Source organism: Phyllobates terribilis, unplaced genomic scaffold (assembly GCF_046119375.1).
Source record: "Phyllobates terribilis strain yellow unplaced genomic scaffold, ASM4611937v1 Scaffold_140__1_contigs__length_4765195, whole genome shotgun sequence".
NCBI lineage: Eukaryota > Metazoa > Chordata > Amphibia > Anura > Dendrobatidae > Phyllobates > Phyllobates terribilis.
Genome location: NW_027362900.1, coordinates 675814 through 747902, shown reverse-complemented (window position 1 = coordinate 747902; position 72089 = coordinate 675814).

The window sequence follows — 72089 nt, the reverse complement described above, 5'->3', positions numbered from 1 at the left end:
CTCTTATGTACTATATACATAGCGTAACACTATACATATAGTATCATAAGGCTCTTATTGTCAGGGGCATGTAGTGTGCATGGTATTCCCAGGCACACCATAATGCCACACATAAAAGTCCCTACTGGGCACTTACCTCCCTTGCCTCATCCATCTTTATGGCCATCCTTTTGAACAGGAATATCTTCTGTGTTCTTCTGCGGTCCTGATCCTGGCTTGAGTCCTGACACGCTTATTTCTTGCTTGTCCAGGTCCTGCTTGCTCTTCCGGATCTTCTTATTTTGATGTTCTTCTTGGGGTTTAGGAAGACAGCTTGCTCTGATGATATTAAAGAGCCGGTGGATGGTTTGGGGTTTTCCAGCTGATGTTGGTAAATGAAAACCCCGTGAACAAGGCCTGGTGGTCTGCTGAGAGGGCTGAGTTGTTAGCCTCTGCTGCTTCCAGAATTTGAAGATTGAATGGTCTGGAGCCGCGCTGGATGTTACTTGGCTATAAGAGAAAAAGAAAACACAAGAAGGTGATTACATAAGAACAGTATATAGTAAAGTTCAGGAAAGCTAGAGGCTCTCTACATATGTCAACCAATGATCGGCAGATTTTGTCACTATCTGCTGATCATTTAACATGTATGGGGGCTTACAATCTCACCACTGACAAATCAGCGACCTTCACTGTTATTAGTAATCTGACGAATTTGGAAAAAGTGATTAAAGCTATGTGAAACTATTCATAAATGAGTCTGTATAAAACATCTCCTCTAATACTTACTGGCACAGGAACATGTGGGGGACACATTCTAAGGGCTTCCACCGAGCCCCAGTCAATACGCTGGAAAAACCTATGGGCTCTGATGTTACCATGGACTCCGAGGCGCCTGGCAGGATCTTCCCGGAGGAGCTGCAAAAGAAGAAAAAAAAATGTTTATATTTATATAACAGCTTCATAAATAAAATTTAACTAAAATAAATAAATATTATATATATTTATGAAAAAAAAAAGCCTAATATTAGTGTTTTTTTTCTGACATCTTCAATAATACATGACAGGTAATATATACCATCACGTCACCCCTACAAGTGTTTACGTGTTATATTGAACACGTAAACACTTGACCTAACATGAGATTCCACTCCCACCAATGGAGCTGAATATAATAGTAAATTACCGCTAACATCACAATAAATCACACAATAATATAAAAGTAATACAACTTATATCATGTACTGACCTTTTTAATGATGTTCTTCGCCTCCTTGCTGGAAGCGTTGAATAGTCCTCGATGGTATTTGGACCTGCTGGTAATCATGATGTTCAAAATGATGCCAAATGCATACCAGTCTACCCCAGCATTGTACTCCTCCGCAGCCAGCATCTCAGGAGCCATGAAGCCTGGTGTCCCAGCGTATTCGGTGGCTGTCCGGTCTCCATAGATGTTCTCAAGTGCCAGACCGAAGTCGGCAATCTTTATATGGCCCGTCGCAGCCACCAAGATGTTAGAAGGCTTGAGATCTCTGTGAAGAAGACAAATGGATTCTTATCAGTGTCCGCTGTATAATTCTCAGTATTGCTGTGTATAGTTATAGGCATCACTGGTGGTGGAGGATTAGATGTATTTCTAGTTACCGGTGGATGATGCCCTTAGAATGCAGGTGTTGAATTCCACACACAAGTTCTGCGGCGTAGAATCTGGCCGAAAGAAAAGAGGAGAAAATAGTTTTTAGTGAATCAGAAACTCAGAAATATATATTGCCCAAAAGACTAGACAGGCAGGACTTATCAGGATTTTATATTTCTGGTTATTATATACAAGTATTTATATTATTATAATGGTCTAGAAGGGCAGTCGCACATATCGTATTGATTATAAGGCACCTGGACCTGCTCATCCTAAGTATAGGACATCAATGTTAAAGTAGTGGATAACCTCTTTAAGTTCCTTCTTGCCTATAGGGATACACAATTGCTACTATTACAATGTATATTCATATGGTGTTAAAGGATTATCCAGGATCAGAAAAACATGGTGTCTTTCTTTAAAAAATAACGCCACATGACTAATGTGAATGAGGATGAACTGCGATGCCTCACACAACCTGTGGACAGGTGCGGTGCTATTTTTGGAAATAAAAATTAGAGCTGTATTTTTCTAAGTGTTTCCCTAATAACATCCCTGTGAATGGGAGATATGAATTTACGTGAACGTTAGGGCTAACAATCGAATCAATCTAGTCAGTCTCATTTAGAAAATACATAGCTGTATGGCTTAGACTGTGAATACTGTACCGTGCACTGGGGATGTCAAGACACCCCTTCCTCATCAGGAGATGGTGGAATTCGCCACAGGTGACATACTCCATCCCAAGAAGCACAAGCTCCTGTCAGACAAGACGTAGAAATCAGTCGTATGATAAAGTCATTGTAGCAGTCATACATTTACTAACACTCAATAATCAGTGATTTCTTCTGCGATTTCTTCTGTGATTAATCTCTGTTCCACTTACTCGTGGAGATATAGTTGCATAATAATAGCAGTAATGATACTTTCTTCTTTTACTATGTGTTTATTAGTTATTCTAAGTATATACATATAGAAGATATATCTACATATGTAGAATGTGATGTGCTAAATGTACAGCATTACTTTTCACTGTAATGTTGCCTTCTGCATTTCTCACCATTATGAAGTACTCATTAAGAATGACATCCATAGGGGTGGACAAATGACTTCAGATATTGGGAGCCAGTTGAACCACTCCAAGACTTTCCATAGACTTCAATAGAGAAACCCCAAAAGTTAACCGTCAGCATCATATTTCTAGGCACATTGCCTGGTTCCCAGGGTTTGTCCAGTGTTCCCACAGTAGGTGACAGCTACACATACAAGGAGCAGGACATGAAAATGTTTCCAATGCTGAAATGTTAACAAACACCAGATATAAACGTGGACATATCCTGTGCATATAGATGAGTGCACTTTATTCTTTATCCAATATTAATGAACAGGTCACAATTTTACCTTGGTCTGAAAGGCGAATGTGCCATGAAGAAGGAAGGGGCTGCCAGATGCAAGTTGTAACACACGCCGCTCCACCAACGCGCGCTCCTCTCCTTCAGCTAGCAGGTTCCTCTTTGTGATGACTTTTACAGCAAATTGCTGGCGGGTATATCTATCTTCCGCCAGCACCACCTAGAAAAAAATGGTCATTAGTTGATGATCTTCATTAAAGGTGTTGTCTGGCCTTGGGGTACAAGTCTGCAGACACTTTATGTGAGTGTAGACTCATGAGGATTCTCCAGTGATGGGAGCAGATGGTCATTTATCCGGCCTCACTCAATTCCCTTGTATTGAGCGAGCCTGTGTAAGGGGGTGTTGACTGGACCGTCGCATTCATACCCCTGAAGACACCAATCGTGTTGTATTGTAGTGTAAACGATGTCCTGCAGTTTTCAGTATATATGGTGTAATTACATAGTTACAGTATGTCATATTATGTGAATTGTAATATAGAGTGTGATATGGTCATATGTATAATGTATAGTGTACAGCATAGGATTGCGCAAGATAAGACATAGTTTAGGACTTAGGAGTTGACATAGGTAGGATGAGAATAGTGTAAGAAAGTGTTCATGTTTAGGACTAGCTCATAGTGGGAGGGAAAAGTGCCAGTTAAAGGAGACTGCTTCCTGTTTGTAGAGCGTTCGTGAGTGATATAAGATCAAATTCAAGGGCAGTTGGGGCTGATATCAAGAGTGAGTACATATTGTTCTGGGTGATATGAGGCCTTACAAAAATTCACTGCAGACATTCCTGCAATGTCCGGAGATCAGGGCTCGATTCAGGTGCTATGGCAAGCACCTCACCCCTTTACATACAGAGGAAGATGGACGTGCAATTGTGTATGGGAAATGTAACAGATCTCGGGTGTATTGTGGAACTCAACTGGGAAATCCTGGGGCTGACAGGATCAGTGAACGTAGGGATAGTCCAGTTAGAACGTAAATAAATGCTGAAAATGTTCTGTACTATGGAAATAAGAAATGGAGAATGTTGTGCCCGATACTGTGTATTACAATCTGATGCAATTGAACTGTCGAGTAAACTTCTGTGTGTTGAAACGAACTGAGTGTTCCCTAATCTATGTGCGGCAGCTCCTTAAGTTGAAGACCTGGAGACAGCTGGGGCCTGTGGCCTACAAGTGAGTGTAACGCACCCTACACGCAACAGCACATTTGAACTGGCACACAATTTTTCTGTAAAGTGCCAGGGCGACATGGACAGCTGCACATGTCTCGTCGGCACATGACCACATGTATGCAAATTGCATACCTGCAGTTATGCTCCTGCCCATTCCTGGCACCGACACTGGAGAACCTCAACAGCACACACACTGCACACTGTGAGGACTCACAAGTCTGTAGTCACATAGTTACTGCAGACTTGTACCCTAAGGCCGAACAACTCATTGAAATAAGTGTGGAGGGGAGCAGGAAAGTGACACCATTGCTATTTCTTTAATAATTATTTTATATTTCTACAGTTTCTTACTAGCTTACATACAGGAGATCTAATAGCTATAAACATGGGCACTAGGAAATAACCCCACTAGAATTACCCATTAAAGCTAGGAGGTTAAAGGATTACTTCAGTCTTAGCCATGCATGATTGAGACAGGAATAACTACAACTCCAGAGCTGGTCGGCATTATTCCTGTGTCAGCCATGAAAAGCTGAGATGAGAATCAATATAAACAGACTGTGTTGGGGTGCAGAGCTCAGCTGTACATAGATGCTGGCATCAAAGACCATGCTGCAAATGTATGCCTATCTATACTAGGGTTATTTTGTGCAGCATATATACTTTATCACATTTGGCGTCTATTACACTTTATATGTGTGTAGGAATTATTTCCACCCAACATACCTTTTTCTAATAGCCTATTATGTATACATTACTTAATATTGCTGCATATTCTTTTGTTATGCACCATGGGGTTTGCCTGTGTTTTTAGCCTTATCTGATTTTCTCTTTTTTCATCAGATTTTATCATGTGTCTAAATTGTACTAATAAAATATATACCTTTTATGCTACCTTGGCTATTGCTCATAGTTTTTTGTATAGGTTATTTCAAGATCGATAAAGATTTAAGCAAAACAAAAGATCATTTTACCCTATGAAAGACCACTTTGCTTGTTTGTCGGGCGAACGTCAGCCTGTTTCTACTGGTTTCCGATAACTGCGCAGTGTGAATGCACCTTAATCTGCAGCACAGACCTGAGACTACATTTGCAGACACTTTGTCCTGATCCTAAACTCCTTTTCACTCCACAGCACCTCTGGTGTCAGGTTTTATGTTGCAGTGATGCCAGGAGTTAGGCTATGTGCCCACGATGCAGAAATGAAGCAGAAAATTTCTGCAGCATTTCTGCATCTCCCTGGCAGAAAAAACGCATGCAGATTGTACATGCAGATTGTGCATGCTTTTTTCCTGCAGAATACATGCGGATCCACATGCGGATTCACATGCGTTTCCGCATGCAGATTGACAAGCGCTTTCCAGGCGATAGCATCACTTGGAAAGTGCTTGACAACTAGGTCACACTGTATAAATCCATGCAAACAGCATGGATTTATACAGTGTGAAACGTAAAAATAAAATAAAATAAAGCTATACTCACCCCCGATGCCCCGGCGTGGCTGCAGCGCTCCTTCCTGTCTAGTTCCCGGCTGCCGGCATATCGTGAGACAGAGCGGTGAAGGGCCTGCGGTCACATGACTGTGACGTCACCGCAGGTCCTTCAGCGATGCCGGCATGCAGAGAAGCCTTCGGAAAGGTGAGTATTAACTTTATTTATTATTTTATTCTTTTTTTTACAGGAAGAATGGTACCCAGGTCTGGATGAGAGTCTTCTCTCCTCCTGAACTGGGTACCATCCGTACATAGAGACGCATAGAATTCACTTGTAGAAATGTACAGACGCGCATTCTATGCGTCTCAATGCAAGTCAATAGCGGGGCTTCCGCTGCGCTTCCGCAAAATTAAATGACATGCTGCAGATTTTTGTACGCAGCATAAACGCTGCGGAAAAATCCGCAGCATGTGCATAGAACATGCGGAATCCCCTTGGGGACCATGGGGTGCGGATTACCTAGTGTTTCACAAGCGTTTCCGCTGCGGAAATTCCGCATCATAAACGCTTGAAAAACGCTACGTGGGCACCCAGCCTTATAAGAATTGCAGAAAACATGAGAGGTGAATATTTTGTGAAGAGTATGCTTTGGGATATTTGCTGGCTTCTCTGGTAATCAAGGAGCTCTCTCCTTTTCCCAGGAATGTCCTAAAAAATCAGAGAGTTGTCTGTAATAGTATTAGGAGGCTTGTCCTCAATTCGATTTTTGTCCTAACTTCAGGGAGTAGTATGATTAAAAAAATAAAACGATACTACCCTGATAAATCCTTTGCTATTCCAGAGCCTGGCACAGTAGTCCAAACCTGCACTTGTTTACCTTGCTGCAGACAATCACTGGTCTCATTGAGGATGTCTCTATTTATTGGACAAAACCATTGAGACGAGTCATTGGTTAGCAATCAGGAGAATGTATGAGACGTCACCACTGCTGACACGGAATTTTTTGAATTATTACTTTTTAACTGTGGACAATATCTTTAATAAATGTCATTCTCAGTACACACACATATATTTACTCATACTTATGTAGCTACGTACATGCAGATGTACAATGTAGTGCCTTGAAAAAGTATTCACATCCTGTGAACTTTTCCACATTTTTTCAAGTTACATGCAAAAACTTAAATGTATTTTATTGGAATTTTATGTGATATACCAACACAGAGTACAAGTATTTGTGAAGTGTAAAGGAAATGATACATGTTTTTCTGAATATTTTAAAAATGTAAATCTGAAAATTGTGACGTGCATTTGTATTCAGCCCCTCTGAGTCAACACTTTGTAGGACCACCTTTTGCTGCAATTACTGCTGCAAGGTATTTTTCTACCAGCTTTGCACTATAGGTTGAAATTTTTGCCCACTCTTCTTTGCAAACTAGCTGTGAGATTGGATAGAGAGCGTTTGTGAACAACAATTTTTAAGCCTTGCCACAAATTCTCAATGAGATTTATGTCTGGACTTTAACTGGGCTATATAAACACACGAGTATGTTTTTATTTAAACCATCTTATTGTAGCTCTGGAAGTATGTTTAGAGTCGTTGTCCTGCGGGAAGGTGAACCTTCATCTCTGTTTCAAGTTTTTCCAGCCTCTAACAGGTTTTTCCTACAAGATTGTCTTGTATTTAGCTCCATCCATCTTCTAATCAACTCTGACGAGCGTCCCTGTTAAAGAAAAGCATCCCCACAGCATGATGATTCCACCACCATGTTTGACGGTGGGGATGGTGTTTTCAGGGTGATCTGCAGTGTTAGTTTTCCTCCACACTTAGTGTTTTTCATTTAGCAAAAAATTTAAATTATTGGTCTCATCTGACCAGAGCACATTCTTCCACATTCTATGTGGGTGACACAGCTAACATGGATAAAGGTGGATGAAAGTGCTCTGGTCACATATTTGCATGTAGAGTTTCTACGGCAGCTGTCACTTCTGCATGATTTTGTCTATACAGGTGTCTGGCCCACACTTGCACAGCCAACAGGATCGTGCACCTGTATTGAAAAATAGATGTTGTTATCTGCTGGCCATCCAAGATTCCAAGGTGCAGGCATGTGGGGAAAACAGCAGCACCTGCAACTTCCTAGTGCAGAAGTTAGAGGCACCAGAAAAATACTTTAACCCACTGTAGACTATCAGAAAACACTATTACACATATATAGGTAGCAACACATTTGGAAACCGCCCTGCATCTGCCTTTGTCAGAAACACCTGAATTTGGGGATCTAAGATGGTTATTAACAGTGTTATTCTCTACTTCATTCATGATCTTATATTGTATAGCAAACAATATACAATCTGGGCTCGTAATGTTATAGGTTCTTACCTTTCCAAAACTCCCCCGGCCAAGCACTTGATGAAAATCTAGTCTCTTGATGTTGTCAGAGATTGTGCTGCCGGGGAGAGATGGCCGCACACCACTGTCTCCTAAAATGGCAAACAGAAATAAGACGAGAAATTAGAAAAAGAATTTACTGTCCATGTATAAAGTGTTGGTTATTTTGTAACCTTAGCAGAGAATTCAGTTTTGGTTAGCATTGGAGTATTCATCTTTGTAAACATATTGCTTTATGCTGTTAATTGAAAAACAGACTATAATTTACTATTCAGTTTAGCACAAAGGGTTAATTATGTTATTACAAAATGGAGAATCAGTATCATTTATGTGCGGAATAATACTGGTAGCACAGTGATTGTCCTATATTAAGTGTACTGCCTTAGAAAACAATTACAGCTCAACGCTAATATTGTCCTGCAACAGTGTTAAAGGGCCCCTTCCCCTGGGACTGAGAAGTGGGTATACGTTTCGCATGTATAGGCACTCTACCTGAAGCCCTCCATTAGCTCCCCGATGCCTCCTCTGCTGGGATAGGCGTTCCTTTCCTCCTGCTTCCAAGATGACGGTCATAGCAGCATGGAGTACACTGGTAAATCTAAACCTCACCTCTCCTGCCTTTCCTTTCCCATCCCACAGCACAGAAAAGACAGGGAAGATGTGGTTTAGACTTACCAAACTGGTGGCCATCTTGGAGGTAGTAGGAACAGAACACAGATCTAAGCAATGGAGGTAGCGGGAGGCAAAAGAAGGGCGTCAGGAAGGATGACTGTATATTTACAAAGTGTAGTAACTTTTCAGTCTCAGGGTATAAGGTTGCTTTAATATACATTTTTTCCTATACTCAGTCACTAAGTTGCAAAGAGGGGAATTTATTAAATATACATAAAAAAACAAATACATTTTAATCAGATTGATTCTTCCTTGTTCCTCCATATTTTTGCCATTCTGCTAAAACGACTCAACACCGGTATGACATTCACTTCTATATAGTCCACCATCTTATGTGATATATTTAATGCCAAATATTTCAAACTGTTGCCCTCTTGGATAATAAGTATATCACCATCTGTAATTTGGAAATTCTTGTCCAATAATGATATCTGACTTATTCCAATTAATCTTCAATCCAGAAAAAATACCAAATCCATTCACCAATGAAATATCTGTCCTTAGATCTTCCTTTACATTTATTAAAATAATAACAAATCACCTGTGTACATCGCTAATATTTCCTCCTGAGTCCAAAACTGAGAACCCCTTATTCCTTTACAACCTTAGGCTGTGTGCCCACAATGCGTTTTTAATGCGTTTCCGCAGCGTTTTTATAGCTGCTGAAACGCATTAAAAACGCATGGTAGAAGGGCAGCAATGTTCCCCAATGATAATCCGCATGTGCTGTGCACATGCTGCGAAAATTTCCACTGCGGAAAAAAACGCAGCGCTACCAATTATTTTGCAGAAGTGCTGCGTCTTCGCCGCCATTGACTTGCTTTAGATCACATGGATTACGCATCACTGTATATGTAGATGCGTAATCCACGCGTTCCAATGTGCAGATGGTACCCGGGTGTAGATGAGAGGAGAGTCTCCTCCACACCCAGGTACCATTAAAAAATCTGTAAAAAAAGAATAAAATAAAAAATAACTGTCTACTTACCTTCTGTCGGCCCGCGCTGCGCTCCTACTTGCTTCCCGGCACTTTGCAATGAATTGAAGGACCTGCGCTGACGTCAGAGTCATGTGACGGGTCACGCGATGCTGACGTCGGCAGGTCTTTCAATTCACTGTTGCCGGCAAGGGAGAACGGAGTGTAAAGCAGGACACCGGGGGCCATCGGAGGGTAAGTATACATTTATTTTTTTATTTTTACCACTCTCTCGGGTCACACTATATAAATCCATGCAATTTGCATGAATTTATATAGTGTGACCTAGTTGTCACAAGCACTTTCCAAGTGATGCTAATCGCTTGGAAAGCGCTTGTCAATCCGCATGCGGAAATGTCAGTGAATAAAGCTCCATTTCCGCATGTCCCTGGCAGGAAAACGCATGTACAATCCGCATGTACAATCCGCATGTACAATCCGCATGTACAATCCACATGTACAATCCGCATGCGTTTTTTTCTGCCAGGGAGATGCAGAAACGCTCAGGAAAAAATCCTGAGCATTTCTGCATCGTGGGCACATAGCCTTATATATGGTCAATAAGTAGGGCAAAGAGCAGCTTGGATTAGGAAATCCATGTCTTGTGCCCATAAAAAGGACAAAAAGCTGGGACATAACCCCATGCACCTACTACTTTAGGAGGGCACCATCTAATAACTGGGATCTACCTGCCACATGTCATACAACATCATACGAATTTCAAAAAGAAAAGAAGACATGCACCTAAGCGGTGATCACCTGAAGAAATAATCACGGAATATTTGAATATAAATTACATCAATTTATTACAGTATCTCCTGACACATATATAAGAATACGCACAAAAAAAATTATTTTAAAACACCATTAAAAATAGTGGAGGAATCCACTGCTTGAGGAACCCACTACTTTAGAGACCTTCCCATATTATAATGACAGAAAATACAATAAAGTGCAGTCAAATAGATGAACTCTAACAGGCTGTATAGAATATCTATAATGGTCAATATTGCACAAGCCCAAAGTATTCTATATGAATAGAGAATACACAAAAAACAATATGTATATAAAGTGCAACAACAGGTATCTGTGTGAAAATCAATATGGTGTCCCTGTATACAGGGTAATAGGTCTATAGAACAGTATAATTGTAAACTGGCGATTGCCAATAGACCCTTTCACCTCACACTGGAGATGACTACTCCATAACCACTCCATCACATACACTCAATTGTGGCCACCCGTGCTGCCCCAGCAAAAAATAATAGTAGAGCCAATTAAACAATATGATCATAGAAAGCAAATACTCAATCAAATCAGCCTGTAAATGGGAAGGTGCAAATGGGACCTCAGTGCCCAGTGCGTGTCGCCACACACGGTGGCTTCATCAGGGGCATTTAAAGTACATATCCTCGTGTCCCGGTATATATGTAGCCTAGAATCAAAATAATTACCGAGAAAATGTTTAATTTACCTGGAGAGTGCAGTTTATGAAGTCCGAATAAACCCACCTTGGACATTTTTAAAGAAACTGACTCCTGTGACTATCTTAAAAGTGGCTGAGTGAGTACCAACCCAGTTACAATTAGTGGAGAATGTGGGCAAGATTCCAGGAAAACGTGTACCTGCCACAGAGATCGATGGATGTCCTGGGTAAAGGCCGCCAGCCAGCCAGAGATGTCCAGCACCATGAAAGAGCCACTCAAACACCTGCTGCAAAGCCAACAACAGCAGCACCGGCAGCACTTGCAGAGCCAGCAGAGCCTGCAACAGCAGCACCGGGAGCAGCAACAGATGCAGCAAGAGACTAATAAACTTCTGATGCAGCAGATTCAGCAGCAACAACGGCAGATGGAACTTCTAGCGGGGAAAGTTCGGAGCAGAGAGGCCGTCCCTCCCTCAACTCCAGGTAATGATTCACACGTCAGGAAGACGGTAAGAAGAGCATTGCAAAAGATTACTCCGGGTGATGACGTCGAGGTCCTAACGTTCTTTGGGAGGGTGGCGGAGCGGGAGAGATTGCCTCCAGAGCAGTGGGCGGAGGTGCTGGTGCCATATTTAATGGGCCAGCCTCAGAAAGCCCATTATGACTTGTTTGGCCCTGCAGGACGCAAAGGAGTGCGCCAAATTAAAAACAGAAATTTTGGCGCGCTTGGGAGTGACTCTGACTGTTAGGGTGCAACGGGTGCACCACTGGGCCTATTGCAGTGACAAACCTCCCAGGTCCCAAATGTTCGACCTCCTACACTTGGTTCAAAGTGGTTGTAACCTCAATCTTCCTCCCCAGTACAGATGGTGGAAAAGGTCATCATGGACAGGTTCATCCACTCCCTTCCAAAGTCGGTGCAAGCCTGGGTTGCCCAGGGAGATCCCCGTAAAAGCTGCTGAGTGAGTATCAACCCCCTTAAAGGAGTTTATACAAAATTTCTCCATTGCCAAAAACCATATCAATAGGGAATCAGGATTGCTAAGTCTTAGAGTAACATGAATCCTGATAATCCTTGGGATTAATAAGCCTCTTCCCCAAAAAATTCTTCCAGAGGATTGGAAAAGATGTTGTATCACTAGACTTTGACGCACGTCTACATGATTTTCTATTACAGGTAAAGTCAATTACAGTATTAAAATCTCCTACAATCAAAATCAGATATTGCAAGTTTTCACTTTCTTCATAGTGAAGCTCAGATTTATATGGGAGAGGAATACAGGTGTTTGCAATTTCTAACCTTATGTTGTTAATTTTACATTTCAACAGTTTATATATATATATATATATATATATATATATATATATATATATATATATTTATATTTATATATATATATCTTACTTCTACCCTGTGTAATACATACTTATATTTACACCCCTTTGAACAAGGATAAAGACCCTCGTGAGTAGATATTATGTACAGCATGATATACATGTACTTGACAACCCACTTTTAGCTACTTTCTTGAATCACTATCTGAATGTGTCTTTTGAAGACATATCAGAGACATCAGATCTCTTCTCATCCAAGCAAAGAAATACCATTTCAACTTATCTTAAACCCTTCTAACATTAAATTAGATAACTTTCACCATATTAAAATAATAATTAAGTTAAAATATCCCTCCTCTTCTGATACCTCCCCCACTCCACCTTCCACTTCACCCCTTCAAACCATCTCCCACTCTTAGCTCCCCAACTACACGTTAGGCCGGGTCACACAAGTGTTGATTCTCTCATGTGAGAGAATTGGATCATTTATGCTAATGACACTAGGCTCAAGCTCTGACCAGAGTTTGAGCCGAGTGTCAGTTTACTGGGATCCGTTTCTCTTGTTTGAGACAATCATATTACAGGTGCGGAGAAGATGGAGAACTTCGTTTCTCCAACTTTTCCATCGTCTGTGTCTGCATAAATCAAACTGCACTGGGATGAAATCCAAGTCTGGGCCAAGGTTTTACACGCACCCATAGACTTGTATGGGTGCATGTGATCCGATTTGCTGAGCCACTCTCAGCGTGCTGCAATTGTTTTCCCATGCCGAATCGTCATGAGCAAAAACATTTCAGATCTGCACTGCCCCATAGTATAATATTGGGCTGAGTGCTGTCTGATAAAACATCAGAGAGCACTCTACTATGTCATACAGCAGTGTGAACGAGTTCTTAGAGAACTCCTCAACCAGACATCCACCCACCCTCCAACTAACCTGCCTTAAATAAATGAATCTTCCATAATCAATTGTAAGGGAGAATATCTCTCTATTTACATCTCAAAAACCCTTAGATTAGCCACTGACACAGAATTTAAGAAAACAAATAGTAAGATATTGTATGGTAATTCAATAGTGTATTAAATAATGTTTAAGTGCATTTATAAAATGACCCTAAAAATTCTTTATTAGATGTAGATATTTGAGTCTTAAAAGAAGTAGTAATAAGATCTTATTAATACGTATTTTGTCTCAAACTCTGTTTGCAGTTATGAGGAAATGGAAGGTAAAAGAACAACCTGAATTAAATTAATTGATAAGCGAAAAAAGAGAAAGTGGTCTACGATAATAAAAATCAGACAACTGTTTATGAGCATATCTGGGAAGAATGGACAGGTGTAGAGCAATGCTAGTTATGGGGTGAAGGGTTTTCCTTGTATCCTCCCCTTCAGTTTGGGGGTGCAGGTGGGGTTTGTTTTGATTCAAGGGAGGAGGGATGATGGAATAATATGGAAGGGTTAATATTTGTTCCATTTTGTTTTTCTTAAACAGATGATTGAAGCGTATGGATATTTATTGTATATGAGAGAATATAAATAAATGTTATATGTGAAGTACTATAACTGCATTAAAATAAATGAGATTATTGCAACATATTACTATTTAATAAACTATTTGTAATCTTTAAGAAAAAAAAATAGCAAGGAGGGGAATTTTATATGCATTTGTTGGAAATGTGTTTTTTGAGTATAAATGGTGCAAGATAAAAGATCTTCACCCTGAGGTTTCTGCCCCCATAATCAGTGCAGGAGAGCAAATGCTATGCAAAACCATGAATCTGCAACAACAGTAGTGGATTTTCTGTTTCCCATTTTGCTACAATGAATAATAATGGTACATACCCTCAAAATGGTACTTACCACACTAAAGAAATAGAGGCTACATACACATGCATCTCACTAAATTAGAATATTATCAAAAAGTTTATTTATTTCAGTTATTCAATACAAAAAGTGAAACTCACATATTATATAGAGTCATTACAAGCAGAGTGATCTATTTCAAGTGTTTATTTCTGTTAATGTAGATGATTATGGCTAACAGCCAATGAAAACACAAGCGTCATTATCTCAGTAAATTAGAATACTTTATAACAACAGCTTGAAAATTGTTTTTAAAATCTGAAATGTTGGCCTACTGAAATGTATGTTCAGTAAATGCATTCAATACTTGGTCGGGCTCCTCGTGCATCAATTACTGCATCAATGCGGCAATGTGGCATGGAGGCGATCAGCCTGTGGCACTGCTGAGGTGTTATGAAAGCCCAGGTGGCTTTGATAGCAGCCTTCAGCTCGTCTGCATTGTTGGGTCTGGTGTCTCTCATCTTCCTCTTGACAATACCCCATAGATTCTCTATGGGGTTAAGGTCAGGCGAGTTTACTGGCCAATCAAGCACAGTGATACTGTTGGTTTTAAACCAGGTATTGGTACTTTTGGCAGTGTGGACAGGTGCCAAGTCCTGCTGGAGAATGAAATTTCCATCTCCAAAAAGCTTGTTAGCAGAGGGAAGCATGAAGTGCTCTAAAATTTCCTGGTAGACGGCTGCGCTGACTTTGGCCTGGAAAAAACACAATGGACCTACACCAGCAGATGACATGACTCCCCAAACCATCACTGATTGTGGAAACTTCACACTAGACCTCAAGCAGCTTGGATTGTGGCCTCTCCACTCTTCCTCCAGACTCTGGGACCTTGATTTCCAAATGAAAATTGGAACTCTGGGACCTTGTGGGGTGTGTCAATGACTGCCTTCTGGACATCTGTCAAGTCAGAAGTCTTCCCCATGATTGTGGAGCCTACTGAAACAGACTAAGGGACTTTTTAAATGCTTAGGAAGCCTTTGGAGGTGTTTTTTGTTAATTATTCTAATTTACTGAGACAATGACTTTTGTGTTTTCATTGGCTGTAAGCCATAGTCATCAACATTAACAGAAATAAACACTTGAAATAGAAAGGGTGCTTCTACTCAATACTGAGCCAAGGGTCTGAATTCTTATGACCATGTGATATTTCAGGGTTTTTTTTTAATAAATTTGCAAAAATTTCTACATTTCTGTTTTTTTCAGTCAAGATGGGATGCAGAGTGTACGTTAATGAGAAAAAAAATGAAATTTTTAGAATTTACCAAATGGCTGCAATGAAACAAAGAGTGAAAAATTTAAAGGGGTCTGAATACTTTCTGTACCCACTGTATGCCCACATACTGTCCCTCTCCAAAATATTCCCCTGTACATTGCCCGATTGAATGAAGGAACCCCCACCACAATTGTGCCCCCTTTGACAATTGTCAACCTCATTATGTGCCCTCACTGTAACATTAGCCCCTTCCTTCCTCATCCACAATGATATAATTAATTTAATCTTTGGCTCCTTGACTTACTATTGGCTGTGCCATCTCTTCTCCTCTGAGGTGTTTGGGTGCCGACAATAGTGTGATGACGTCAGCAGCGTGCCGAGCAGCAGCATGTCGAGGCTGGGACTGACGAGCGCTGTTTTACCCTAGTCCCGATGACAGTGTTCAAATATGTTTGCGTCTGAAACATTTGAATATAAGAAGATGGGAGCTCCATATCCTGGACGGCTCCATGGGCTGCAGCAAAACTTTGGTGGGCTGCATGCGGTACATGAGCTGTTTGTTGTGCAGCTCTGTTCTAAAACAACACTACATTGTATAACACCTGCACCAGATTGTGCAGTTACCTCAGCCCCGAGCCTACCGGCAGTCACAGTCGGACTCCCTATAGAGAAGGTAGAGAGGATTTATTACCATCTCTGGCTTTTCAATTACTGTGATAGATGTTAGAAATGCATTGGGGAAATATTGGCTCATTTTGAAGCAAGACCTAGTCCTTTCCAAATGTACTACACCAGTCCCTTCCACCACCTATAGAAGGGCGATGAACCTGAGGGACTTGCTGGTACATAGTTACCATAAAGATCCGGGACCAGAGAAAGCCTTCAGCTCAAAAGGCCCCAGATGGGGCTTCTATCCATGCAAGAACTGTGCGGCCTGTGTAAATCTGGTGCGGTGTACATCCTTCCCATCAAGTGATGGTCATAAGGAGTTTCAAATCACACAGCATACATCTTGCAATACAGAAGGCGTAATCAACCACGCCTTGTGTCCATGTGACCTCATCTATGTGGGTCTTACTTTTCGCCAACTGAGAGTGCGTGTGAGGGAGCACGTGCAAGATATTAAGAATGCATCAGAATCTCTTGCCGATACTGTATTGAAGCCTATCCCAAGGCATTTCAAGTTAAAACATGGGTGTGATGCTAGCCTCCTCCAAATTCGGGGTATTGACCGGATATTAATTGACTGGGGGGGGGGATTGGAGAAAGACCGTTGTTGGATTATGAAAATTGATTGCATATGCCCCAAAGGCCTCAACGAGGTCCTCAGTTTTGTCCCTTTCTTGTAATGTGCTATTGTGTTTAGGTTTTACTTATGTTTTATGCTGTTTATAACTTCTCACTTTTTTATTTACATGCAGGGTATCCAGTATTTTTGTACACTCTACTGTGAGACAGATGCTGGACCACCACTCACTTGGAGGATCTTCTTCTCCCTTCCCTCCCTCCCTTTTTCTGCCCCCCTCGGGGACCGGGTGCCTGATCGTCCTTGCGGGCCAGCGCTCCACGCGTCTCCCTTTTTATGGATATGTACTCACCTTTCAGCAGCATCCCGCCCTGCTGCTCTCTCTTTTTCGGACCTGTCTATTTCCTGTGCGGTGTGCCACTAATTGATTCCATCCGCTATAAGCATTTTTTATAAAACATTTTACTCACTATTGTTATTCATCGGCTTTTACTCTTTGTTTATTGTTGCTTTAAATCTGTGATTTTGGATGCACAAAAAAGGGCACTTTAAGATGCACTTCCTGTGTCACACTGACACGTCAGTATTCCTATCACTTGTATATTTTTTATTTTATTTTTTCGATTCCTCTTGCCCATTGTGGCTTATAATTTTCTGATTTTTTTATTGTACATTTTCCATTATACTGATGTCAGTAGCTATGTTACTATATAACACATGTCTATGCTCACTCGTATGTGAAGGGCACACATACATTTGTATTGTGACATTAACTATCTCTTCATACTATTGTTATTTATTATATTTATTTTACCTGTGATTGGTCTCACTTGTAGTGATGGGCGAGCGTGGTTTGTTAACCCTTTCGGCGAGCATGCTCGGGTGCTCGCCCAGTATCTTCAGCGTGCTGAGGTGTTATGTTTGAGTTATTGTGTGTGCATGATTTGCGACTGACAGCTTTAATACATGTGAGGAAAGCCTAACAAACAGGCATTCCTCACATGTGTTAAAGCTGTCAAACAGTCGCAAATCATGCACACACAGTGACTCAAACATGATATTCAAGTACACTGAAGATGCTCGGAAAACACCCGAGCATGCTCATAAATCTCGAGTAACGAACGTGCTCGCTCATCACTACTCACTAGTGTAACACTTTCACGTAACATATGTGGTTTTTCACGTTGCTGTGATTCTGGTTGCCATTGGATGCATCCGACATCTGCACCACATGGGCTTGGTCACGAAATAATAATAAAAAATATTCACACAATTCGTGCACTCTCTGTTTATTATTGTTTCCATGTTTTCATTCACTTGTCACATCTTCATTTTTTCTTCCTTTTCCCTTTCCCTTCCCTCCCCTCTTTTTTACCACCATTAGTTTTGCACATTTATGCACAATTTATAACTTTGTTCTGTTGATACTCATGGTATTCCCATATTCTCTGTACCATATTGAGTACATATTATATTATATTGTCTCATGACTCTCTCTATATATACTCCTTTATATTTAATAATGATACTTTGGGTATTACTTGGTGGACATTATACTTTATACACATATGTTGTACATAATTCTCACAATATGATGTCTATTCCTGATTGTGTGTTTTCATATATTATTTTCCCTCTTTTATCTACATCTTTGTATCTTTGTGTATTTATATATATATATATATATATATATATATATATATATATATATATATATATATATATATAGTGGTCCAAAAGTAGGTGGACAGAAAATAATAACATTTATTTTGATTTATATATAAAATTATATTTACTAACACAAGCATAACATTGACAATTACATTTTATTCTGAACAATAACACAAAAGCCCTTAAATGTTATCAACGCAGGGGCTCAAACTGTTTTCCATTACAATTTGCACAGCTTTGAAGTCGCCTCTTGCGCTTCAACAAACTTTTTTGCACAAGTCTCTTTGGGTATTAATTTCTTGAAGTGCATCTCTTATGTCATTTTTCAAGTCACTGACACTTTTTGGTTTTCGACTATAAACTTTGTCCTTGAGTACTCCCCAAAAGAAAAAATCCATTGGGGTCAAGTCTGGTGAACGTACCGGCCAATCAAGTGGGCCTCTTCGGCCAATCCATTTATTAGGAAATGTTTCATCAGGATACTCACGGATTACTCTTGAATAATGTGGAGGGGCCCCAACTTGTTGGAAATAGACTTTTTTTTTCAAAGAGTCTGTGAGGAATGAAAAGTGGAATCTGATAGGTTGCTAAGGGCAACTGAGCCAGTTTTACTTTACACCATGTTTGATAAATCTCCCCCTTCATAACCTTATTACACTTTCTGTCCACCTACTTTCGGACCACCCTGTATATATATATATATATATATATATATATATATATATATATATAATATAACCGGGGATGCATCCCTCTGTCTGAAGCCTCGATAGACTGCGCATGCGCGACGCACAGTCTGGCTTCAGACAGAATCATGCATCCAGGCGTTACAGGTAAGAGGAGGTGTATGGCGCCGGAGATCGCGGTATGCGTAGACACTGAACACATACCGCGTTCTCCGGCGCCATACTTGCATACTTACCTGACCGGGAGGAGCATTGCCACGGCACCTCTCTTCTGGCCGGAGACCGGGGGCAGGAGTGAGGCGTCGGATCGGCGCGTGCACATAGCGCTATCCTTCGCCATTTTACTGAAGACACATTTACAGTGTGTCTTCAGCAAAATGGCGCCGGACAGCGCGGTGCTCCGGCGCCGGTCTCCGCCCCCGGCCTCCGGCAGAAGAGGACGCAGCAGCGCTGGAGCACAGAGAACAAAGGTGAGTATAACTGTTAATTTTTTTTTTGTATATGTGTACAGTGTGAAAGGGATGAGGGGGCCACACATATCAGGATTGTGGGGTGAGGGGACCATGCATATACCAGGATTGTGGGGTGAGGGGACCATGCATATACTAGGATTGTGGGGTGAGGGGTACCACGCATACTAGGATTGAGGATGAGGGGAGCCACGCATACCGGGATTGGGGATGAGGGGTGCCACGCCTATCGGGATTGGGAATGAGGGGTGCCACGCATACCGGGATTGGGGATGAGGGGTGCCACGCATACCGAGATTGGGGATGAGGGGTGCCATGCATACCGGGATTGGGGATGAGGGTTGCCACGCATACCGGGATTGGGAATGAGGGGTGCCACGCATGCCGGGATTGTGGATGAGGGGTGCCACGCATACCGGGATTCGGATGAGGGGCCATGCATACCAGGATAGGGATGAGGAGTGCAATGCATGCCAGGATAGGATGGTGTGGACAGGATGGGGGCAGCACAAATACCAGGAGGGGGGCAGCACATACCACACATACCAGCATGGGAGACCATATACCAATAAAAATGCTCGCCACCCGGGCATAGAACGGCTTCAATAGCTAGTATATATATATACATAGAAAGTCATGATTAACTTACACCAGGTATGGGCCGGTAATGTTGTCCGCAATTTCTTTCTCTCCCTCTAAGTATGTCTGCATCTCTTGGCATCCTGATGATTGTGCACATTCTGCCAGCCGGCAAGAAGCACCTGGTTGCCATGGATACGTGTCCCTATGACGCGGCACTTCGGGGACTCCTTACTGATGTGTCAGCGGGAGGCGGGCACCTGCTGCGTTGGACACTGACTCCCTTGCTTCCGGCGCTGGCTTCCGCCACTGGAAGCGCCGCTGTACCCCCGCTACACGTGCCAAAATACTTTGGATATATATACCCCCCTGCCTGTCACCCATACACAATCGCCCCCTGGAGAAGCAGGACTTGAAATGCGCGTCAGGGCCGCTTTCATGCCATCCACAGGTTGTAACTAGGCTGTACTCTCATTTTATGTGGGACCATAACTTTCTATATGTGTCACTGTGTATTACTCTCACTAGAAGATATACTTATGTTGTGACATCTGTGTCATAGGCATGATTCTTCTCCTTATTTGGATATTAGCAACTTGTACTGTATAATTAGTTCCTGCTGTGCACTCGTACTTTATATGCTTTACTTGTGATCTGGACTCTGATACATTCTTTTCCAGTTGCTCTATGTCTTATCCCTAATTTAGTGTATCATTAACCTTTGTGCATGGGATGCAGTAAGTATGTTAATGAATCAATTGAACGTATTTATTGATTTTTCTCTGCCTCCCTTGGGACGAATCATGCTTTAATAACACTTGTTGATTATTCCTTCTTTATAGACACTTAACTGTATGTATATATATATATATATATATATATATATATATATATAAGTTATAAATATATATTTTTACATAATGAAATGGTATTCCTACTTATGGAGGGAATTGGATTGTAATGTATTCCCAATTAAACACCTGAGATTGGGAAGGAGGTGGAGACCTGTTGAAGGTTCCTCCTCTGGCCTATTAATCTCACTCCATGGATGAACCTAGGAATAGGGAATTCCATGGAAGGGTGTTTGGGTTATGTAATAAATATTATCCCTCAGTTCATTTATGGACACAGGAATCACTATTTGAATACTGTCATTGCAATGCAAATATATTGGGAAACTGCTAACAGAATGTTGTCCCTAATAATGAGAAATAGTGCGCTTTTATTATAAATAGGGGATAAGAGAAATCATTAAAGCACATACGTTGTTTACATTTGAAGAAAAGCTTTTGGTGGGGCTTGCCAATTTAAAAGATGGCGATTGTAGCATTAGAAGTGTAATGCGCATGCCCGGTGACGTCACGAAGCGGGCGGACCAGGTTTGCCCCGATCATGTGACGAGATAATGGGGATTTCCTGGGAGACATGCGCAGATGGGATTTTGAGACGCCGAGGACAGCGTGGAGGAAGTAAGAAACGTGGTCATGCATGATTGCTGCAGTGTGAGTCGCAACCTCAAATATATTATGATTTATAATGTACACCTGGCACTGATAAATACTAATCAAAGCACTTATCACTTTATGAGAGTTATGGATACTGTAATTGATGATAATAATATATCTGTCTAAAATTTTATCACTATGTATGTAACTGAATAATATTTTGTGATATGCACTACTGCACTTTTCTTATGTAATCATGGTTTTGTATAAATTAATTATAATTATGGAATCACTGTTTGTAACTATATAAATTGCACTATATGCACTTGAACTCTGCTTGAGAAAGATTCTGTGAACCGAAACGTTGCCTTTGGGCTCATTAAAGTCCATTTTTCTATAATATTTTTGGAGTGCTGCCTCTTGATATTCTTTCTTTCTATATATATATATATATGTATATATATATATATATATATATATAAAAATAAATATACTGTATATATATATATATATATATATATATATATATATATATATATATATACATATATGTATACACAGGGTGGGCCATTTATATGGATTCACCTAAATTAAATGGGAATGGTTGGTGATATCAACTTCCTGTTTGTGGCACATTAGTATATGGGAGGGGGAAAACGTTTCCAGATGGATGGTGACCATGGTGGCCATTTTGAAGTCGGCCATTTTGGATCTAACTTTATTTTTTTCAATGGGAAGAGGGTCATGTGACACATCAAACTTATTGACAATTTCATAAGAAAAACAATGGTGTGCTTGGTTTTAACGTAACTTTATTCTTTCATGAGTTTTTTACAAGTTTATGACCACTTATAAAATGTGTTCAAAGTGCTGCCCATTGTGTTGGATTGTCAATGCAACCCTCTTCTCCCACTCTTGACACACTGATAGCAACAACGCAGAAGAAATGCTAGCACAGGCTTCCAGTATCCGTTGTTTCAGATGTTGCACATCTCATATCTTCACAGCATAGACAATTGCCTTCAGATGACCCCAAAGATAAAAGTCTAAGGGAGTCAGATCGGGAGACCTTGGTGGCCATTCAACTAGCCCACGACGACCAATCCACTTTCCAGGAAACAGTTCATGTAGGAATGCTCTGATCTGACACCCATAATGTGATCGTGCACCATCTTGTTGGAAAAACTCAGGGAACGTGCCATCTTCAGTGCATAAAGAGGGCAACACATCAACATGTAGCAGTTTCAGATATCCAGTGGCATTGAGGTTTCCATTGATGAAGAATGGCCCCACTATCTTTGTACTCCATATACCACACCATACCATAAAGATACGAGATGTGCAGCAACTGAAACAATGGATACTGGAAGCCTGTGCTAGCATTTCTTCTGCGGCATTGCTGTCAGTGTGTCAAGAGTGGGAGAAAAGGGTTGCATTGACAATCCAACACAATGGGCAGCACTTTGAACACATTTTATAAGTGATCATAAACTTGTAAAAAACTCATGAAAGAATAAAGTTATGTTAAAACCAAGCAAACTATTGTTTTTCTTATGAAGTTCTCAATAAGTTTGATGTTTCACATTACCCTCTTCCCATTGAAAAAAATAAAGTTGGACCCAAAATGGCCGACTTCAAAATGGCCGCTATGGTCACCACCCATCTGGAAAAGTTTTCCCCCTCCCATATACTAATGGGCCACAAACAGGAAGTTGATATCACTTAGGTGTATCCATATAAATGGCCCACCCAGTATATATATATATATATATATATATACATATATATACAGTAGATATATTGTCTCTTGCCTTACATTGGTTTATTCCTGTGGTTCCGTGGCACTTTGTTGTCACCTCTTTCCCTTGGATTTTTTATCTCTTTTGATTATGTCTGATTTTACTTACATTTTTGCAATAAAAATGTAACTTTTATTGGATTTGCTCCTGTTTCCATTTTTCTCTTTTTGGGTTATATAGTTATGGAAGAGCATTTATAGGGGCCGACTCTTTTCTTTTTGGATACTCCCTATAGAGAAGGTAGAGAGGATTTATTACCGTCTCTGCCTTTTCAATTACTGTGTACACAGCTCTGAACAAGTGCTGTGTATTCAGTATGGTAAGCGCAGATAGCGCTTCCTGCTCCAGACCCAGAGATCATGTGATGGCCGGGTGTAGAGAAAGAGCAAGAGCTTCTGGGTCCTAGGAGACCCAGTCAACCCTGCTATATAGGCAGTAGGTTGAATGTCCCCTGTAACTAGGATCAATATACCAGCAGATGTGTTTGGGACACAGGTTTATTAACAATTACTATTATATAAGTATGGCAGGTTCTCCTCCTGCACTTGTTAGTTCAGCTTTCCTCACATACTGCACAGCTCTCCAGTCCATACAATGGTCACTGATGGAGGAGCATGTAACCAGACCACTCCATCAGCCTTGTCCTATTGAGAACCTCCCATGAGAAAGATGCTTTTATAGTGAAGTAGACTGACGGACAGGTCTGGTCACTGCTCCTCCACCAGCAGCCATATTATAGACTAGAGAGCTGGGCAGTCTGTAAGGAAAGCTGCAGTAACAAGAGCAGGAGGAGAATCTGACATACCTACAGTATATCATAGTAAATGCCACAAAATCATGTCCCCAACACATCTGTTAAAGTAAAGATAAAATGGTCAACCTCATTAACTAATTCTGCAGCCAGCAATAGACAGCGCAACACAAAGACTATAGGAGGCAAACGACTCAATTTTATTTTAATGAAACCATATTGCAATTTTTTTTATCCATTCAAGCAAGAAAAAAATCAAATGTTTCAAAAGTTAAGACAACACCTGTGTAAAATCATTGAAATAAAGAGCAAAAAAACCAGGAAAAAATAAATAAAAAAACAATGACTATCCAAATTGCATTTACAAGCCCCATCCCTAACAAAAAACCATGTAACTAATATATAAAAATAACACAAGCACAGAAATCCTTTATTTACTACAGATATTACCAGAAAAAAACTAAAATAATATTAAAATATTGTAAAATTTAGACTCGATGTTTCACAAAAAAATATTTAAATATCCAAACATTACAATTTTTTACAGTTTTTTAAACCATATGTATGAAAATAAGAAAAAAATGTGCCTTGGCAAGAATGGGGAAAAATGGCCTGATCATGTAGGGGTTTAACAAAGTACTGAATATATACATATATATAAATGGACTGGGGAACAGTTCTACAACCCTCCAGCTTCAGATCTTGCTCATGTATCACATCCTCCACCTGTCAGATTTAAAAGATGTGTAACTTGTGTAAAGTGACAACATTGCCCTGATCTGTAAGTGTGGGCATGAGAAGCTACATGTCATGGTGCTCCCTGTGGTAAGCTGATGTATAGTATTACCTGTGCCCTTGGTGGTCTTCTGCCCTTCTTCTTCTTTCTTGATTGAAGAGCTTTCATGTGATGAGCCAAAGATTTGTCTTCTCCTCTTGGCTCCACTTCTTCTAGCTAGGACCTCCTGATGACATTCCAGTTCTTCTTTCTGGCCTTGGTGATCAATCTTCTGAGAGACGATCTCCAACTCTGAGCCATTTCTCTTCTCTCCTCTCCTATGGCTCTTCTTGATGGACGGCTTCTCATCATCCGATGAGTCCAAAACATTTCTTCTCCTTTTCTTCCCTCTCATCCTAAAGTCCTCCTCTTTAATCTCCATAATGTCGCTTTGCTGAAGGCAGCTCCTCCTCATCCGCATGCAAGCCAACCGCAACTCTCCAACTGCCAACCGGCAACATTCCAATGTGCTCACTGGTCATGTGATAGGAATTGACCATAAGCAGTCATATATATGAGTTATCAGATATTGGTGTTTTTCTATTTTATTCTCATCATATCACATAGTATTAGGCCAAGCTCACAGATAGAGGTTTATTTTAGCTTTTCTGCTGCCTTTTTTCCTATAGAAAGACTCAAATATCCAGATCTTTTTCACATTTTCAGGTTAAGACTTGAATATACTTTGCAGCAATCTCGATAGTAATATTTACACGTAATGACAACTATAGGTTTCTAAAGAATAATTTCTAGTTACTATAATGGCTTCTTAGAAAACCCACATGTGTGAGTTTGCTGTTTTGCAGAACGCTCTTTGCCACCATTTTCCTTCTGACGCTGTTTTGCAGCATTTAGGGGATGTGCACACGGTTATTATTTGTAGAGGAAAAGAAATACTAGAGTGTTGGCGGGTAAAATGCTGCCTAAAATATGTGCGAAAACGCTTAAAGAATTGACATGCAGAAGATATGAAACTTCTTCAAATCTGCAAGGAAAAAATAAGCAGAATGTACATGAGATTCCATAAATCTTATTGACTTTGCTAGTACATTAAAACACTGCGTTTTTTCATGCAAAGAACGTGCGGAAATAACTTTTGAAAATACGGCAAAAATGCAACATGTGAACATGCCCTTGGCTTCTAGTCCATCAAAAATAGTGTAAGTCTGAACTTGAGATGCCGCTGTGGATACTCATTCTGGTGTTAATACTATAGGAAATGACAAGGCAATGATCGCGCTTTTTATTAGTGTAAATAGGGAAATACAGCCCTCCTAGACCGGACACAAGGATTTTATTTGCCAATAGTAATAATATTGGTGGGTTATATTTTTTACACTATACTACATACTTTTTTCACATATAACTATTTTCCTGTGATAAATTGTATTATCAATATATGGACTGGAGTTATTTGTAATTTAATTCCACATTTGTTGCACACAGATTGTTCTTTCTGCTGAATTCTAGATTAGTCATTGCTAGTGTCTCGGCATATTAGCATGTTTTTGTAATTTTTTGCTAAACCCTAATGAGGATTATTTGCTTATACTTGATATTCGCTTCTCAATAGTATTCGCTTATTCACTATATTCTAGATTATACATTTTGTCTTAGATGTATATTGGAAGTTCTTCATATTTTTTTCTTATGTCACATTATTATTTTTCACAGTGAATGTTTGATAAAGATCATGTTGACGCTTTTGTATTATACATTTTACTTTGACTTAAAAATAATACTTAGTACAATTTTAATGGAAACAATTTGCTTCAATAACACAGACCCTTATTAAATGACCCAGCATGCCACTTCTGGCCTGAGCTTTCAATGTAGAATTACATATTTGCTGTGTAACTAAATAGCTGTAATGCATAGAATAATTGGGCTTACTACAGAAGGGATAGATGCTCTTCTAGTGAAGCTTCATGATGTCCATTGCTCCAGAGTAGACGACCTTCTCTATGAACACTAAATGCCTGTAAGGCACAGTGTGATTATGGGGTGGGAATGCTTTAGGACATTTCTTTAGGATACAATGACATTGGTGGCAGACTGGTATCTGGTGTCACCACTAAAGGACGGCAGAAGTAATTCAGGCACATACTGGTGACAGTTTAGGATAATGTTACTGAAAAGAGGCAACAAGCTTACTGGTCACAGAGTCTCCGAGACGCCAACATGCTTCATAACTACAAATACTCTTAAATAGGGGAACAGCTTCACCACAGATAGATGACTGGCAAAAACATTTACGCTGGGCTTCCACTTTCCAAACTTTACACCACCTGCTGGAAGGCTCCTCCGCAGTATCTCAAGCTGTCTCGGTGTCCGTCCTCTTACAGAACAGCACTCACACGTTCAAGCAGTTATATGACCAGGTTTCACAAAGCAAACTGTAAAAATACTATTAATCAGATCTCGGACCAGATGGGGCTGATGTACGTACTCTGAAAATTCACATCAGGATGGCTGTGCAATCCTGATGTTAAGAGGAGCGTTTTATCCTTATTTTAATGTGATAAAGGAAAAGTTTCACAAAGGATTATACAGCCATCCTTATGCATATGCTGACAAGTACACCAGCCTCATCTGGGCTAACAGATTTGCATAATAATATATAATACTATAAGCAGTATGTATTGTAAAATCAGTGCTTGGATGTGGCATGAGGCATCGGAGGAGCTCAAGGACCCTGAAGGTGGCTGAATCCAGGTATCTAGACAGCTTCTCAGCAGCACTCACAAGCTCCATGGGAAACAAGTTGTAAGCGCTGTCCTCCTTGTTTGGGAGAACAGTCAACTCTGACAGACAGAATGGTGGCTGACCTAGGCAACAAGCAAATTCTAGAATTCAAAATACCTCCTCTCATGAGAAATGAAGAGAATTTTTAAAAAGGGGTTATTTGCAAAGTTCCCTATTTTTACAAGCACTTTGCAATTTTACCCAATTAAGAAATTGCGTATAGCCTTTTAATAATGTAATTAATCTGACTGATGTAAAAAACTATCCTTTTATAGACAGCACATTAAATATAAAATACAGGTGGATACAATTCTGTTACCATATACTGTGAATATAACTAGTGCCATGAACTGCCCATATGGGTAATGCCATTCAACTGTGCCATATAGTTGCCATTTGTACAATATAGGAGCTATAAGAAATGTGCACTTTGAACTTCTGAATTCCAGCACCATGCGGAGCCTACACATGTATCGGTATAATGTGCCATAATGACTATTGTCATACCTGGGTTTATAATATTGGTGGTGAATATATTCTTATGGGCTCTGTATGACATTACTGACATGGGCAGCATTTGCCACTAATGATGGAGCACTGCATGACACTTTATGTTGGCGTTTTGTCCTATTATCTTGGGATAATCTTATTTTTCTGATCACTGTATATTACTAATATTCTGGATACTATACTTTTGGAATCATCTTCTAGTTGTAGCTCTGAAACTTGGGATAAAAGTGACTCTGTAAATGTCAGATTGACATTTTCTAGAATTGAAGAGCATTGTGGTAAGTATGAGAATGTACCAGGCAATAGATGTGTGTAATGCAATGCACATACCGCAGCCTCATGCTGAACCCCTCACCGCAGATTCATGAGTGTGAATGGCCCAAAGGCCAGACCGAAATCCCATTGAGGATCTGTGGCAAGACTTGAAATTGCTGTTCACAGACGTCTCCATCCAATCTCACTGAGATAGAGCATTTACAAAGAAGAATGGGAGAAAATGTCACTTCTAGATGCAAAGCTGGTAGAGACATACCTGAAAAGACTTGCAGCAGTAATTGCAGCGAAAGGTGGTCCTACAGACTATTTACTCCGGAGGGATAAATACAAATGCAAGTCACAGTTATCAGATTTATATTTTCTCAATATATAGAAAACCTTGTAGAATTTACTTTACACTTCACACATACAGTGGTGTGAAAAAGTGTTTGCCCCCTTCCTGATTTCTTATTCTTTTGCATCTTTGTCACACTTAAATGTTTCAGGTTAGTAATGGGGGTGTCTTATAGACGCCCATCATTACTAACCTGGGCTTCATGGCAGCTGGCGCTGACATGAAAACCAACCCTATTACCCCCTGCCACCGCACCAGGGCAACGTGGAAGAGCGAGGCTAAGTGCCAGAATTGGCGCATCCTATGGATGCGCCATTTCTGGGGTGGCTGACGGCTGGTGTTTCTAGCCTGGGAGGGGGCCAATATTCATGGCACCCTTCCTGGGCTATTAGTATCAGCCCCCAGCTGTCTGTCCAGCCTTTGCTAGCTATTAAAATAGGGGGGACCCCACGTCATTTTTTTGGGTGGGTCTCCCATTTTAATAGTTAGTAAAGGCTAGGAGGGGGCCAATATTCATGGCACCCTTCCTGGGCTATTAGTATCAGCCCCCAGCTGTCTGTCCAGCCTTTGCTAGCTATTAAAATAGGGGGGACCCCACGTCATTTTTTTGGGTGGGTCTCCCATTTTAATAGTTAGTAAAGGCTAGGTATTCAGCTGGGGGCTGATATTAGTAGCCGGGGAAGCTCCGTGGGTATTACCCCCTTCCCAGGCTTCAAACATCTGCCCCAGCTGTCTGCTTAACCTCCGATAGAGACTAAAATTATGGGGGATCCCACGTCAATTTTTTTTTAATAAATCCTTTATTTTAACACTAAATGACACTTGAGGGGTTAATAAAGATGCAGTCCCTAAATTAATATTTATTTTTTAATTAATTTTTCCCAAAAATTTTGACGTGGGCTTTGCCATATTTTTGTATGCGAGCCAGGTACAGAATCCAGGAACGGGCTGCCCCCAACTCCCAGCTGCCTATTTGTACCTGGCCGGACACAATATAGGGAAGCCCTTTTTTTTTTATTATTTCATGAATTTCATGAAATAAGTTTAAAAAAGAAAAATACGTGGGGCTTCACCCTATTTTTGTGTCCAGCCAGGTACAACTAGGCAGCTGGGGACTGGAATCTGCAGCGCAGGGAGACCCAAGCTTTCTGGGCCCCACCCGCTGCAAATTGCAGTCCACAGCCACCCCGGAAAATGGCGCGTTCATAGAAGCACCATCTTCTGGCGCTGTACTCAACTCATCCAGGGCCCTGGTGCGGTGGCTCACTGGGTAATAAAGGGGTTAGGGCCAGCTTGGCATTATCAGCTGCCCCTAAGCCCGAAATTCATGGGGTCACGCCAATATTAGACATGACCGCCATGAATTTCTAGTAAAGTATTTAAAAAAAAACACAAACACCCAGAATAAAGTCCTTTAATTGAAATAAAGACACAATTCTTTATTGTTCTAAATTAAATCATACTTACCATCACGCCCATTCCAGCTGAAGCCAACGATCTCCTGCAATAAAAGAAAAATAATAAAGCAACATCATTCTTACCTTTCGATGGTTCCCAGGACAGCTCCAGCTCTGCTACATCGAGATGACAGGCTGGACCGCAGGAGAAAGCTGCCATCCAGCCTGTCATCCCGCAGACACTGAGAAGCGCAGGCATGCTTGCGCTCCTCAGTATCAGGCTGTGACGGCATCCCGATGAGCCGAGTCTCTCACGCTCACCGCATGCGCAGGAGAATTCTCCCACGCTATCAGTGACGTGCATGAGGTGAGCTGAGTTCATTGTTGGCTCATCGGGATGCCGTCACAGTCAGACACTGAGGAGCGCAAGCATGCCTGTGCTTCTCAGTGTCTGCGGGATGACATGCTGGATGGCAGCTTTCTGCTGCGATCCAGCCTGTCATCTCCATGTAGCAGAGCTGGAGCTGTCCTGGGAGCCATCGAAAGGTAAGGATGATGTTGCTTTATTATTTTTCTTTTATTGCAGGAGATCGTTGGCTTCAGCTGGAATGGGCGTGATGGTAAGTAAGGTTTAATTTAGAACAATAAAGAATTGTGTCTTTATTTCAATTAAAGGACTTTATTCTGGGTGTTTGTGTATTTTTTTTAACTTTGACTATGGGGTTAGTAATGGGGGTGTCTTATAGACGCCTCTCCATTACTAACCTGGGCTTGATGTCAGCTGGCATTATAAGCTGACATCAACTCCAACCCTATTACCCCACTGCCACCGCTACAGGGCAGTGGGAAGAGCGAGGCTAAGTGCCAGAATTGGCGCATCCTATGGATGCGCCATTTCTGGGGTGGCTGACGGCTGGTGTTTCTAGCCTGGGAGGGGGCCAATATTCATGGCACCCTTCCTGGGCTATTAATATCAGCCCCCAGCTGTCTGCCTAGCCTTTGCTAGCTATTAAAATAGGGGGGACCCCACGTCATTTTTTGGGGGGGGTCCCCCATCTTAATAGCTAGTAAAGGCTAGGTATTCAGCTGGGGGCTGATATTAGTAGCCTGGGAAGCTCCGTGGGTATTACCCTCTTCCCAGGCTTCAAACATCTGCCCTAGCTGTCTGCTTAACCTCCGCTAGAGACTAAAATTACGGGGAGCCCCACGCCAATTTTTTTTTTAATAAATCCTTTATTTTAACACTAAATGACAAGTACAGTAACCAACACTATCACTGTACTTATTATATATGTGACTGACATGTTTCTATCTATCTAATCTATGTGTGATGCTCTATTATTTCTGTTGTAAATTGTCGGGTACCGCTGCTGAATTGCCGGCCGGCTTTTTTAAAGAGACGGTGCATGAAAACACTAAGATTTTTTTAAATAAATCCTTTACACTAAATGACAAGTACAGTAAGCAACACTGTCACTGCACTTCTTATATATGTGACTGACATGTTTCTATGTATCAAATCTATGTGTGATGCTCTTTCTTTCTGTTATAAATTGTCGGGTACCGCTGCTGAATTGCCGGCCGGCTTTTTTAAAGAGACGGTGCATTAAAACACTAATATTTTTTTAAATAAATCCTTTACACTAAATGACAAGTACAGTAAGCAACACTGTCACTGTACTTCATATATATGTGACTGACATGTTTCTATCTAATCTATGTGTGAAGCTCTATTCTTTCTGTTCTAAATTGTCGGGTACCGGTGTATGCCACTGATGAATTGCCGGCTTTTCATGTTTCACTGTGAGCACTGTTCCCATCGATTTGGGCAACCACCTCCACCAATACATTCTACATTATTGTTAGTTGTTTTCCTTCATGTAGAATTAACCTACAAGGAAAGAAAGGGTTTATTTTCATTCCGATATTTGTGTCCCATTGATTTGCATTGGTTTCCGGTATCGGAATCGGCGATATCCGATACTTTTTGGGTATCGGCCCGATCCAATCCGATCCGATATTTCCTGATATCGGAAGGTATCCCTCAATACTAGTCCTGACCTCAATCCCATTGAAAATCTTAGGGGTGAGCTGAAATCTGCCATTGGGAAAAAGAACCCTGCAAACATTCAAGAGCTTGAACAAACTGCAAAGGAAGAGTGGGAGAAAATTCCAGCTGAGAAGTGCAAGAAGCTTACAGATGGCTACAAGAAATGTCTGGAGGCTGTCAGCAATGACAAAGGGTGTGCAACCAAGTATTAATTAGGGGTGCCATTATTGTGGCACATTCAGTTTTTTCTTTGATATTGCAACATTGAAGTTGAAAAACAATATTGTATTGTTGTATTACTTTGGACCACAAATCCTGAGGATATAACTTTGGTACATTTCCATTTATTTCTGAAGATATTGTACAGTCTACGAAAAAATGAAGGCGTGACAAGAATGGTGAGCAGCACTGTAGTACAATAAATCATTAAAAATTTAAATATATATAGAATATAAAAAATAAAAAAAGATTAAATTAAATTAATAATTAATTTTTTAAAACCTTTTTTTAAAAAGCATTTTCCCTTGCAATTATATACTGTATATATAAAGGATAGAGCTTATGTGTTCAGTAATAATGTTGTCGTGTCAATGGAAGGGTGAAAAAAAATGGTAAGAGGAGGATATATAGATGGAAAACGTCCAATCACTAGCTGCCTCTATCTGTACCAGAAGCTAGGTACCACCCGACCAATTATCCATAGATCATCGCAACCCAGGGAATCATCTATTAACTTTCATAGCTGCAAATCATTATCCGGTAATCTTAAGACAAATTTACATACCAAGAAAGGGGGACATTCAACTCATTTTGGTGAAACATTATTTCTATGTCTGTTATTCCTTTCATTCATCCTGCTCTGTTCAGCCGCTGTTTAGCGTGATAGTATCAATCCTTTATCTAGTAGCCATTCTTCCTTACGGGTTTTCACACAGGACCCGCTAATCTATCAGCAGCTTCCAGCAATACCCACTCCCCTTTTTTCGGCGCTAGTGTTTTAAAGCCTAATTTCTTTCTAGATTCAGCTCCGGACATTTGTGATAGATTATTTCCTCCTATACTCGTATATAGATATAGCCATTTGAATTGCTGTTATGAAATGTTTTGAAATGATTGAAAGTGCATGTTTAACAAAAAAAAATTTCTATTCTTATTAATCTGTTCTCCTCTCCTTTTTTAAGAGGTCTCAGAGTCCTGCCAATATATTGCTTTGAACATGGGCACTGAATTAAATCTATAACACCTTCACTTTCACACCTTAAAATGCACCCAACAAAAAAATGCAAGTGTATTTCTGCAATTGTCCCATCTTTAATGTAACGGCAGTTCACACATTCATTCCTAGTGCTGTATATGGGAATCACTGACATTTCTACAGTATGTTATATTTTATCTTGATTATCAATATTTCTTGCACGGGGCCCCATGGTATCATATTACTGATTGTAATTTTTTTATGTGTAATAAATGATTATTAATAGGGGGATTTATATGTGCCTGTAATTATTTTTCTTCAATAAACATAAAGCTAGAATCGCTACAGAATGTGCCTCTGCCATATACTAGTCTGTAGAGTTTGAATACTCGTGCAAGAAGCATTTATCAGGTTTGAATTTTATGAGAAAGTTTGCAGATATATAATGAATATGTGTAAATCAATCTGTACCACTAGGTAAAAATCCTTACATCAAGGAGACCAAGTAGACAAAAGTGAGCACTTCAAGTTAGTGTGTATAAAAAACAAATGATTTTACTGAACAATATCATAGACATTACCAAACACATACATAAAATAAAAACAGATGCCTCTTGTTTGAGGGATGGTAAGAAATGCCAACCCAGTATGCATGAATATTATCTCCTGGTGCACCCCACAAAATAGCATAGAACAACCTAGCAGAGATAGTCACTGCAGAGTAACCTATACCATTACATAATCCAACGATTCCAAGGATTGAAACTATCCAAAGTGCATGTGCATGTCAAAGAAGGAAATTGTTCATTAATTGGGGTGGTCCAGTGGTTAAACAAAAACAAAATAAACCCTGCTTCAAAGTCACCAATCAAGAGATAAATACATAATAAACCCTTAAAGTGCATGTGTATGGAGAATTATAATGCTCAGAATTATAATACACCAATGTCTGGAAATGACAGGGCTACTACAGAGCATGTATATAACTTAGTGTTCACAGAAGCGAAAGAGTCGAGGTGAAAAGCAGTTTATATGCTTGTTAGAAACTCACAACATGTATGGCTATACATGCAATACCGCACGCCTGGAAAACATGGACTGCCTCTGATGTACAAAAGCCCTGCTAGATGCAATCAAAAATAGGTAAAATGCAGTGGTGTACCACTAATGGAGGCAGACCACACGACTGCTATGGGGCCCGTGAGCTGGGGGGCCCCATAGCAGTCCAGGGGCGGACATATCGCTGCTGGTGCAGCTGTGCCGGGGGGCCCGCCGGTGCAGCGTCTCCCTGCTCGTGGCGGGCAGGGAGCGATCCCTGCATCCCCGCTGCTGACAGGACAGAATGGCAGCGGAGCTGCAGAGATCCATCCTCTGCTTCCTGCCCGCCGCTTCCTCCCTTACACAGGCACGCGCTCCTTGATGACATCATCATGCAGCGCGGGCCTGTGTGAGGGAGGAAATTGCAGCGGCCTGCGGGGGCAGAGAGGTAAGTGTTTTTTTTTTTGTTTTTTTTTACTGAAACGCTGGTGAGATCAATAATGGGGCTGATGGAGCTGGAGAGCGCAATAAGGGGGCTGATGGGGCTGGGTAGAGCAATGGTGGGGCTGGTGCGGCTGGGGATAACAATGGTGGGGCTGGGAAGAGCAGTGATGATGCAGCTTGCGGGGGAACGGGCAGAGGGGTAAGTGTTTTTTTTTTTATTTTTACTGAAACGCTGGGGAGAGCAATAATGGTTATGACTGGGCTGGAGAGAGCAAAAGTGGGGCTGATGGGGCTGGTGAGAGCAATGGTAGGGCTGATGGGGCTGGGGAGAGCAATGGTGGGGCTGATGGGGCTGGGGAGAGCGCTGATGGGTGTGGGGAGAGCAATGGTGGGGCTGGGAAGAGCAGTGATGGGACTGATGGGGCGAGGAGAGCAATGATGGGGATTAGTAGACCAATGACGGGGATGGGGAGAGCAATGATGGGTTGCTGGGAGAGAGCAATGATGGAGGTGCTGGGAGAGTAATGACGGGGGTTGCTGGGAGACAACAATGATAGGGGTGCTCGGAGAGAGCAATGACGGGGTGCAGGGAGAGAACAATGACGGGGGTGCTGGGAGAGAGCAATGACGGGGGTGCTGGGAGAGAGCAATGATGGGGGTGCTGGGAGAGAGCAATGATAGTGGTGCTGGGACAGAGCAATAATGGGGGTGCTCGGAGAGCGCAATGACGGGGATGCTGGGAGACAACAATGATGGGGTGCAGGGAGAGAGCAATGACGGGGGTGCAGGGAGAGAGCAATGACGGGGGTGCTGGGAGAGAGCAATTACAAGGGTGCTGGGAGAGCAATGACTGGGGTGCTGGGACAGAGCAATGTTGGGGGTGTTAGGAGAGAGCAATGATGGAGGTGCTGGGACAGAGCAATGATGGGGGCGCTTGTATATTTTCCGTGTGCACATAGCCTTACAGTTAATTGGGGAGAGTCACAGAGACTGAATAATTTATATTATTGGCAGGTGGAGATTATAGTTAATGGGGGGCACAGTGCTGCTTATCACTTTATATTTTGATTACTAAGTGGCTACCCCTAGTATATTAATGGGGGATAACAGACCTGTATTCAGGGGCGCAGTGCAGGAGAGACACATGTATATATACAATATATGTGACCTTGTTATTATCTAGGCTGGAGATCATCATGACAAGACGAATCGTGACTGGGAGATGTCGACATGAAGGTCTGACCAGATGGAGAAGAAGCAGCAGAAACCGACTCTGATCAGGCGAGACGTCAGCGGTAAGTGCCTGGATGTAAATATTATTCTGTATCTGCGCTGTATGACTTGGAGTGATAATGTTACATGTAAAATCCCTTAGGCTGCATTCTCGCATTTGTGTAAAATGTCAGATTTTTTTATCGGATGGTCCACGGACTTGTAGAGTTTTATAGATCACGGATCACGGATCTGAGAATGAGATCTGTGAGGATCAGAGAATGTCCTGTTCTGATCCGATTTTGAGGATTACAATAGGACATGCTCAATGCGTCTGTAAAACAGGGTAGCACACTGACACTGCACACAAATGCAGGAATATAGCCGTATTATGTATAGCACAGTCCCTTAGTACATAGTGTAATCACTTATTATGTATAGCATACGCCCTTAGTATATAGTGTACTCGCTTATTATGTATAGCGCCGTCCTTAGTTATATAGTTTCATCTTTTATTATATATAACACCCTCCCTTTTTACCTACCATCCTCTCTAGTTCTAGAGCTCACAATTGGGGGATCATACTGTGTTGGGGTCAGCAAACTTTGCCCTGGTAGTTGAGGTGAGGTACAGTAGGGTCATTATACTGCGCATGTGGAGGAATTCACCATGGGGGTATCATACTGTGTTTGGGGGACACTTTTGTTGGTATCACACTTCATGGGACAATGAAAGAGGGGTCTAGGACGTCAGCAGGAGGAAAATTACTATGTAAAGGCTGGAAGGTTGTGTGATCTGCTCTTCTGTGACACCGACAATTATTTACATTTTTTTTGGGGGGGGGCCCAATTTGAACTTCTGCTATGGGGCCCCATGAATCCTATGTACGCCCCTGGTAAAATGTATTGCTAATAGCATTGTGCCACTTACACAGTGGAGTGTGAGACAGGGTTTGTCCTGCATCCCTCTTCCCCGACGCGCATTTTGTCCACACTTCCTCAGGGCCGTGTCAGAGGAGAGGGACGCTGGACCTTTTAAGTGATCACTGTACCAATGGTTGGCGGAGGCTAGATATCACATGATTTAAACCTTCAGGGTTGTGAAGGATATGACGTGGCACATCGTAGGATTTTTTACCTTGTACATTGATTTACAGTTGTCCCTGTGACACTATGTTTGTTTTCAATCATTTTTATTAATATTTTATAACAGTTCAAGGGGTAGGGATATGGTTAGGGAATAGAGGAATATATGGGGGACGGGAGAGTAATGGATAAGTGTGGAAAATGGATAAGGGGAAGGAGAACTCAAAATTGAATAAACAGTAGAATATATAGTATTACAACAAGTAAATTAAGATGAAAATCAAAATTTGGTTATAGAACAACTTAGTCGTAATATAATAGATATCCAATTAAATCTAATAAGTATATGTATTAATAATTTAAGTAACAATCAGGAATATATTTCAGGCCACTTTGTTCATTTTTTGAAATATTTGTTAAGGTTATTATTAGAGTTTGCAAATCAGTATTCATATAATTTATGTAGAGCCATTTTTTCTTTAATAACTGAAAAGATAGGTACATCCGTTTTTTTCCAGTAAGATGCAATGGCATTTTTAACTACCATATTTTTCGGACTATAAGACGCACCGGACCATAAGACGCACCTAGGTTTTAAAGGAGGAAAATAGGAAGAAAAAATGTAAGCAAAAAATGTGGTCCTGATGCCCTGTTATGGGGGAGGGGGTCTGCTGCTGACACTGGCATTGGGGTAATGTCCCTCAATTCTGTTAATATCCTCTATCCTGGTATGTATGGCCTCTACTTCCTGGTATAAGTGGCCCCCATCCCATTCTGGTATGCATGGCACCCCTTTATCCCCCATCCTGGTATGCATGGCACCCCTTTATACACCATCCTGGTATGCATGACACCCCTTGAGCCCCCATCCTGGTATGCATGGCAACCCTTGAGCCCCCATCCTGGTATGCATGGCACCCCTTGAGCCCCCATCCTGGTATGCATGGCACCCTCTGAACCCCCATCCTGGTATGCATCTTGCCCCGCTTCAAGTGGACCGGGTGAGAGGCCCGAATCTATGAATGTAAAAGTGAACAGCTCTTCAGAGTGTCCATGTGTGGGATCAGTTGTCTCTGGGCGCTTGGCATGGTGGGAGGAAGGAGGATCAGGGTGAGGAATATGCGGTCCAGACTCACGGCTACTGAGACTTGACCGTGTGGAAGACAGGGTGGTGGTGGCGGCTAAGTGACTGGAAGCATTATCCGCTATCCAACCAACAACCTTTTGACACTGCTCTGGGTTCAATAGTGGTGTGCTGCGGTCCCCTAGCAGTTGGGACAGTAAGGTCGGGCGAGAAGATGTGGGTGTTTGTTGTGGCACAATTTCAGCTTGCCCACGGCCTTGTCCTCGGCCTCTGCATGCACCATCACCATCACGTCCAGTTCCCCGTCCCTTGCCACGTGCCTTGCCCATTTGTCTTGTCCTCGGCAGAGATGAGGGGGTTGGAGGGGGCAGTGGTGGGCAGAGGAAGGAGTTAAAAGTATTAAATAACCATTTGGACTTGAAAAATAAGGACAGGGTCGGACTGGCCTGGCGGAATGCCGGTGAAATGCCAGGTGGGCCCCACAGAAGGAGAGGAAAAAAAACTTTTTTTGTAAGGACATGGGCCTTTTAAAAGTGCGGGTGGCAGGAGAACGCGCATGCAGACCTGACCCACCGTGATGACCATGGCCGGCGTCACCGCCACTAGGCGCACCCAAGTAAGTGTTGGGGCCCCGGGGTTGAGGGACACCGGCACGCTACTGGGCCTATGAGTCGGGGGAGGGAGAGCCCCCTACGGAGAGGGGGAGCGCCCCCTTCAGGAGGGAGAGCCCCCGCCCCCACCTCTCCTCCTCAAATACTTACCTATCCTCCTCGTTCCCTGCAGCTCCAGTGATGTTAGCGTCTTCTGATTCTGACGTCTCAGGGCAGAGGGCGAGGTGACATCACTACCGCACTCTGCTCTGAGCACTGCAGAGTCAGAAGACGATGTGCTGAGTACACCAAACCTGCAGGGAACGGGAGAGGTATTTGATTTTTTTTATGTATGCAGCATCATGGGGGCCCATATACTGTATGGAGCAGCATCATGTGGGCCCATATACTGTATGGAGCAGCATCATGGAGGCCCATATACTGTATGGAGCAGCATCATGGAGGCCCATATACTGTATGGAGCAGCATCATGGGGGCCCATATACTGTATGGACCAGCATCATGGGGGCCCATATACTGTATGAAGCAGCAGCATGGAGGCCCATATACTGTATGGAGCAGCATCATGGAGGCCCATATACTGTATGGAGCAGCATCATGGGGGCCCATATACTGTATGTACCAGCATCATGGGGGCCCATATAATGTAAGGAGCAGCATCATGGGGGCCCATATATTGTATGGAGCAGCATCATGGGGGCCAAATACTGTATGGAGCAGCATCATGGGGTCCAATATATTGTATAGAGCAGCATCATGGGGGCCCATATACTGTATGGAGCAGCATCATGGAGGCCCATATACTGTATGGACAACAAAGAAAATGACGGCACTTCCACTACAAAAAATAGGTGTGAACAGGTGCTTACTAAGAGCAGCTACCTCCATATATAATGAACAAATAACACTGAGTATATAGATATGAAATATGAAATATGAATAACATAACTGCTGTAGAAAATAGAAATAAATGAAAAAAATTTTGAAAATTTTTTTTTAGCGCATGTAAATATGAAGTATGAAAAATGAATAGCATTACTGCTGTAAGTAAATGAGAAATCTTAGCACATAAATTGGCCAATTCATGTGTCCCTGATAGCCGCGGTAAGGCGTTTCTCGATGTCAGGACCTACCAATGTGAATACCTCTCTAAGAGGTACACATAATCAGACAGAGGTCTCTTAGAGAGGTATTCACATTGGTAGGTCCTGACATCGAGAAACGCCTTACCGCGGCTATCAGGGACACATGAATTGGCCAATTTATGTGCTAAGATTTCTCATTTACTTACAGCAGTAATGCTATTCATTTTTCATACTTCATATTTACATGCGCTAAAAATAAATTTTCCAAAATTTTTTTCATTTATTTCTATTTTCTACAGCAGTTATGTTATTCATATTTCATATTTCATATCTATATACTCAGTGTTACAGTGTGCTACTTTATTTGTTCTTCATATACTGTATGGAACAGCATCATGGGGGCCCACATACAGTATGGAGCAGCATCGTGGGGGCCCACAAACTGTATGGAGCAGCATCATGGGGGCCGATACAATGTATGGAGCAGCATCATGGGGGCCCACATACAGTATGGAGCAGCATCATGGGGGTCAGTATACTGTATGGAACAGCATCATGGGGGCCCACATACAGTATGGAGCAGCATCGTGGGGGCCCACAAACTGTATGGAGCAGCATCATGGGGGCCGATACAATGTATGGAGCAGCATCATGGGGGTCAATACACTGTATGGAGCAGCATTACATGGGGCCAATATACTGTATGGAGCAGCATTATATGGGGTCAATATACTGTATGGAGCAGCATTACATGGGGCCAATATACTGTATGGAGCAGCATCATATGGGGCCAATATACTGTATGGAGCAGCATCATATGGGGCCAATATACTGTATGGAGCAGCATTACATGGGGCCAATATACTGTATGGAGCAGCATTACATGGGGCCAATATACTGTATGGAGCAGCATTACATGGGGCCAATATACTGTATGGAGCAGCATCATATGGGGCCAATATACTGTATGGAGCAGCATTACATGGGGCCAATATACTGTATGGAGCAGCATTACATGGGGCCAATATACTGTATGGAGCAGCATTATATGGGGTCAATATACTGTATGGAGCAGCATCATATGGGGCCAATATACTGTATGGAGCAGCATTACATGGAGCCAATATACTGTATGGACCAGCATCATATGGAGACAATATACTGTATGGAGCAGCATTACATGGAGCCAATATACTGTATGGACCAGCATCATATGGAGACAATATACTGTATGGAGCAGCATGACAGGGGGCCAATATACTGTATGGAACAGCATCATATGGAGACAATATACTGTATGGAGCAGCATGACAGGGGGCCAATATACTGTATGGAACAGCATCATATGGGGCCAATACACTGTATGGAGCAGCATCATATGGGGCCAATATACTGTGTGGAGCAGCATTACATGGGGCCAATATACTGTATGGAGCAGCATTACATGGGGCCAATATACTGTATGGAGCAGCATCATATGGGGCCAATATACTGTATGGAGCAGCATGATATGGCGCCAATATACTGTATGGAGCAGCTTGACATGTGGCCAATATGCTGTATGGAGCAGCATCATATGGGGCCAATACACTGTATGGAGCAGCATCATATGGCACCAATATACAGTATGGAGCAGCATTACATGGGGCCAATATACTGTATAGAGCAGCATCATATGGGGAAAATATACTGTATGGAGCAGCATTACATTGGGCCAGTATACTCTATGGAGCAGCATTACATGGGGCCCATAATTCTGTATGGAGGTGGTCACTGTATTACCTGTATATTTCTGTATTACAGCATATATAGGTACTCTGTATATGCTGTAATGTCTCTGGTGATCACTGTATTACCTGTACACCGACACTATATACAGAGCTCCTGTGTATTATGTCACCAGTGGTAATATTAATGTTATTAGTATTGTGTTTTTTATTAATGATCAGTATTGTATTATTCGGTCACTGAGGTGGTAATATATGATCTGGTCATGGTGTGGAGGTATTTGTTCCTTGTACAGTATGTGGTATTATTCGGTCACTATGTGGTAGTAATACATGCTCTGGTCATGGTGTGACAGTATTATTCAGTCACTATGTGGAGGTAATATGTGGTCTGGTCATGGTGTGACTGTATTAATTGCCTGTATGTGGTATTTGGTCAATATGTGGTCTGGTCATGGTGTGGCGGTATTTATCTCTTGTATGTGGTGGTATTGGTCTTGGTATAGTGGATTGTGTTGTGTATGGAGGTCACTTGTTCCCTTTGATATCAATAAGGGGAAGATTCTTGATTTCCAATGAAGATTAAATACTTGGATGTTTAACGCCTCCCTGTCCTGTGGCTATTGCACAGTAGCAAATATGCACTTACAGGGGTTCTACGGTGAAAACAAGTAATCACCTCTCCTAAGGCCATGTTCACATGTTCAGCATATGGTCAGTATTTTACATCAGTATTTGTAAGACAAAACCAGGAGTGGGTGAAAAATGCAGAAGTGGTGACATCTTTCTACTTTACTTTTCCTCTGATTGTTCCTCACAAATACTGATGTAAAATACTGACCAAATGCTGATCGTGTGAACGTGGCCAAAGGATAAATAAGTTATTGAATGCTGTGACCTGGAGAATGTGCAACCTTTATCCCCATTAGTATGGAGCGGCAAGTACGACTCGACCACTGATCCATTTATTCCCTAAGGGGCTGCACTTGGCTTTTTCTGGAAGCCCCCAAAGAGGATGAATGGAGCTACGGTCAGACATACCACATGCCGCTCCATTTTAAAATGGGGATAAAAGTGTCCTGTCAGGGATAAAAGTTCCCCATTCTTTCAATCAGTGCGGTTTGCAATGCATAAGGAGAAAGGATTACCAGCTTCATGAATAGTTCAAAAAATAGGTTTCTTTATTGTGACAAAAGCTCTTTAAAAACAGATTCCATAGTCACATAGTGTAGCCAGGGCAACGCGTTTCGAACGCTAAAGATGCGTTCTTTGTCAAGACTACAGTAATTGTACATCCCAGTTATGGTGGCGCACAGTAGATGTGCAGGAGCCGCCTGTGATTTACAGTCGACGCTCCACTATAACAGGGATAACGGCTAACAGGTATGTGCATATAGCTGTAGGGTGGGCCCCTAGGGTCAATTTCCCCTGTGGGCCCCAGACACCCCAGTGTGACCCTGGATAAGGAAGATACGAGGGTTGTGAAGTAAGCCTGTTTAGCAGAGGTAAGGGCTGATTTGAAAGCGAGTGTTGCTTGTTTGAATGCCGAGAAGTCATCTTGCGAATGTGTTTTCTTCCAATGCCGCTCCATGACCCCAGGGCCGCCATCAGGGCATTACTACCCTTACTACTGTATGGGGCCAGGTGAAAAGAAGCAAGAAGGGGGGGCAGGCACGCTGGCAGCCCGGGGCCCCTCTCTTTGCTTCTTCTTACCGGGCCTCAGGGGTAACAGTTAAATGCCCGATGCACCCGGCAGACGGAAATGGGTGCTTTACCTTTAAGCAGCGGCCAGGTGCATCATGGTCCTGACTCCAATCTCCTGACACACTGCATGCTCATCTTCATTCCTGAGCAGAGCAGCATGTCTCGGAGGCGGTGGCTAGTGTGTGAGTAGCAGGAGGAGGAAGCTGCTGCTGAGTTTGGTGGTGAGTGGGGCCTGGTGGTGCTCAGAGGGGCCTGCTGATGGTGATGAGGGGGCCTGCTGATGGTTATGCGGGGCCTGCTGATGGTTGTGGGGGGCCTGGTGATGGCAGGACCTGCTGCTAGTGATGGGCGGCCTGCTGCTGGTGATGCGGGGGCCTGCTGATTGTGGTGGGGGGGCCTGCTGATGACGGTGGGGGGGCCTGCTAATGGTGATGAGGGGAGGCTGCTGCTTCTGGTGGTGAGGGGAGGCTGCTGCTGGTTCTGAGGGGAGGCTGCTGCTGGTGCTGAGGAGAAGCTGCTGCTGGTGCTGAGGGGAGGCTGGTGCTGAGGGGAGGCTGGTGCTATTGCCAAGGGGAGGCTGCTGCTGCTGGTGGTGAGGGGAGGCTGCTGCTGGTTCTGAGGGGAGGCTGCTGCTGGTGCTGAGGAGAAGCTGCTGCTGGTGCTGAGGGGAGGCTGGTGCTGTTGCCAAGGGAAGGCTGCTGCTGGTGCTGAGGAGAGGCTGCTGGTGCTGAGGGGAGGCTTGTGCTGAGGGGAGGCTGGTGCTGGTGCCAAGGGTAGGCTGCTGCTGGTGCTAAGGAGAGGCTGCTGGTGCTGAGGGGAGGCTTGTGCTGAGGGGAGGCTGGTGCTGGTGCTGAGTAGAGGCTGCTGGTGCTGAGGGGAGGCTGGTGCTGGTTCCGAGGGGAGGCTGCTGCTTGTGCCGAGGAGAGGCTGGTGCTGGTGCCGAGGGGAGGCTGGTGCTGGTGTCGAGGGGAGGCTGCTGCTGGTACCGAGGAGAGGCTGCTGCTGGTGCAGAGGAGAGGCTGCTGGTGCTGAGGGGAGGCTTGTGGTGAGGCTGATGCTGGTGCTGAGGGGAGGCTGCTGCTGGTGCTGAGGGGAGGCTGTTGCTGGTGGTGAGAGGAGGCTGGAGGTGAGGGAAGGCTGGTGGTGGAGAGGGGAGGTTGCTGCTGGTGATGAGGGGAGGCTGCTGCTGCAGCTGCTGAGGGGAGGCAGCTGCTGGTGCTGAGGAGAGGCTGCTGAGGTGGTGAGGGAAGGCTGCTGATGTTGGTGAGGGGAGACTACTGGTGGTGGTGAGGCGAGGCTGCTGGTGATGAGGGGAGGTTGCTGCTGGTGATGAGGGGAGGCTGCTGCTGGTGATGAGAGGAGGTTGGTGCTGAGTGGTGGCTGGTGCCGAGGAGAGGCTACTGCTGGTGCTGAGGGGAGGCTGATGGGGAGGCTGCTGCTGGTGATGAGGGGAGGCTGGTGATGAGGGGAGGCTGCTGGTGGTTGTGATGAGGGGAGGCTGGTGGTGATGAGGGGAGGCGGCTGGCGGTGGTGAGAGGAGGCTGCAAGTGGTGGTGAGGGGAGTCTGCTGGTGGTGGTGAGGGGAGGCTGCTGCTGGGGGGAGGCTGCTGCTAGTATTGAGGGGAGGCTGCTGGTGGTTCTGAGTTGAGGCTGTTGCTGGTGCTGAGGGGGGCCTGTTTCTGAGGGGAGGCTGCGTCCGGCAGGGTGAGGCTGGTGCTGAGGGAAGGCTGCGACCGGCAGCGAGAGGCTGAGGAGGCGGTGGCGAGGACGACCAGGGCTAGTCGACAAGGATATGCCAATTGCATATCAAGATGATGCCAACCTCTGTGGACAGGTAGGAGGAACAAGAGTAGTTGACAAATAGGGTGATCAATAGACCTTGGAATAATAATAACTTCCACAATTGGATGTGTTTAAATAAAATGTTCCTGTGCTGAGATAATCTTATACATGTGCCCCTGCTGTGTACTGTGTAATGGCTGTGTCTGACCGTGCAGGAACATGGTCTGATCATACCACATCTCCTGGGCAGGGGAGGAAGAAAAAGAATATACAGACATTACAGCAGGGGATCACAGCTGATTCTTTCTGTGAGGTAAAACATTTCACTGCCTGTTTTTAAACAATGTTTTACTTCAAAGAAAGAAACAGTTGGGATCCCATGCTGAAATGTCTGTATACTCTTTTGTTTCCTCCCCTTAGCATGAGATGTGGTTGTGGCACCCCAGGGGTCAGGTTGCCACAGTGGCATTGCCTCCCTCACAAGAGTTGATGCCATGCCTGGAAGCAAGCAGGAGTCCCCTAATCAGGTTTTACTAAGCATGCAACACTTTCCTGGCTCCAGACCAGCAAGGGGAGTCCCTCCCCTTGGCAACTGGGATCTGGGGGCGTGGTTAGTGAGACTTAGTGTGTGAGGAGTTGAAGTCAGGACATCGAGGAGAGAGGAGCTGGGGACTGGAGCTGCGCGGCAGCTCACCCCAGAAGAACCAGCACAGAAGAACCGGACACCGGAGTCCGAGGCTGTGGGGCACCGAAGGCCCAGCAGTAGAAACCGGAGGGCAGGAGACTGCAGGTCTCCTGGCCCCATCAGACGCCCAAAGGCTCAGCAGCACCGCAGGGTTCAGCACCGCCACGTGAGAGCGATGCACCAGCAAGGCCCGAGCTGCCTGCCATACGAGTGAGCACAGAAACGTTGCACTCAGGGACGAGGGCCGCGCACAGCTACAAGCAGCAGGGCCAAAGAGTTTAGTGTAAAGGGAAGGCCTCCAATTTCACCTGGCAAGGAGGATTCTTTACTTGCTTCCAGGATGCCCGGACTTCCACTTCTAGCCAGCACCCTAGTCCCGGCTTGTCTAATCACCACCAGTAAAGATAAGAGGAAACCGCCATTGAGTTGTGGATTATTGCTGCGCCATCAACCCCTGCACTACAACGTCCAGCATGACCCATAACATCTACACTGCCCTGGAGCTAAGTTCTACCTGTGGAGAGCCACACTATCCCTGCTGCAGTAACATCAGCTCCAGAGGACCTGCTCCGCAGCGGCGGCTCCCCTAGCCGCATACCACAGGTGGCGTCACAAACTTTATACAATCACCATAAATCCCCTATCAATAACCCCTGGGTCACGGACCGGGTCACCGCTACTGTGACATCCCCCAGCATTTACCGGCCCGGCACCGGGTACCCCACGGCCCAGAGGGCGCGTCATGGTATGATCAGACCGTGTTCTGTACACGGTCAGACACAGCCATTACATTATTCAAAGACCTATTGATTAAAATTAACTTTTGTTCGTGGGAAAACCCCTTTAAGTTCATGTATTAATTTGTCCACCATCTCAGTACATGATTATATGATACAATCATTCCCTCTGCTCCTGAAAGGGGGGAGGGGAGGGAATGATTGATATAAGTGTATACAGTGCATTGTGAAAGTATTTGGTCCCCTTGAACTTTTCTAACTTTTGCCACATTTCTGGCTTCAAACATAAAGATATAAAATTCTATTTTTGGGGGAAGAATCAAAAACAAGTGGGACACAATCGTGAAGTGGAACGAAATTTATTGGAAATGTTAAACTTTTTTAACAAATTAAAAATTGTGGGACTGCTGGCTTGTGGATTTAGACTGGACAACCCCTTTAAGGCTCCTTCAGCCATCAGTGAATATCGGTCTGTGCTCGGACCGCAATGCATGGACTTGCCGCGGGTCTCCTGACCTCAACTCAGCAGCCTCACAGCATGTATGAGGATGCGGGTCAGCATGATTGGTGCCCAGTCCAAGCACTGCAGACTGAGAGCAGAACGATTTCTCACTTCCAGTATTTACACTGTCATAATAATAAAGATGTTTCCCAATCATATACAGTGCATTGTGAAAGTATTTGGCCCCCTTGAACTTTTCTACCTTTTGCCACATTTCTGGCTTCAAACATAAAGATATAAAATTCAAATTTTTTGGAAAGAATCAACAACAAGTGGGACACAATCGTGAAGTGGAACGAAATTTATTGGAAATGTTAAACTTTTTTAACAAATTAAAAACTGAAAAGTGGGGCGTGCAATATTATTCGGCCCTCTTGAGTTAATAATCGCCATCTTTTGCTGCGATTACAGCTGAAAGTCGCTTGGGGTATGTCACTATCAGCTTTGCACATCGAGAGGCTGAAATTCTTGCCCATTCTTCCTTGCAAAACAGTTCGAGCTCATTGAGGTTGGATGGAGGGCGTTTGTGAACAGCAGTTTTCAGCTCTTTCCACAGATTCTCGATTGGATTCAGGTCTGGACTTTGACTTTGCCATTCTAACACCTGGATACGTTTATTTTTGAACCATTTTATTGTAGATTTTGCTTTATGTTTGGGATCATTGTCTTGTTGGAAGATAAATCTCCGTCCCAGTCTCAGGTCTTTTGCAGACTCCAACAGGTTTTCTTCCAGAATGGTCCTGTATTTGGCTCCGTCCATCTTCCCATCAATATTAACCATCTTCCCTGTCCCTGCTGAAGAAAAGCAGGCCCAAACCATGATGCTGCCACCACCATGTTTGACAGTGGGGATAGTGTTTTGAGGGTGATGAGCTGTGTTGCTTTTACGCCAAAGATATCGTTTTGCATTGTGGCCAAAAAGTTTGATAATGGTTTCATCTGACCAGAGCACCTTATTCCACATGTTTGGTGTGTCTCCCAGGTGGCTTGTGGCAAACTTCAAATGAGACTTTTTATGGATATCTTTGAAAAATGGCTTTCTTCTTGCCACTCTTCCATAAAGGCCAGATTTGTGCAGTGTATGACTGATTGTTGTCCTATGGACAGACTCTCCCACCTCAGCTGTAGATCTCTGCAGTTCAACCAGAGTGATCATGGGCCTTTTGGCTGCATCTCTGATCAGTCTTCTCCTTGTTCGAGATGAAAGTTTAGAGGGACGGCTGGGTCTTGATAGATTTGCAGTGGTCTGATAATCCTTCCATTTCAATATGATCGCTTGTACAGTGCTCCTCGAGATGTTAAAAACTTGGGAAATCTTTTTGTATCCAAATCCGGCTTTAAACTTCACCACAACAGTATCTCGGACCTGCCTGGTGTGATCCTTGGTCTTCATGATGCTCTCTGCACTTGAAACAGAACCCTGAGACTATCACAGAGCAGGTGCATTTATACGGAGACTTGATTACACACAGGTGTATTCTATTTATCATTACCAGTCATTTAGGACAACATTGGATCATTCAGAGATCCTCACTGAACTTCTGGACTGAGTTTGCTGCACTGAAAGTAAAGGGGCCGAATAATATTGCACGCCCCACTTTTCAGTTTTTAATTTGTTAAAAAAGTTTAAAATATCCAATAAATTTCGTTCCACTTCACGATTGTGTCCCACTTGTTGTTGATTCTTTCCAAAAAAATTGAATTTTATATCTTTATGTTTGAAGCCAGAAATGTGGCAAAAGGTAGAAAAGTTCAAGGGGGCCAAATACTTTCACAATGCACTGTATATGATTGGGAAACATCTTTATTATTATGACAGTGTAAATACTGGAAGTGAGAAATCGTTCTGCTCTCAGTCTGCAGTGCTTGGACTGGGCACCAATCATGCTGACCCGCATGCTCATACATGCTGTGAGGCTGCTGAGTTGAGGTCAGGAGACCCGCGGCAAGTCCATGCATTGCGGTCCGAGCACAGACCGATATTCACTGATGGCTGAAGGAGCCTTAAAGGGGTTGTCCAGTCTAAATCCACAAGCCAGCAGTCCCTCTGTGTCACTGACTGAAGACTTGTGAATCCACACATCGTAAGCACTGTGAGGATTCGCTGGTGTCAGAGCCAGGAATGGCAATCACTTGGCTTCAAGGATGTGAAATGCAGACTCCCAGCCAGAAGGGGGGGTGTGGAGATAGAGGGAGAACAAACAGGTGGGCAGGTGAATTTAAAGGGTTGGCTCTGCCGTGAAGTACCGAGTGGTGGGACTTTATTTGAACAGTCATCCTGTGCTGACAGAGTCCCTTTAAACATAAGTCATACTCATCTTCTGGCGTCTTCATCAATTTTCAGCACTGCTTCGGTCTTGCGGCGCCATCTTGTGAACGCAGCTTCTGACTGACTGGAAGTCAGAAGCTATGTCACAATCTCTCAATGCAAGTCTGAAAGCCTGAACGATGCTCTCATAGACTTGATCTGGTCATGGTGTGACAGTATTTGTCTCTTGTATGTGGTATTATTCAGTCACTATGTGGTGGTAATATGTGGTGTGGTCACAGTGTGGCAGAAAGTAGAGTTTTTCCAAGAGTGGTCGGTGGGACTGTGGAAGGTTTGAGGAGTGGAGGCGGAGCTGGGGTGAAGCCTGGGTGGAGTTTCAAGGGGGCCCCAAAATTTTGCCAGTATGGGGCACCGAAATTCCTAGCAGCAGCCCTGCACGACCCTGGACACTTGCCAAAGCTTTTTAGTGATGCTATTGTGCCAGTTTTGTCTATTGATTCGTCACACTCTGTCATGCATGAGAGGGGTAACCGAGTCAATAGCTGGTGCTATGCTAGAGTGGCATTGTAGAAGGCAGTGACACTGTCTGTGTCGTGGAGTGAAGATATGGATGTCAGTGGTAGAATAGAATTAGAGAGTGTGTGAGTGTGGAGACATGCAAGGTTTCTTCAGGGGTGTGCTATTTGCTGACATGGGTGACAGGTGAGGAGGACAGAGATGAGAAAGTGTTGGAATAATACATATTAATCTGTATGTGTATTGCAACAACTACTGTGCTGTTTCATATGTTGTGCATATTGTGAGGTTGTTAACAAAGTTTAGTTAAAAAAAAAAAAACTCCCACAGACAGGATGCCCCCTCCTTCTCTTCCTGTGTTGTTGTTATATATCTGATTTGATTTCCTCATGCTGCAGTAACATCATGCTGTGCCTGTGCTGGATATAAATAAACCTACATTCTGTGTTCTAAACTCTGGATGTCACGCGGATTAATCCTCTGCTAACAGGTTATGGGCCCAGATGTACCAGAGTCCCAGAGTCACAGATCCCCAGAACACAGAGGAAAGAAAAGAAAGAAAGACAGCAAACTGAGAAGAAGCAAAGATGGCCACCAGCAGCAGCTCCATGAAATTTACAGTGCCAAGTCTCACTAACCAGAATTATCAATCCTGGAAATTCAAAGTGAAAATGCTGCTAATAAGAGAAGGTACGTGGAAATACACACAGGAGCCTAAACCTGACCCAGTGCCACAGGAGTGGACAGAGATGGATCAGAAAGCACAAAGTACCATATCACTCAGTATAGATGATGACCAGATTGTGCATGTGTGTAAATGTAATACTGCAAAGGAAATGTGGGAGCAGTTGCAAAAGGTACATGAGAGGATAAATTTAAGCAATAAGCTCTATCTCATGAGAAAGCTGTACCAGTCTAAGCTACAGAAAGGCCAGGATATGCAGGATTACATAAGAAGTGTTCTGGAAGTTGTAGAACGCCTGAGAGTCATTGGGGAAGATCTAAAGGACTTTCATGTGGCCGCATTACTGCTTAGTGGCCTTTCAGAGAGGTATGATACGCTTGTAACCGCACTAGATGCGCGTCCAGATGATGAGCTTACACTGGATTATGTCAGGGGGAAGCTCATAAATGAATATAAGCGAAAGGCAGAAGGTGTAAACAGTAGGACATGCAACACAGAATCTGCTTTACAGACACAAAACCTAACTGATAACAGGAAGCACATAAAAGAAACACGTGAATGTTTTGTTTGCAAGAAATCAGGACATTTGAAAGCTGACTGCAGAGTCTGGAAAGCTAGAATGAATCAGCTGAAAAAGCAAAGCAGTCATCAAAGGGTTAAAAGTGCTGTATCTGGAGAAAATGATTCTGTGAATACTGAAACTGCATTTACTGTCAGTGCAAATACATCAAAGCATGCATGGTGTATAGACTCTGGAGCAGCTAGTCACATGACTAATAACAGAGACTTCTTTTCTAAGCTTAACCAAAGTAAATCAGAGAAAGTGATTATGGCTAATGGTCAGTACATGACTTCAGAAGGCATAGGAGATGGTTATATTGATTGTCAAATCTCACCAACACAAAGCAGGAAGATCCCAGTAAAGGATGTGCTGTATGTGCCTAGTCTTGAAAGTAATCTACTATCTGTGAAGAAACTCACAAAACAAGGAAATGAAGTTACATTTAAGCATGATAGCTGCATCATCTCAAAGGAAGGTCACACACTAGTAGAGGGAAACATCACAGATGAACTTTATCAGCTGAAATGCAAAGAGTGTGTGTATACAGCGCAACAAGAAGAGCATAAAAACTGTATTCATGTGTGGCATATGCGTCTGGCACACAGAGACCCAGAAGCAATAAGAAAGTTAGTCCAAAAGCAACTAGCTGAGGATATTACAATTGATCTATGTAACCAGACAATGAAGTGTACTAGCTGCATCAAAGGGAAAATGTCTAGGAAAGCTTTTCCTAAGAGAATTAGTACAACAACAGCACAGCCACTAGATTTAATACACACAGATGTCTGTGGTCCAATGAGCACTCTGACCCCAGGGAAGAAGAGATATTTTCTCACATTTATTGATGATCATTCAAGATATACAGTTGTCCACCTGCTTCACAGCAAGAAGGAAGTTCCAGAGAAACTTGAAATATACCTAGCTGAAGTATATAATAAATTTGGAAGAATGTCAAAGATTCTACGTGCAGATAATGGGACTGAATATACAAGTAATGAGACACAGAGCATTTTAAAGAAAAATGGAATCCTATTTCAGACCACTGTACCGTACAACCCAGAGCAAAATGGTGTCGCGGAAAGAAGGAACCGAACACTATGTGAAAGTGGAAGAAGCATGTTATTTGATGCAAATCTGCCCACAGTATATTGGGGTGAAGCAATCATGACAGCTTGCTATCTTCAGAACAGACTACCAGGTAAAGCTACAGACAAAACTCCATTTGAGCAATGGAATAGCAGAAAGCCAAAACTACATCACATAAGAATATTCGGAAGTAAAGCATTTGTACATGTTCCCAAAGAAAAGCGAACTAAGTGGGAATCTCACGCTAAGGAAGGTATCCTAGTAGGCTACAGCGAAACCCAGAAAGGTTATAGGATTCTACACCCAGATAAAATATGTGCAAAATACAAGGACCTAAAAACACAGATGTACTGTCTGTGATATTAGATAGCCAAAATACTTCCATGTATTGTTGCGTCCAAAGATATTTTCTTCATATTTCTTCATATTTCTTCATATTCCCCTTTTTTTTTTTTTTTTTTTCATAATTTCACCTTTATTTCCATTTTTATTTTCATAATAATTTTTTGTTTGGGCTTTAAGTGCGCTCTCGACCTGGGCCGTGGCACCACTGTGCGGTTTTGACCTATGAGGTATGAACCATTGGGGCAGAATATACGCGGTTAGTATATACCGCGGTACATACGGTATGTGCCTGGATGGGTGTCAGCTACTGTATAACTTGGACATATGCCCTGGCCTGGGGTACTTATGGATGGGAGGGCTTCATGTCACCATCCAACACAAGATGTCAGTTGGTTACCTTGTGTGCCCCTTAATCGTCGCTCCGTAGTGTGCGGTTTTTCCTTGTCTGTGATGCGCACACCGAATGTGACGCTTGCGTGTCACGCCCGGCACCTGCGTTCCACATACCGGATGTCAGCTGACCGGAACCGGAAGTGACACGATCGCGAGTATAGCGCGACTAGGATTTAAAAGAGGACTTATCAGAGTGTCAAATGGCGCTGTCTGGTGAATGAGCTGCGCGATTGTGGGCAGCGTGCATACCGCATGTCTTCTCTTTTTTTCCCCTGATGACTAGCTAAGGCAAAGAAACGCGTCGGGAGCGGTATATTGTGATGGGCTGGTGACCCTATGAGACTTGGTCTGCCCCCATCATATGGAGCTATCTTGAAGTCTGAGAGCAGGAACGGATATCAAAATTGGTGAGGATGTTCCATTTCTATATATAGCAAGGTTAAATGGTTACCATTGATAGGGTTAATGTTTCTGCGTTCTCACATATTGAGACACAATAAGTTGTTATAGTGTCCCGTAGGCTCCATCATTTTCTTTTTGCCACACTTTCTTGGTTGCGTCAGAGATACAATATGCTTATATGACATATATCTATATCTTTGGACGCAACAATACATGGAAGTATTTTGGCTATCTAATATCACAGACAGTACATCTGTGTTTTTAGGTCCTTGTATTTTGCACATATTTTATCTAGTGGTAATAAATGTTAAGTTTTACATTTCTATAGCACTACACCTGCTTGTGTTTACATTTATTTTTTTGTGTAGTTATTTCTAAAACCCCTGCTGCTGCATTTTGATTCTACACCCAGAAACAAACTAGATCACAATAAGTAGAGATGTAGTGATTGATGAGAACTTTGTATCACCCAAGTTTTGTGACATCACGCCAGTAGTCCAGCTGAAGTCACAATTACAAGACAGCAACAAGGAGGATGTAGAGGTCTGGCTGGATTCTTCAACTAATGAAGGAACAACAGAAAAATCAGGTGAATCTGAAATCAGGAGATCGTCAAGATCAAGCAAAGGTATACCAGCTAAACGTCTATCCTACATTGTCAAGACACTACCTGAGTCAGAGCCGCAGTCATGGGATGAAATGCAAGCACTACCTGTCCATGAAAGAACAAAGTGGATCGATGCCGCTAATGAGGAAATCAAATCGCTTCATCAACTCCAAACTTGGAAACTCACCAAGCTACCACAGGGCAAAAAGGCAATCAAGTGCAAGTGGGTCTTCAAAACCAAATATGACTCAGAAGGTAAAGTCCACAGATTCAAAGCAAGGTTGGTCGCAAAAGGATATTCTCAAAAGTATGGCGAAGATTACGATGCTACATTTGCTCCAGTCACTAAACAGACCACGTTCAGAGCTTTGTTAGCTGTAGTTGCTGTACAAAAGATGTATGTCAGACATTTGGATATAAAAACTGCCTTTTTAAATGGTGACATTGAGGAGGACGTATACATGACTCAACCTGAAGGTTATGTAAAAAGAGGTCAAGAGAATCTTGTTTGCAAACTACAAAAATCTCTCTATGGTCTTAAGCAATCAGCAAGAGCATGGAACACCAAGATGAATAAAGTCTTGTTGGAAGACAAAATATACAGATGGAAAGTGGATGTATATTCTCTTATATGTGGACGACGTGATTGTTGTTCATCAAGACGACGCAGGAATTGGAAAAATGACTGAAATTCTGAATCAGCACTTTGAATCAAAAGACCTTGGAAGTGTGACATATTATCTAGGAATCCAAATCCAGAGAGAGGAAGATGGAAGTTTTCTTCTAAACCAAAGTGCAAAAATTAATTTGATTCTGAATCAGTTTAAAATGTCAGAGGTCAAAGGAATATCAACCCCAATGGAACCATCCTACCTGAAGCTGGAAGGAGAAGATGACCTGTTGCCTAACAATGAGAAATATCGTCAGGCAGTGGGGACACTTCTATACATACCAGGGTTTATAATATTGGTGGTGAATATATTCTTATGGGCTCTGTATGACATTACTGACATGGGCAGCATTTGCCACTAATGATGGAGCACTGCATGACACTTTATGTTGGCGTTTTGTCCTATTATCTTGGGATAATCTTATTTTTCTGATCACTGTATATTACTAATATTCTGGATACTATACTTTTTGTTAGAACCTTGCTGTTAGGTTTTTTTTCCTTTGCTGGTCACATGACCTTGTTGGCCTATTTAATCCTGCTCCGCCCTTCTGGCTTTGCTGGACTTCATTGTATATCTACTTTCTAGCTAGCCTGTGCTCTGTATCTAACTCTGTTAGTTTGCTTGGTCTACGGACCTCTATGTTCTATCTATTTTGTTTGTTCGTCTGTCTGCTACTATTTCTGTTAGGAGGTGTCCCATATTCCTCCCAGTCCTTAGTACTTGTAGGGATTCCCTCCCCACATCTATAGGTCTTCGTACAGACTAGATTAGGACTTTAGCAGGTCTGATCGCAGGATCAGGTTCCCTGTTACATCGTAGGGATTCAGCTGAGTCTTATAGTAGGGACAGATCTCCTCTCTTTCCTTAGCTTTGGTAGCAGAACATAACAGTAAGTCCAGCCTGCAAATTCTCTAAGGAAAGATTTTTTTTTTTTTTTTTGTTCCATCATGGTGTCGGTTCAGGATTTGGCTAAACACCTGCAGGGACTCTCTCTGGAAGTGGCCGAGCTCCGTCAGCACGTGAGTAACTGTCCTGGAGCATATTTCTTGGAGCCTAAGGTATGTTTGCCGGATTTATTTTTTGGTGAACATCGAGAATTTTTTTCATTTAAAAATGCTTGCTTATTGTATTTTCGTTTGAGACCCAAGTCCTCTGGGGATGAATCCCAGCGCGTAGGGTTCATAATGTCACTTTTGCGCAAAGAGCCTCAGGAGTGGGCCTTTTCTTTGCAACCTAGTGATTCATGCTTCAGATCAGTGGATAGTTTTTTTTCTGCTTTGGGACTATTATATGATGATCCTGACCGTGTCGCATCAACTGAGACTGAGTTGAGACGTCTAAAACAAGGATCGGGTAATGTGGAAAAATATTGTACACATTTTCGTCGTTGGTCCACTCAAACAGGGTGGAACGATTCTGCTCTGAAAAGTCTATTTCTTGCTGGGCTCAGTGAAAGGGTTAAAGACCTGCTAATTGCTTATCCTACACCTGAGGATTTGCAACAGGCTATGCAATTAGCTATACGGGTGGATAGAAGACTGCGTGCTAGGGTTAATGAGAGCAAATCCTCTGCTATGTCAGTTTCTGGTTATGATAATGTGTGTACTAACAGTGGTGAACCGATGGAGATTGGATCGGTGGCACCTCGCTCTCAAGAAAAAGACCGTCGTTTTTCGCAAGGCTTGTGTTTCTATTGCGGAAAAACTGGTCATTTGATTAAAGGCTGTGAGCTTCGTATGAAGAAAGAAAAAAAAATGGTCAGTCACGCCCGTATTGCCTGTTTAAATTCCAAGGGTATATTTTTAGCTGCTTCCACGATTGCTCAGGAAAAATTAATGGAATTTCGGGTGTTTGTTGATTGCGGGTCTACACTGAATGTAATTGATGGGGGATTCGTGGAAAAACTCAATTTAAAACCTGAACCTTTGTCATCCCCCATTGCTGTGGTTTCTGTGGATGGCTCCCCTTTGAAGAATATTACTCTCAAGGTCAGTGAATTTCCTCTCACTATTAATGGTGTTCACCATGAGAAATTGGATTTGGTAGTGTTGAATAACTTGCCTTCTCCAGTAATATTGGGTTTGCCCTGGTTAAAATTTCACAATCCTGTACTGGATTGGTCTACCAGTGAAATTAAATCCTGGAGCCATAAATGTTATGACAAGTGTTGTAACGGGCGTATTGCAGCTTTGGATAGGGGAGAATTGCCTGTTCCTATTCAGGATTTTTGGAGAGTTTTTTCTGAGAAGGAATCGCAGGTTTTGCCTCCCCATAGAGACTATGATTGTTCTATTGAATTTGTCCCTGGAGCGACTCTTCCTAAGAGTCGTTTATTTAACCTTACTATTCCTGAGAGGAAGGCTTTGGAGGAATACATACAGACAAGCTTGGCCGCCGGTCACATTAGGCCCTCTAAGTCTCCTGTGGCGGTTGGATTTTTTTTTGTAAAAAAAAAGGACGGCGGTTTACGTCCTTGTCTGGATTTTCGTGAGATTAACAAAATTACGGTACGCAATCCTTACCCACTGCCATTGATTCCTGATCTGTTTAACCAGTTATTGGGGGCCAAGTGGTTCTCTAAAATTGACCTTAAGGGGGCATACAATCTGTTGCGCATGAAGGAGGGTGATGAATGGAAGACTGCTTTTAACACTCCTGTGGGTCATTTTGAGAATCTGGTTATGCCTTTTGGTCTTACTAATGCTCCTGCATTTTTTCAGAATCTGATTAATGACATCCTTAGACCTTTGATCGGTAAAAATGTGGTTGTGTATTTGGATGACATTTTGATTTATTCGCCAGATCTGGAGTCTCATTGGCGGAGCGTGCGTGAGGTATTACAGTTATTAATGGACAATTCGCTTTTTGCTAAGCTGGAGAAATGTGAGTTCGCTGTACAGAGAATTAGTTTTTTGGGCTACATTATCTCCAGCAAAGGTTTTGAGATGGATCCGGTTAAGGTTCAGGCTGTGCAGGAATGGCCTAGGCCTATTGGTTTGAAATCGATACAGAGGTTTTTGGGTTTCGCCAATTACTATAGAAAATTCATAAAAAAATTTTCTAGTATTGTCAAACCTCTGACTGATCTCACCAGGAAAGGTGCTGATGCGGTTCAGTGGTCTTCTGAGGCCATTGAAGCTTTTGTGTATCTCAAGGAGAGGTTCACCTCTGCTCCCATCCTTATGCAGCCTGATGTTACTAGGCCGTTTTTGGTTGAGGTTGATGCTTCCTCTGTGGGGGTTGGCGCAGTATTGTCTCAGGATAACGGGGATGGATTACATCCCTGTGCCTTTTTTTCAAAAAAATTTTCGGAGACTGAATTGAATTACGATATTGGTAATCGGGAATTATTAGCTATTAAACTCGCATTTGAACACTGGCGCCACTTGGAAGGTGCGGAATTTCCCGTTCAGGTTCTTACGGATCATAAAAATCTGATATATCTTGATGCTGCCAAGCGCCTGAATGCCCGTCAGGCTAGGTGGGCACTGTTTTTCTCGCGGTTTAATTTCTCCGTTACTTACATCCCTGGTACTAAGAATGTTAAGGCGGATGCCTTGTCTCGCAGTTTTTCTCCCATAGTCGGTGCTGAGAAAGAGGAAAACATTTTACAAGAAGGTGTTGTGATAGCTGCTTTAGACTCCGTTTTGGAAGATGAGATTCTTAAAGCTCAGGAGAATGCCCCATCTAACACTCCTCATGGGAGGTTGTTTGTGCCTGAGACCTTTAGGAGAGATTTGTTTGTTGAGTGTCACGAATCTCGGTTGGCAGGTCATCCCGGAATCTCTGAGACCAAGAGACTGGTGGGTCGCAGTTTTTGGTGGCCTGGATGGCAGAAGGAAGTCATTAAGTGGGTGCGCCAATGTACTATATGTGCTAGATCTAAGTCCTCACATACTCCTGCTGCGGGGTTGCTTTGTCCTTTGGAGGTCCCCAGTGCTCCTTGGACACATTTGGCTATGGACTTTATAACTGACCTTCCCCCCTCTGAGGGTTTTACTGTCATCTGGGTGGTCGTGGACCGTTTTAGCAAGATGTGTCACTTGGTTCCCTTCGTCAAACTGCCCTGCGCTAAAACTCTCGCTAAGGCCTTTGTCAAGGAAATTGTCAGACTTCATGGCGTTCCCACTGACATTGTTTCTGATAGGGGTCCTCAGTTCGTGGCTCGTTTTTGGCGTGCCTTTTGTGACAGGTTGGGAATTCATTTGTCGTTTTCGTCCGGATATCATCCTGAATCTAATGGCCAGACAGAAAGGAAAAACCAGGATGTTGAGCAGTTCTTGCGTTGTTTTGTGGCAGACAATCAAGAGGGGTGGTCTGAGTTTCTGCCACTTGCCGAATTTGCTCTGAACAATCATACATCTTCTTCTGCTGGTTGTTCGCCTTTTTTTTGTTGTTCTGGGAGACATCCGTCGTTTGGGTCGTTCTCCAAGTTGGGATCTGCCGTGCCTGAGGAGGAGAATTTTTCCGGTGATTTGGAAAGAGTTTGGACGGATGTGCGTGGTAATCTTCAGGAGGCCAACAGAAAATCTAAAGACTACTTTGATAGGAAACGACAGGAGGTTTTGTTCGCTGTTGGTGACATGGTTTGGTTGTCCTCTAGGAATCTGCGGTTGAGGATTCCTTCTAAGAAATTGGGTCCCAAGTTTGTAGGGCCCTTTAAGGTGCTTCAGGTTGTCAACCAATCTGCTGTTAGGTTGGAGGTTCCTACCTCCTGGAGAATTAATCCGGTCTTTCATGTCTCTCTGTTAAAAAAAGCTGTTGTGTCGGATGGTGATGCCTCTGCCTCTGTTCCTCCGGTGGTGGAGGACGGGGAATATGAAATTTCTCGCATCCTTGACTCTAGACGGTATAGAGGTAGTTTGCAGTATCTTGTGGCCTGGAAAGGTTTCGGACCCGAGGATAACTCTTGGGTGAGGTCAGATGATGTTTCCGCGTCCAGACTTATCAGAGCGTTTCACAGGAGATTTCCTGATAAGCCTGGTCCTAGGGGATCCGGAGGATCCTCTTAGAAGGGGGGGTACTGTTAGAACCTTGCTGTTAGGTTTTTTTTCCTTTGCTGGTCACATGACCTTGTTGGCCTATTTAATCCTGCTCCGCCCTTCTGGCTTTGCTGGACTTCATTGTATATCTACTTTCTAGCTAGCCTGTGCTCTGTATCTAACTCTGTTAGTTTGCTTGGTCTACGGACCTCTATGTTCTATCTATTTTGTTTGTTCGTCTGTCTGCTACTATTTCTGTTAGGAGGTGTCCCATATTCCTCCCAGTCCTTAGTACTTGTAGGGATTCCCTCCCCACATCTATAGGTCTTCGTACAGACTAGATTAGGACTTTAGCAGGTCTGATCGCAGGATCAGGTTCCCTGTTACATCGTAGGGATTCAGCTGAGTCTTATAGTAGGGACAGATCTCCTCTCTTTCCTTAGCTTTGGTAGCAGAACATAACACTTTTGGAATCATTTTCTAGTTGTAGCTCTGAAACTTGGGATAAAAGTGACTCTGTAAATGTCAGATTGACATTTTCTAGAATTGAAGAGCATTGTGGTAAGTATGAGAATGTACCAGGCAATAGATGTGTGTAATGCAATGCACATACCGCAGCCTCATGCTGAACCCCTCACCGCAGATTCATGAGTGTGAATGGCCCAAAGGCCAGACCGAAATCCCATTGAGGATCTGTGGCAAGACTTGAAATTGCTGTTCACAGACGTCTCCATCCAATCTCACTGAGATAGAGCATTTACAAAGAAGAATGGGAGAAAATGTCACTTCTAGATGCAAAGCTGGTAGAGACATACCTGAAAAGACTTGCAGCAGTAATTGCAGCGAAAGGTGGTCCTACAGACTATTTACTCCGGAGGGATAAATACAAATGCAAGTCACAGTTATCAGATTTATATTTTCTCAATATATAGAAAACCTTGTAGAATTTACTTTACACTTCACACATACAGTGGTGTGAAAAAGTGTTTGCCCCCTTCCTGATTTCTTATTCTTTTGCATCTTTGTCACACTTAAATGTTTCAGGTTAGTAATGGGGGTGTCTTATAGACGCCCATCATTACTAACCTGGGCTTCATGGCAGCTGGCGCTGACATGAAAACCAACCCTATTACCCCCTGCCACCGCACCAGGGCAGCGTGGAAGAGCGAGGCTAAGTGCCAGAATTGGCGCATCCTATGGATGCGCCATTTCTGGGGTGGCTGACGGCTGGTGTTTCTAGCCTGGGAGGGGGCCAATATTCATGGCACCCTTCCTGGGCTATTAGTATCAGCCCCCAGCTGTCTGTCCAGCCTTTGCTAGCTATTAAAATAGGGGGGACCCCACGTCATTTTTTTGGGTGGGTCTCCCATTTTAATAGTTAGTAAAGGCTAGGTATTCAGCTGGGGGCTGATATTAGTAGCCGGGGAAGCTCCATGGGTATTACCCCCTTCCCAGGCTTCAAACATCTGCCCCAGCTGTCTGCTTAACCTCCGATAGAGACTAAAATTATGGGGGATCCCACGTCAATTTTTTTTTAATAAATCCTTTATTTTAACACTAAATGACACTTGAGGGGTTAATAAAGATGCAGTCCCTAAATTAATATTTATTTTTTAATTAATTTTTCCCAAAAATTTTGACGTGGGCTTTGCCATATTTTTGTATGCGAGCCAGGTACAGAATCCAGGAATGGGCTGCCCCCAACTCCCAGCTGCCTATTTGTACCTGGCCGGACACAATATAGGGAAGCCCTTTTTTTTTTATTATCTCATGAATTTCATGAAAAAAGTTTAAAAAAGAAAAATACGTGGGGCTTCGCCCTATTTTTGTGTCCAGCCAGGTACAAATAGGCAATTTTTTTTTAATTATTTCAGGAAATTCATGAAATAATTAAAAAAAAATTGATGTGGGGTTTCGCACTATATTTGTGTCCAGCCAGGTACAGCAGACAGGAACGGGCTGACCCCAACCTCCAGCTGCCTATTTGTACCTGGCCGGACACAACAATATAGGGAAGCCCTTTTTTTTAAATTATTTCATGAAATAATTAAAAAAAAATTGACGTGGGGCTTCGCACTATATTTGTGTCCAGCCAGGTACAGCAGGCAGCAACGGGCTGCCCCCAACCACCAGCTGCCTATTTGTACCTGGCCGGACACAACAATATAGGGAAGCCCTTTTTTTCTTAATTATTTCATGAATTTCATGAAAAAATTAAAAAAAAAATACGTGGGGCTTCGCCCTATTTTTGTGTCCAGCCAGGTACAACTAGGCAGCTGGGGACTGGAATCTGCAGCGCAGGGAGGCCCAAGCTTTCTGGGCCCCACCCGCTGCAAATTGCAGTCCACAGCCACCCCGGAAAATGGCGCGTTCATAGAAGCGCCATCTTCTGGCGCTGTACCCAACTCATCCAGGGCCCTGGTGCGGTGGCTCACTGGGTAATAAAGGGGTTAGGGCCAGCTTGGCATTATCAGCTGGCCCTAAGCCCGAAATTCATGGGGTCACGCCAATATTAGACATGACCGCCATGAATTTCTAGTAAAGTATTTAAAAAAAAACACAAACACCCAGAATAAAGTCCTTTAATTGAAATAAAGACACAATTCTTTATTGTTCTAAATTAAACCATACTTACCATCACGCCCATTCCAGCTGAAGCCAACGATCTCCTGCAATAAAAGAAAAATAATAAAGCAACATCATTCTTACCTTTCGATGGTTCCCAGGACAGCTCCAGCTCTGCTACATCGAGATGACAGGCTGGACCGCAGGAGAAAGCTGCCATCCAGCCTGTCATCCCGCAGACACTGAGAAGCGCAGGCATGCTTGCGCTCCTCAGTATCAGGCTGTGACGGCATCCCGATGAGCCGAGTCTCTCACGCTCACCGCATGCGCAGGAGAATTCTCCCACGCTATCAGTGACGTGCATGAGGTGAGCTGAGTTCATTGTTGGCTCATCGGGATGCCGTCACAGTCAGACACTGAGGAGCGCAAGCATGCCTGTGCTTCTCAGTGTCTGCGGGATGACATGCTGGATGGCAGCTTTCTGCTGCGATCCAGCCTGTCATCTCCATGTAGCAGAGCTGGAGCTGTCCTGGGAGCCATCGAAAGGTAAGGATGATGTTGCTTTATTATTTTTCTTTTATTGCAGGAGATCGTTGGCTTCAGCTGGAATGGGCGTGATGGTAAGTAAGGTTTAATTTAGAACAATAAAGAATTGTGTCTTTATTTCAATTAAAGGACTTTATTCTGGGTGTTTGTGTTTTTTTTTTAACTTTGACTATGGGGTTAGTAATGGGGGTGTCTTATAGACGCCTCTCCATTACTAACCTGGGCTTGATGTCAGCTGGCATTATAAGCTGACATCAACTCCAACCCTATTACCCCACTGCCACCGCTACAGGGCAGTGGGAAGAGCGAGGCTAAGTGCCAGAATTGGCGCATCCTATGGATGCGCCATTTCTGGGGTGGCTGACGGCTGGTGTTTCTAGCCTGGGAGGGGGGCAATATTCATGGCACCCTTCCTGGGCTATTAATATCAGCCCCCAGCTGTCTGCCTAGCCTTTGCTAGCTATTAAAATAGGGGGGACCCCACGTCATTTTTTGGGGGGGTCCCCCATCTTAATAGCTAGTAAAGGCTAGGTATTCAGCTGGGGGCTGATATTAGTAGCCTGGGAAGCTCCGTGGGTATTACCCCCTTCCCAGGCTTCAAACATCTGCCCTAGCTGTCTGCTTAACCTCCGCTAGAGACTAAAATTACGGGGAGCCCCACGCCAATTTTTTTTTTAATAAATCCTTTATTTTAACACTAAATGACAAGTACAGTAACCAACACTATCACTGTACTTATTATATATGTGACTGACATGTTTCTATCTATCTAATCTATGTGTGATGCTCTATTATTTCTGTTGTAAATTGTCGGGTACCGCTGCTGAATTGCCGGCCGGCTTTTTTAAAGAGACGGTGCATGAAAACACTAAGATTTTTTTAAATAAATCCTTTACACTAAATGACAAGTACAGTAAGCAACACTGTCACTGCACTTCTTATATATGTGACTGACATGTTTCTATGTATCAAATCTATGTGTGATGCTCTTTCTTTCTGTTATAAATTGTCGGGTACCGCTGCTGAATTGCCGGCCGGCTTTTTTAAAGAGACGGTGCATTAAAACACTAATATTTTTTTAAATAAATCCTTTACACTAAATGACAAGTACAGTAAGCAACACTGTCACTGTACTTCATATATATGTGACTGACATGTTTCTATCTAATCTATGTGTGAAGCTCTATTCTTTCTGTTCTAAATTGTCGGGTACCGGTGTATGCCACTGATGAATTGCCGGCTTTTCATGTTTCACTGTGAGCACTGTTCCCATCGATTTGGGCAACCACCTCCACCAATACATTCTACATTATTGTTAGTTGTTTTCCTTCATGTAGAATTAACCTACAAGGAAAGAAAGGGTTTATTTTCATTCCGATATTTGTGTCCCATTGATTTGCATTGGTTTCCGGTATCGGAATCGGCGATATCCGATACTTTTTGGGTATCGGCCCGATCCAATCCGATCCGATATTTCCTGATATCGGAAGGTATCCCTCAATACTAGTCCTGACCTCAATCCCATTGAAAATCTTAGGGGTGAGCTGAAATCTGCCATTGGGAAAAAGAACCCTGCAAACATTCAAGAGCTTGAACAAACTGCAAAGGAAGAGTGGGAGAAAATTCCAGCTGAGAAGTGCAAGAAGCTTACAGATGGCTACAAGAAATGTCTGGAGGCTGTCAGCAATGACAAAGGGTGTGCAACCAAGTATTAATTAGGGGTGCCATTATTGTGGCACATTCAGTTTTTTCTTTGATATTGCAACATTGAAGTTGAAAAACAATATTGTATTGTTGTATTACTTTGGACCACAAATCCTGAGGATATAACTTTGGTACATTTCCATTTATTTCTGAAGATATTGTACAGTCTACGAAAAAATGAAGGCGTGACAAGAATGGTGAGCAGCACTGTAGTACAATAAATCATTAAAAATTTAAATATATATAGAATATAAAAAATAAAAAAAGATTAAATTAAATTAATAATTAATTTTTTAAAACCTTTTTTTAAAAAGCATTTTCCCTTGCAATTATATACTGTATATATAAAGGATAGAGCTTATGTGTTCAGTAATAATGTTGTCGTGTCAATGGAAGGGTGAAAAAAAATGGTAAGAGGAGGATATATAGATGGAAAACGTCCAATCACTAGCTGCCTCTATCTGTACCAGAAGCTAGCTACCACCCGACCAATTATCCATAGATCATCGCAACCCAGGGAATCATCTATTAACTTTCATAGCTGCAAATCATTATCCGGTAATCTTAAGACAAATTTACATACCAAGAAAGGGGGACATTCAACTCATTTTGGTGAAACATTATTTCTATGTCTGTTATTCCTTTCATTCATCCTGCTCTGTTCAGCCGCTGTTTAGCGTGATAGTATCAATCCTTTATCTAGTAGCCATTCTTCCTTACGGGTTTTCACACAGGACCCGCTAATCTATCAGCAGCTTCCAGCAATACCCACTCCCCTTTTTTCGGCGCTAGTGTTTTAAAGCCTAATTTCTTTCTAGATTCAGCTCCGGACATTTGTGATAGATTATTTCCTCCTATACTCGTATATAGATATAGCCATTTGAATTGCTGTTATGAAATGTTTTGAAATGATTGAAAGTGCATGTTTAACAAAAAAAAATTTCTATTCTTATTAATCTGTTCTCCTCTCCTTTTTTAAGAGGTCTCAGAGTCCTGCCAATATATTGCTTTGAACATGGGCACTGAATTAAATCTATAACTCCTTCACTTTCACACCTTAAAATGCACCCAACAAAAAAATGCAAGTGTATTTCTGCAATTGTCCCATCTTTAATGTAACGGCAGTTCACACATTCATTCCTAGTGCTGTATATGGGAATCACTGACATTTCTACAGTATGTTATATTTTATCTTGATTATCAATATTTCTTGCACGGGGTCCCCATGGTATCATATTACTGATTGTAATTTTTTTATGTGTAATAAATGATTATTAATAGGGGGATTTATATGTGCCTGTAATTATTTTTCTTCAATAAACATAAAGCTAGAATCGCTACAGAATGTGCCTCTGCCATATACTAGTCTGTAGAGTTTGAATACTCGTGCAAGAAGCATTTATCAGGTTTGAATTTTATGAGAAAGTTTGCAGATATATAATGAATATGTGTAAATCAATCTGTACCACTAGGTAAAAATCCTTACATCAAGGAGACCAAGTAGACAAAAGTGAGCACTTCAAGTTAGTGTGTATAAAAAACAAATGATTTTACTGAACAATATCATAGACATTACCAAACACATACATAAAATAAAAACAGATGCCTCTTGTTTGAGGGATGGTAAGAAATGCCAACCCAGTATGCATGAATATTATCTCCTGGTGCACCCCACAAAATAGCATAGAACAACCTAGCAGAGATAGTCACTGCAGAGTAACCTATACCATTACATAATCCAACGATTCCAAGGATTGAAACTATCCAAAGTGCATGTGCATGTCAAAGAAGGAAATTGTTCATTAATTGGGGTGGTCCAGTGGTTAAACAAAAACAAAATAAACCCTGCTTCAAAGTCACCAATCAAGAGATAAATACATAATAAACCCTTAAAGTGCATGTGTATGGAGAATTATAATGCTCAGAATTATAATACACCAATGTCTGGAAATGACAGGGCTACTACAGAGCATGTATATAACTTAGTGTTCACAGAAGCGAAAGAGTCGAGGGGAAAAGCAGTTTATATGCTTGTTAGAAACTCACAACATGTATGGCTATACATGCAATACCGCACGCCTGGAAAACATGGACTGCCTCTGATGTACAAAAGCCCTGCTAGATGCAATCAAAAATAGGTAAAATGCAGTGGTGTACCACTAATGGAGGCAGACCACACGACTGCTATGGGGCCCGTGAGCTGGGGGGCCCCATAGCAGTCCAGGGGCGGACATATCGCTGCTGGTGCAGCTGTGCCGGGGGGCCCGCCGGTGCAGCGTCTCCCTGCTCGTGGCGGGCAGGGAGCGATCCCTGCATCCCCGCTGCTGACAGGACAGAATGGCAGCGGAGCTGCAGAGATCCATCCTCTGCTTCCTGCCCGCCGCTTCCTCCCTTACACAGGCACGCGCTCCTTGATGACATCATCATGCAGCGCGGGCCTGTGTGAGGGAGGAAATTGCAGCGGCCTGCGGGGGCAGAGAGGTAAGTGTTTTTTTTTTTGTTTTTTTTACTGAAACGCTGGTGAGATCAATAATGGGGCTGATGGAGCTGGAGAGCACAATAAGGGGGCTGATGGGGCTGGGTAGAGCAATGGTGGGGCTGGTGCGGCTGGGGATAACAATGGTGGGGCTGGGAAGAGCAGTGATGATGCAGCTTGCGGGGGAACGGGCAGAGGGGTAAGTGTTTTTTTTTTTATTTTTACTGAAACGCTGGGGAGAGCAATAATGGTTATGACTGGGCTGGAGAGAGCAAAAGTGGGGCTGATGGGGCTGGTGAGAGCAATGGTAGGGCTGATGGGGCTGGGGAGAGCAATGGTGGGGCTGGGGAGAGCAATGGTGGGGCTGATGGGGCTGGGGAGAGCGCTGATGGGTCTGGGGAGAGCAATGGTGGGGCTGGGAAGAGCAGTGATGGGACTGATGGGGCGGGGAGAGCAATGATGGGGATTAGTAGACCAATGACGGGGATGGGGAGAGCAATGATGGGTTGCTGGGAGAGAGCAATGATGGAGGTGCTGGGAGAGTAATGACGGGGGTTGCTGGGAGAGAACAATGATAGGGGTGCTCGGAGAGAGCAATGACGGGGTGCAGGGAGAGAACAATGATGGGGGTGCTGGGAGAGAGCAATGACGGGGGTGCTGGGAGAGAGCAATGATGGGGGTGCTGGGAGAGAGCAATGATAGTGGTGCTGGGACAGAGCAATAATGGGGGTGCTCGGAGAGCGCAATGACGGGGATGCTGGGAGACAACAATGATGGGGTGCAGGGAGAGAGCAATGACGGGGGTGCAGGGAGAGAGCAATGACGGGGGTGCTGGGAGAGAGCAATTACAAGGGTGCTGGGAGAGCAATGACTGGGGTGCTGGGACAGAGCAATGTTGGGGGTGTTGGGAGAGAGCAATGATGGAGGTGCTGGGACAGAGCAATGATGGGGGCGCTTGTATATTTTCCGTGTGCACATAGCCTTACAGTTAATTGGGGAGAGTCACAGAGACTGAATAATTTATATTATTGGCAGGTGGAGATTATAGTTAATGGGGGGCACAGTGCTGCTTATCACTTTATATTTTGATTACTAAGTGGCTACCCCTAGTATATTAATGGGGGATAACAGACCTGTATTCAGGGGCGCAGTGCAGGAGAGACACATGTATATATACAATATATGTGACCTTGTTATTATCTAGGCTGGAGATCATCATGACAAGACGAATCGTGACTGGGAGATGTCGACATGAAGGTCTGACCAGATGGAGAAGAAGCAGCAGAAACCGACTCTGATCAGGCGAGACGTCAGCGGTAAGTGCCTGGATGTAAATATTATTCTGTATCTGCGCTGTATGACTTGGAGTGATAATGTTACATGTAAAATCCCTTAGGCTGCATTCTCACATTTGTGTAAAATGTCAGATTTTTTTATCGGATGGTCCACGGACTTGTAGAGTTTTATAGATCACGGATCACGGATCTGAGAATGAGATCTGTGAGGATCAGAGAATGTCCTGTTCTGATCCGATTTTGAGGATTACAATAGGACATGCTCAATGCGTCTGTAAAACAGGGTAGCACACTGACACTGCACACAAATGCAGGAATATAGCCGTATTATGTATAGCACAGTCCCTTAGTACATAGTGTAATCACTTATTATGTATAGCATACGCCCTTAGTATATAGTGTACTCGCTTATTATGTATAGCGCCGTCCTTAGTTATATAGTTTCATCTTTTATTATATATAACACCCTCCCTTTTTACCTACCATCCTCTCTAGTTCTAGAGCTCACAATTGGGGGATCATACTGTGTTGGGGTCAGCAAACTTTGCCCTGGTAGTTGAGGTGAGGTACAGTAGGGTCATTATACTGCGCATGTGGAGGAATTCACCATGGGGGTATCATACTGTGTTTGGGGGACACTTTTGTTGGTATCACACTTCATGGGACAATGAAAGAGGGGTCTAGGACGTCAGCAGGAGGAAAATTACTATGTAAAGGCTGGAAGGTTGTGTGATCTGCTCTTCTGTGACACCGACAATTATTTACATTTTTTTTGGGGGGGGCCTAATTTGAACTTCTGCTATGGGGCCCCATGAATCCTATGTACGCCCCTGGTAAAATGTATTGCTAATAGCATTGTGCCACTTACACAGTGGAGTGTGAGACAGGGTTTGTCCTGCATCCCTCTTCCCCGACGCGCATTTTGTCCACACTTCCTCAGGGCCGTGTCAGAGGAGAGGGACGCTGGACCTTTTAAGTGATCACTGTACCAATGGTTGACGGAGGCTAGATATCACATGATTTAAACCTTCAGGGTTGTGAAGGATATGACGTGGCACATCGTAGGATTTTTTACCTTGTATATTGATTTACAGTTGTCCCTGTGACACTATGTTTGTTTTCAATCATTTTTATTAATATTTTATAACAGTTCAAGGGGTAGGGATATGGTTAGGGAATAGAGGAATATATGGGGGACGGGAGAGTAATGGATAAGTGTGGGAAAATGGATAAGGGGAAGGAGAACTCAAAATTGAATAAACAGTAGAATATATAGTATTACAACAAGTAAATTAAGATGAAAATCAAAATTTGGTTATAGAACAACTTAGTCGTAATATAATAGATATCCAATTAAATCTAATAAGTATATGTATTAATAATTTAAGTAACAATCAGGAATATATTTCAGGCCACTTTGTTCATTTTTTGAAATATTTGTTAAGGTTATTATTAGAGTTTGCAAATCAGTATTCATATAATTTATGTAGAGCCATTTTTTCTTTAATAACTGAAAAGATAGGTACATCCGTTTTTTTCCAGTAAGATGCAATGGCATTTTTAACTACCATATTTTTCGGACTATAAGACGCACCAGACCATAAGACGCACCTAGGTTTTAAAGGAGGAAAATAGGAAGAAAAAATGTAAGCAAAAAATGTGGTCCTGATGCCCTGTTATGGGGGAGGGGGTCTGCTGGTGACACTGGCATTGGGGTAATGTCCCTCAATTCTGTTAATATCCTCTATCCTGGTATGTATGGCCTCTCCTTCCTGGTATAAGTGGCCCCCATCCCATCCTGGTATGCATGGCACCCCTTTATCCCCCATCCTGGTATGCATGGCACCCCTTTATACACCATCCTGGTATGCATGACACCCCTTGAGCCCCCATCCTGGTATGCATGGCAACCCTTGAGCCCCCATCCTGGTATGCATGGCACCCCTTGAGCCCCCATCCTGGTATGCATGGCACCCTCTGAACCCCCATCCTGGTATGCATCTTGCCCCGCTTCAAGTGGACCGGGTGAGAGGCCCGAATCTATGAATGTAAAAGTGAACAGCTCTTCAGAGTGTCCATGTGTGGGATCAGTTGTCTCTGGGCGCTTGGCATGGTGGGAGGAAGGAGGATCAGGGTGAGGAATATGCGGTCCAGACTCACGGCTACTGAGACTTGACCGTGTGGAAGACAGGGTGGTGGTGGCGGCTAAGTGACTGGAAGCATTATCCGCTATCCAACCAACAATCTTTTGACACTGCTCTGGGTTCAGTAGTGGTGTGCTGCGGTCCCCTAGCAGTTGGGACAGTAAGGTCGGGCGAGAAGATGTGGGTGTTTGTTGTGGCACAATTTCAGCTTGCCCACGGCCTTGTCCTCGGCCTCTGCATGCACCATCACCATCACGTCCAGTTCCCCGTCCCTTGCCACGTGCCTTGCCCATTTGTCTTGTCCTCGGCAGAGATGAGGGGGTTGGAGGGGGCAGTGGTGGGCAGAGGAAGGAGTTAAAAGTATTAAATAACCATTTGGACTTGAAAAATAAGGACAGGGTCGGACTGGCCTGGCGGAATGCCGGTGAAATGCCAGGTGGGCCCCACAGAAGGAGAGGAAAAAAAACTTTTTTTGTAAGGACATGGGCCTTTTAAAAGTGCGGGTGGCAGGAGAACGCGCATGCAGACCTGACCCGCCGTGATGACCATGGCCGGCGTCACCGCCACTAGGCGCACCCAAGTAAGTGTTGGGGCCCCGGGGTTGAGGGACACTGGCACGCTACTGGGCCTATGAGTCGGGGGAGGGAGAGCCCCCTACGGAGAGGGGGAGCGCCCCTTTCAGGAGGGAGAGCCCCCGCCCCCACCTCTCCTCCTCAAATACTTACCTATCCTCCTCGTTCCCTGCAGCTCCAGTGATGTTAGCGTCTTCTGATTCTGACGTCTCAGGGCAGAGGGCGAGGTGACATCACTACCGCACTCTGCTCTGAGCACTGCAGAGTCAGAAGACGACGTGCTGAGTACACCAAACCTGCAGGGAACGGGAGAGGTATTTGATTTTTTTTATGTATGCAGCATCATGGGGGCCCATATACTGTATGGAGCAGCATCATGTGGGCCCATATACTGTATGGAGCAGCATCATGGAGGCCCATATACTGTATGGAGCAGCATCATGGAGGCCCATATACTGTATGGAGCAGCATCATGGGGGCCCATATACTGTATGGACCAGCATCATGGGGGCCCATATACTGTATGAAGCAGCAGCATGGAGGCCCATATACTGTATGGAGCAGCATCATGGAGGCCCATATACTGTATGGAGCAGCATCATGGGGGCCAATATACTGTATGTACCAGAATCATGGGGGCCCATATAATGTAAGGAGCAGCATCATGGGGGCCCATATATTGTATGGAGCAGCATCATGGGGGCCAAATACTGTATGGAGCAGCATCATGGGGTCCAATATATTGTATAGAGCAGCATCATGGGGGCCCACATACAGTATGGAGCAGCATCGTGGGGGCCCACAAACTGTATGGAGCAGCATCATGGGGGCCGATACAATGTATGGAGCAGCATCATGGGGGTCAATACACTGTATGGAGCAGCATTACATGGGGCCAATATACTGTATGGAGCAGCATTATATGGGGCCAATATACTGTATGGAGCAGCATCATATGGGGCCAATATACTGTATGGAGCAGCATTACATGGGGCCAATATACTGTATGGAGCAGCATTACATGGAGCCAATATACTGTATGGACCAGCATCATATGGAGACAATATACTGTATGGAGCAGCATTACATGGAGCCAATATACTGTATGGAGCAGCATCATATGGAGACAATACA